Source organism: Plectropomus leopardus, chromosome 13, assembly GCF_008729295.1.
Source record: "Plectropomus leopardus isolate mb chromosome 13, YSFRI_Pleo_2.0, whole genome shotgun sequence".
In the NCBI taxonomy this organism is placed as follows: Eukaryota; Metazoa; Chordata; class Actinopteri; order Perciformes; family Serranidae; genus Plectropomus; species Plectropomus leopardus.
Genome location: NC_056475.1, coordinates 220,563 through 285,562, shown reverse-complemented (window position 1 = coordinate 285,562; position 65,000 = coordinate 220,563). Strand labels below are relative to the sequence as shown.

The 65,000-nt window shown below is 40.1% G+C and overlaps 8 protein-coding genes and 1 long non-coding RNA gene across 12 annotated transcripts in view; 3 read left to right on the top strand and 6 right to left on the bottom strand.

Moving 5' to 3' along the window:
* The window catches only part of LOC121952667 (homeobox protein CDX-1-like), a 4,454-nt gene extending 1,570 nt beyond the window's left edge, over window positions 1-2,884 (top strand). Inside the window, exons 2-3 of the mRNA XM_042499468.1 lie at window positions 997-1,145; window positions 2,642-2,884. Coding sequence (XP_042355402.1) covers window positions 997-1,145; window positions 2,642-2,884 — 392 coding nt within the window. The remainder of the gene's footprint in view (window positions 1-996; window positions 1,146-2,641) is intronic.
* Window positions 2,885-24,798: 21,914 nt separating this feature from the next.
* LOC121952515 (histone H2A-like) lies at window positions 24,799-25,511 on the top strand. Its single transcript, XM_042499260.1, has one exon. It carries the CDS (start codon window positions 25,131-25,133, stop codon window positions 25,509-25,511), a length of 381 nt encoding a protein of 126 aa, XP_042355194.1. The 5' UTR covers window positions 24,799-25,130.
* A 27-nt stretch (window positions 25,512-25,538) lies between these two features.
* On the top strand, window positions 25,539-27,483 carry LOC121952516 (histone H2B 7-like). The gene has a single exon (XM_042499261.1). The coding sequence runs from the start codon at window positions 26,580-26,582 to the stop codon at window positions 26,949-26,951; it is 372 nt and encodes a 123-aa protein (XP_042355195.1). The 5' UTR covers window positions 25,539-26,579; the 3' UTR covers window positions 26,952-27,483.
* Window positions 27,484-27,538: 55 nt separating this feature from the next.
* LOC121952666 (nucleolar protein dao-5-like) lies at window positions 27,539-33,203 on the bottom strand. The gene is made up of 4 exons (XM_042499467.1): window positions 32,552-33,203; window positions 30,886-31,308; window positions 28,465-28,642; window positions 27,539-28,331 (listed from the first exon to the last, which is right to left on the bottom strand). Exons 1-4 carry the CDS (start codon window positions 33,122-33,124, stop codon window positions 27,646-27,648), a joined length of 1,860 nt encoding a protein of 619 aa, XP_042355401.1. The 5' UTR covers window positions 33,125-33,203; the 3' UTR covers window positions 27,539-27,645.
* LOC121952513 (histone H3) lies at window positions 30,840-31,290 on the bottom strand. Its single transcript, XM_042499257.1, has one exon. The coding sequence runs from the start codon at window positions 31,288-31,290 to the stop codon at window positions 30,880-30,882; it is 411 nt and encodes a 136-aa protein (XP_042355191.1). The 3' UTR covers window positions 30,840-30,879.
* A 1,630-nt stretch (window positions 33,204-34,833) lies between the features above and the next one.
* Window positions 34,834-35,376, bottom strand: LOC121952517 (histone H4). Its single transcript, XM_042499262.1, has one exon. The coding sequence runs from the start codon at window positions 35,143-35,145 to the stop codon at window positions 34,834-34,836; it is 312 nt and encodes a 103-aa protein (XP_042355196.1). The 5' UTR covers window positions 35,146-35,376.
* Window positions 35,377-39,672: 4,296 nt separating this feature from the next.
* Window positions 39,673-40,825, bottom strand: LOC121952514 (histone H2A-like). Its single transcript, XM_042499258.1, has one exon. It carries the CDS (start codon window positions 40,809-40,811, stop codon window positions 40,431-40,433), a length of 381 nt encoding a protein of 126 aa, XP_042355192.1. The 5' UTR covers window positions 40,812-40,825; the 3' UTR covers window positions 39,673-40,430.
* Window positions 40,826-43,731: 2,906 nt separating this feature from the next.
* Window positions 43,732-44,834, bottom strand: LOC121952519. The gene is made up of 3 exons (XR_006106449.1): window positions 44,702-44,834; window positions 44,014-44,057; window positions 43,732-43,824 (listed from the first exon to the last, which is right to left on the bottom strand). It is a non-coding gene; the product is annotated as an uncharacterized LOC121952519 (long non-coding RNA).
* A 7,216-nt stretch (window positions 44,835-52,050) lies between these two features.
* apbb3 (amyloid beta (A4) precursor protein-binding, family B, member 3) overlaps window positions 52,051-65,000 on the bottom strand; it is a 15,005-nt gene continuing 2,055 nt past the window's right edge. Inside the window, exons 2-13 of one of the 4 annotated variants that reach the window (XM_042499252.1) lie at window positions 59,557-59,753; window positions 59,279-59,334; window positions 59,140-59,188; window positions 57,240-57,389; window positions 56,230-56,357; window positions 55,917-55,922; window positions 55,670-55,784; window positions 55,441-55,522; window positions 54,018-54,101; window positions 53,810-53,925; window positions 53,544-53,723; window positions 52,051-53,068 (exon numbers count right to left, since the gene is read on the bottom strand). In XM_042499252.1, coding sequence (XP_042355186.1) covers window positions 52,820-53,068; window positions 53,544-53,723; window positions 53,810-53,925; window positions 54,018-54,101; window positions 55,441-55,522; window positions 55,670-55,784; window positions 55,917-55,922; window positions 56,230-56,357; window positions 57,240-57,389; window positions 59,140-59,188; window positions 59,279-59,334; window positions 59,557-59,753 — 1,412 coding nt within the window. In that variant the 3' untranslated portion in view covers window positions 52,051-52,819. Of the gene's footprint in view, window positions 53,109-53,543; window positions 53,724-53,809; window positions 53,926-54,017; window positions 54,102-55,440; window positions 55,523-55,669; window positions 55,785-55,916; window positions 55,923-56,229; window positions 56,358-57,239; window positions 57,390-59,139; window positions 59,189-59,278; window positions 59,335-59,556; window positions 59,754-65,000 lie in introns of all 4 variants that reach the window. The other 3 variants (XM_042499254.1, XM_042499255.1, XM_042499253.1) reach the window with 3 other exon arrangements.

The window sequence follows — 65,000 nt, the reverse complement described above, 5'->3', positions numbered from 1 at the left end:
GAAGAGGACGGATTATCAGTCAACAAAAGAGACGAACGGGAGAGATTAGCAGATTATTTTAAAACAAAGAAAAAATGTCCAGCGAACTATATTCATAATTATATATTTGAAATTATTTTACAGAGTTACTGTAACTTAAAGCTTCAGCTTCAGGTCTTTTTTTGCTTTGTAACTTTTATTTTTTTTTTGGGTACATTTTCAGGTAATTCTCACAGATTTCTCGCTATCCTCAGGCTCATTTCTTCATTTGTTGCTCGTTATCTTCTTCCCATAGTTTTGAAAAATAAATGAACCCAGTTTGCCTAGGTCTCAAAGGGTTAAATAAATCATTTGATTTTATTTACAGTCTTTGTTATGCAACGGTTTTGTGTGAAAGGAAAAAAAAGCGCGTCCCAAACATGAGCCTGTTGAGTTCAGTCATCTAAAGTTTTAAGTTTTAAGCCCTGCTCTTAATTTCATTTGACAGAGTTTACCGAAGATCACTTTACCAAACTCAACGTGCGCCCTAAAAATCACAGGCCTGGTCGTATCGGTTATTCTATGGATTATATGGATTTTTTAAACTGTTAAAGTTAAATAATGTTATTTTTTAGATTCTGGGAACTTTGTTTATCTAAGCGAAACACCGTCTGAGTTTTCAGCGAGTCCTTCGGTCACCTGCAGGGGGCAGCAGCCTGCGAAACACACAGATTGAAGCTTCATAGATTCGACTTTCTTTAATTCTTCAATTCTACAATTTCATTTAGCAGACGCTTTTATCCAAAGCGACGTACAACACAAGCAAGAATTTAGCCTTAAGGAAAAAACCCTTAGTAAGTGCAAAAAGTGCTTCAGGTGTGATTGGTCACAGGTATTGCCGTCTAGTGGCAGAAGAAGTGCCGCACAGATTCAACAATCTCAGTATCACTACTTACGATGACAGCCAACATACAACATCACACAACTTTGTCAGTGCTAGATAATCAATAGCTGCTTTCATGTTTCTGTGTTTAACAGACGGAAAGACACGGACTAAAGACAAGTACCGGGTGGTTTACACCGACCACCAGCGCCTGGAGCTGGAGAAAGAATTTCACTACAGCAAATACATCACCATCAGGAGGAAGGCGGAGCTCGCCACGACGCTCGGCCTGTCAGAGAGACAGGTACATCCACACACAGACGCTGCTGGGATGATTTACTGAGTTTTTATTAACAATTAGCATTGTTCCACGTTTCTCAACCAAAACAAATCCCCAAACAATGTGTCTGTCCTTCTCTCAACACTTCCTGTCAACACGTCAATAAGATCCTAAAACAGCTGCTCAGCACAAAAAACGGCCAAACATCGAAAAACAACTTCTGGATTCTTCACCTGATCCCATGGGGAAATGTCCTAATATCTGAGAAATGCCCAAAAACCCTACAAATGTCCTAAAATGCGACAAATGTCCTACAGTCCTAAAAAAGTCCTAAAATCCCCAAACATTCCAAAATCTGACAAACCTATTGAAATGTTCTAATATCCCAGAAACATCCTAAAATCATTCTGCCAAAGTTACCCTTGAGCAAAGCAAGTTCAGTATCCCTGCCATGGGGGCTCACTCTTTTGAAAAAAAAAAAAAAAAATCTTGTGCACTTGTGCCTTCATGTCTTTTTGTGTCCCCTTATTAAATTCAGAGGTTTTGGCAGGTCCATGAACGCAACATTTTCTTCCTGTCTAAATGTGATGTTTTTCTACACTTTACCATCCTAATAATCCAAAATCCTGACCATCCGTGCCAGCACAGAAGGACACCGAGAGCGTAATATGCAGACACAGAAGGATACCGAGAGCGTAATATGCAGACACAGAAGGATACCGAGAGCGTAATATGCAGACGCAGAAGGATACCGAGAGCGTAATATGTAGACACAGAAGGATACCAAGAGCGTAATATGTAGACGCAGAAGTCCACTGCAAAGCGGCAACATGTGATGACTTGAGATGAAAACGTGTTAGAATATCACGCCGTTCTCCCACCTCACTGTATAAAAGGTCCGATCACAGAATTGGGGGCCAGAGTCGTGTCAGTGTCGTCTTTGAGCCAGTAAAGACAGTAGTAACACTGCAGAATCAAGGTCTGTTTAAAAGGGACAGCTGGCAGAACGGGACCATGTGGGCGGGATGTTTCGACATGTGTTGTGTGTGTGACCCACCACAAGAGATTTAAAAAGCGATCGTTAGCAGCTGACTCAAAAAGAAGAACAGCGGCCGTAAATGTCCACGCAAAATGAAAACAGTGAGCTCCAGCAGCTCCTGACCCTCCAATCAGAGGACGAGATCAGCCGCCAGAGAACAGGGACGATCAATGACTGTTATTGACATGTGATGTCATTGTTATTGTTTACAAACAGCTGCTGACACGTATGTTACATGTCACACTAGAGAAACACGCTATTGTGTTAAACCTCTTTAGTTTCCATGGTGCCGGCATGTTGGCTAAACTCACACTCTGTAGACATGTGATGCTGCCGTCTGATTGGTTCAGTAAAGACGGGACACCAGAGACAGTCTGCAGAGACGCTCTGTGGGAAAACGGTTATTGTTCTTATGTCAGTATTCATATATTATGTCATGGATCAAACAGAAATAAAAACACGTCCTCTTCTTCTGCTGCAGGTGAAGATCTGGTTCCAGAACCGCCGGGCGAAGGAGCGCAAGATCAACAAGAAGAAGCTCCAGCAGCCGGCCTCCTCCACGACCACGCCCACGCCTCCCACCGGGAGCAACGGCAGCACAGGAGGCGGCGGCGGCCTGCACGGAAACGGCGGGAACAGCGTCGCCATGGTGACAAGCAGCAGTGGCAGCAACGGGTTGGTGTCTCCCTCCTCGCTGTCTCTGAACATCAAAGAGGAGTACTGAGGGAAAAATAAGAGGTTTCATGGACGCTGAAGGCGGGGAGTCTGGACGAAACGTACTCCCCCACAAACTGAAAAAACTTTTCGCTTCACATCCTCCTGCCCAGTTTCAGCCGTTCTCTCGGAGAGACGCCACCAGCAGCAGCTGCTCTGCCATCAGACTGTTGCTGATTGTTGTGATCAGATGTTTGGCGGCCGGCTGTCGGTCCGGCTGCACGTTAACTGTCAGACTCTGTAGTGCAACGAGGCGCTGCACACTTTCTGCAGAACTTTATCTGAAATTCTAGCTGAGATCCCAAAGTTCCCCAATGATATTGAGAATTTCCATCTGATGGAAAGACACAATGTCGTTTAGCTTCAGTGAAGAGCTGCAGCCAGCAGGAGATACTGTCAGACAGTTGGTTTTTACGCTAAAGCTACTTAAAATAACGGAGATTTTCAGGCTGAATCCAGTTTCCAGATGTTTGTTTTTCACTTGATGATGATGCATTTTTGAAAGATTTGTCCTGTTTCTTTAAGAAGTGTTTCCTCAGGTCATAGAGGAAAATAAAGTCACGTGACAGTAGCAGGTTTATGTTTCTGTGTATGAACATCTGTAACTGCAGAACATGTGACCAGGAAACACAAAAAATGATCCCAAAGGAACACAAAACTATGAAGATGCAAAACAACCCCACAAAACACAAAATGACCCTAAAGAGACATAAAACAACCCCAAAGAGATGCAAAATTACCACAAAGAAAGGCAAGCCGACCCCAAAGCGACATAAAACCACCCCAAGATGCAAAGTGACTTCAAAGAGACCCAAAACGCCCGCAGAGATGTAAAATGATCCTAAAGCGACATAAAACAACCCAAAAGAGAAACAATATGACTGCAAAGGGACAAAAAAACAACATCATAGAGACACAAAACATCCCCAACAAAATGTGAAGAGACCCAAAGAGACATAAAATGACTCCAAAGAGACACACACCGACCTAAGAGAGACATGAAATGACCCCAAAGAGATGGGCAATGACCCCAAACAGACCCAAAACGACGGCAGAGACATGTGAGATGTTTCATATAAAACAAAATCTGTTTCTATGCAAATGATACCGTGTTGTACAGCTGGATGGATCCAACAAACCCCAGACTTTCATACAGGAGTCCGGTGTTCTCGTAATGCGCAGACACAGAGGGCGACATGTGATGACTTGGGAATGACACTTTTGCTTCAGCCAGGCTTGAAAGCAGGATTTTTGGAATATTTTGTGTGGTATTTTTACTTCAGTGAAGGGTGTGAATACTTCTGTCAGGCTCAGCGGGTTTTGTTTCCTGTTCAAACACGCTGAATGTTTGTAAACAATGGTGATGTCATCAGTGGACATGGGTTATCATGGGTCTGTTTTCTGAAATGTAATTTTTTTAACAATGTAAAACATTTGTATCTGGTTTAACCATACGTTCCCCCGCTGCCTTAATTTAATGCATATTAAAGATAAACAGGAAGTTTCCATCGTGTGTTTTCTTTAAAGTGTCTCTCCAGCTTAACCCTTTGAAACCTGGACTGGTATCACTTTTTTTAGTTGGGCTCAAACACCTTTCGCAGGCAATTTGCAACCTGGAGCAAATTGCTTTTGGGGGGGGTAATGTAACTTGGTAGGAAATGTTATGTTTTTATCAAAGAAAATATTCTGCTTCAGTCCGTTTTTGATGGTATTTATATTTAAAAAGTAACTTTTTCACCGCCTGCACTCTCAAACAGCACCATACATTATGTTAATTAATAAAAAATTAGCAGGGCTGCCAAATGATTTATTTTTTAAAATTGCGATTAATAGCAGAATTTCAAGTGTTGATTGCACTTCATCAACTTTTTTAATCACATTTTCAGTTCCATGATTTTGCATTTCAAAACAGTGTTGAAGTCCATATTGATGAGGTGAAGCAATTCTTTGCGGATTCTCGATTAGGAATCAGATGACAGCAAAAAAAACTGCCTGTGACCGTCATAAAGTGGGCATGTCCGTTAAAAGGAGACTCACGAGGTGTGCTGAACCCATTTTCATTCAGGTATCTGGAGGCCAGAGCTCAAGGGACCCGGGGAAATGGCCATGCCTTTTTTCCTTTGCCAAAATTTAGCCTATATTTGGAGCATTATTTTCCTGAGAAAATAACATGACTGGTGCCGCTGGATTCCTCGGCTCATCACTGGAGTTACAATTCATTCTGGTACAGTCTTTTAAAAATAAAGCATTTTGGACGGACATTAATCGCATCACAGTTAACGCTGACAGCCCTAAAAATAAATCAGTAGTGCACCAGGCTTTGATGCTAATTTTTAAAGTGGCTAAAAAAGCGGTACTGCAGTTTCCGGGGTCCGTCACGTGATGCCAAGATAGTTTTCCATACAATTACATTGGGAAATATATTCGACTATAAAAAACCGATCCCTTCAGTCTGACAGCATTTAGAAATTCTAGAAGATCTGCAGAATTAAATCATTTTATTCCCTATTAAGCAACCGGAGCGCGAAACAGGAAGTCGGTGCTCGGCTGGAAGTTTGCCGCTCGGCGGCGCTCAGCTGAGCTCCGTGCTGCAGAGGAAACGCCGTGCATCTGAGCACTTTTTACACAGGGCGGTTTAGTTAAGTCATTTTTGCTTCGTGTGCGACTGAGCAGCCTTCATAGGAATAAACACGGCCCCCCCCATCTACACTGTATCCAGGTCTCCTAATACATCCAGGATTTAACCCTATAAATCTCTCAGCCTGCAGAAACATTTTCTCAAGTTGTTTTAGGCTAAACAAACAAAGAAAAGACAAAGAGGAAAAAAAAGAAACAGAAAAAACAAGCAACACACACACACACACACACATGCGCACACACACACTTGATGCAGCAGTTGAGGTGTGGTGTTCAAAGGGCGAAGAGGAGCGCTGGGCAAACAGAGCTCAGGATCCTGCTATCTGCTGCTCTGTGCAGGTGTGTGTGTGTGTGTGTGTGTGTGTGTGTGTTCATGTATTCTCACTCAGACCTTTGTCCTTCTGAGTCCATTTTGCCTCCAACAACAGTGATATCTGCACCCTGATAGAGACTATCAGCAGTGTGAGTGTCGGATGATCACTGCGTCGGCGGCCATCTTGAACTTGAGGGCTGAAAAAAACGTCATCCAGAAGCAAAATTAAACACGTTCAGAAAAGGCCGCTCGCCTCCGAGGCTCGGATGGCACTTCCTTCTCCTTATGCTTGAGACACACTGCATCTTTGTCAGCTAACGTCTGCGTCTGCATGTTACGCTCTAGGTATCCTTCTGCGTCTGCATGTTACGCTCTTGGTATCCTTCTGCGTCTGCGGTTGACGTTTCAGGATGCTGCTACTGTGACGTCAACACGAGCACACGGTTGTTTATCATCGTTCATGTTTCATCACTTCCTCCCTGGGTTTGCCTCCTATTTTTGTGCCAGCTATTTCAACAATTATATTTCAATAAATATTTGATAATTTTATAGCTGCAATTTTGCACAAATTTCCACAAAGAGATTTTTCATGATAAGGTGGGATATGTGGATAACATTAATTTATTTGTTCCTGGGGACTACGGGCAGAAAGTAGCAGCTTTGCTAAAACCTGGTACAGAGCATCTCTCCTTGTCTAATGTAAGGTTAATGTTTAATTGTGCATTGTCCCTGTCTAAAAAAATACATTTAAACAGAGTCTGAGTCTGAAATGTTTGAAAAACTCCAGGCAAAACGAGCAAGAAAAAAAAAATCTTAATGATTTAAGATCATTAAGGCTGCCTCTTAGGAAAGTTGGTGCGTGACAGTGTGTGGGAACCTTGACTATATTAACACGGCTGAACCTTCACAAGTGAAGATGATTTGAGGACAAACCTTTTGTGCAAAGAAGCCAAATCAGAGCTATTTTCTTTGGATTCTGTATATTTTTGTGCGATGTGGTCGGAGCGGTCCAGCTCGAGCTCAGAGTTCAGTCGAGGTAGAGAAGAGGGATAAAGTCAAGTTTACCAGAGGAAGGTCCATAACAGCATTATTTATGTAGTTCAGCAGAGACGCTCACAAACCCACTTCATTCACTTTTGATAAGCTGCAATAAGTTATATAAAGAGGAGCGGTGGCAGTGTGCCAAAACCATAAAAATAAAGGCAAACGTGTTCGAAAACCAGGACGCAAACTGAAACCATCAGAGGTTCACTCAACTGCTCAACTCAAGTCACTTTTATTTTTATAGCCCAATATCACGATTATTATATTTGCCTCAAAGGGCTTTAAAATCTGCGCGGCAGATCTTCAGACCCTGACCGATTAAAATTTGCAGGGAAGTAAATGTATCCTTGTCTTTTCTCTCGTTTGTTGTTAGGTGCGTAATTACTATTTTGATGAAGTCAACAAGCTCGCCCTGTCCTTTTTAACACTGTGGGACAAAGACGTCACTGCTCGTGTTGTCCCCCACATTTTGAATGTTGCAACGCTATCAAGCTCGCTAAACTCCGGTTAGAGCGTCGGCTCAGACGGCGTTTTTTTTCACTCTTTATGTAAATAATTATGCACGAGTCTGAAAATGAAATTTCAGTGGAAGTAAATGATTTTGAAATGACGATGAGATTATTTTCCCCATCAGCCGTTATTATAAATGCGTCTGTAAAACTGCCGACACGCCTTTAACTTCGACGCACACCGGTGAAGTCAATTTAGAAGCTAGAAAACTTTATCGGCATTATGCCAGACGAGCAGCTCCTCTGGACAGAATAGGTGCCATCTTTTACCGCCACGATTCACGTTGGCATTTTCCGAGCGCGTTAGCCTTTAGCTGCAGATCATCAGCTAGCCTGCGAGTCGTCACCGTCATCAAGTTTCTATAATATTTCTAAATTATCACAAAAATATTTTTGCATAGACACGGATGAACTTTGCCTGTTCGCATATTGTTTTGAGCGAGCTTTGAAATGAAATCAAGACTTGTGTTCGTTTTTTAATGCTGTGCATTTTAATACTACTTTGTTATGCTGACATTACTCTTTTTATGCTACTCTCATCATTACTGTTTTATGCAGATGTTACTGTTAAAAAACGCTCATGTTTTTTTATTTTAATGCCGTCATTACTCTCTTCCATGCTTATGTTTTTAAACGCTAACAGTACTCTGTAAATGCTAAAAGTACTCTTTTTATGTCAATGTAACGTTTTAATGGTGTAATTGCTTTCTTTTAAGTTGATGTTACTGTCTTTTATGTTAACGTTACTCCTTTTTTAATGCTTTTATTACTCTTTTTTACAGTATCATTACTTTCTAATATGCTATTGATACTCTTTTTTATTAGGTGTCATTACTGTAGTAAACATTACTCTTTCTCGATGCTATCATCTCTCTCTAGTTACTCTCTTATGCTTAAATTACTATTTTTTAACAGTATCATTGCTCTACTACATGACTCTCTTTTATGCTCATGTTGCTATTTTTAATGCTACTGTTTCACTTTTTTAATTACTTTTTTGTGCCGTTTTTACTCCTCTTTAATGGTATCATTACTCCCCTGTGCTGGCATTACGCTTTTATTTTTAATTCATCGGGTTACTGATTTCACATAAATGTAAGTTATTCACTTAAATTTAAACATTTTAATCATTTTGGGTGCATTTCAACTGAAATTTCACCTCGTAGAATCTGCATCCGTTTTTCATTAACTTTTTGTGCACTTCCACATCTATTAAGATTACATTTTCTGCAAAATTTCAAAACAGATTGTGTTCATTAAATCTGCATTAAATCTGGACCTTATGGTTCGTGCAGCTGCATGAGGTCTGCAATGTAAACTAAATGTAATTATTAAGATTCATCCAACTTGAAAGTTGTATGTTTGAACAGCCCCCTCTCACGGTGCCTGCTTATAGGTCTGTAGATCTACAAATCAAAATAAAAAGTGTCGTCTTAGAGAGGAAACACACATTTATACATCTTTATGAGGGCAGAGAGAGTAGATCCACGTTGTGAGGAGCAACGGCTGTGTTCGTGTCTCATTTTTGGGTAAACAGAGGATAATGAGAGCGGAGCTGCTCGGCCTCTTCAACGCCATAAAGTTTATTGGGGTGGACGCAGTAAAAAAGGTTTCACCACAGAGACGCAGATATGTTTGTTGAGGAGGCGTGATGAGCTCTGATAGCAGCGACGCTCGGAGGATTCAACCCCTGAGATCAGACGAACACGAGGCCCAAACGTTTCATAAGGTCTCTTCTTATTCAAGGAAAAAACTGATCCAGACATCGATATCTGACTTTCACCGCCTCCGGTTTAAAACGATGTAAATTCAGACGGGCGATCTTGTTTTTACATCTGCTCGATATCCCTTTAACCTGATGACAATATGACATAATAATCTCATGTCCAGATCAACGTCAGAGTCACTTTTAGATACACACAGCGGGTCGGATCTGTAACACTTTTAAAAATCGAACGAGCTCAAAAAGAGATTTAATGCAACTTGTTCCGTCTTATAAGATCATATATATTTCAGTCATCACGCATTATGGAAATAAGCAAAGTAAGGCACCAAAATTTGGATAACCCATTATAATAAGCCATTAATCTGAGCATAACCCACATATTTAGGAAAGCTCAGATCACGTGACCAACGCACTGATGGGAATAACGAAGGAGACGTTAAGTTATTAAAGGTACTTCCCCACATTTCTTTTCCTAAATCTAGCCTCCGTAACTTTACTTAAGTAAACCGAACTCATGTAACTTACTTAAACCTATCCTCTGTAACTTTTACTTACCTTACCTACCTACTTACCTGAATATTACTTAAGTAACTTTACTCACCTGAACCTGACTAAAGTAACTTTACTCACCTGAACCTGACCTCTGTACCTTTACATAAACTTAGACCTAATAAACTACATAAGTTAACTCACCTAAATCGAACCCGTGTAACTCCACATCAGGTTTGTCACTTTGCGTTTAGGACATTCTTCATCAGTGGGGTTTGTCAGACATCATACGAACGGTTGTATGAGGACACGTTAAGTTCTTATTGTTTCACTGACTTGTTGTTGTTTTGTCTCCTGAGTTAATTTTCCTGAGCTGTTATTAATGAAGCAGGATATTTGTAGTAGTACTTGATGCAGTGTGTGTCCGCAGTAAGTTTGTTTTTGACACTTGGAGATGAGCGTGAAGCAGCTCTGTGGGAAACAAAGTTTTTATGACTGTGGCCTGGCGGCTCCGCTGCGTGTTAATGAGGAACAACATCCTCGGCTGTTATCACTCGGGTCAAATGTTCAGCCGGCAGTAAACAGCAGGATGTCGAGGACGTTCGTCCAAACCTGCAAACTTCGACTTACGTAACTATAGAGGCAGTCTGGGGTTTATTTAAGTCTGTAGTACGAAGACTGGGTCAGTCCAATTACTGTGACAACCCATTTAAATCGTCTCTTTCTGATTTTGATTATGTCCATACTTTACATTATTATCATTTGATACTATACTTTATTAAACTATACTCCACTTTACTATATTATACTTTCCACACCAGGATTTTCTCTACGGCTCTTTTGTTGTTGTACGCCTTGTTTCACCAAGTATCATGACCTCATCGCAGTATTTATTTTTCTTTTACATTTAAACTATTTAAACTACAGTATTATAGTTTTACTTTTACACTTGTTTATACATCCTGTTTGATTTATTGAATTTTGTGCTTCTCTGTGTATCTGCTCTGACCTCGAACTTTGAGCTGCGGGATCGTTAACGCTTTATTTGATCCGATCTTTTAATTTCTCCTCTTTTTTGAATGGACTTCACTAAAGATCGTTCATTTTATCTTTGACGATGGTTATCAATACGAACGCTGTCAATATCTTCTTTATATCAGTCTGTCCTTCCTGGAAACTACACACACACACACACACACACACACACACACACACGAGTCCAACAGTCAGTGTGTGTTTGCGTAGAGACTCCAAACACTGACGACGGTGGCTCTCCTGACGGGGCGGCGGCCATTTCAGGGCACATTTCACATCTCCAAAACAAAATGGTCGCCAGCACTCGTGAACGATTTCGTGCGTCCTGGAGCTGAACGCAGCGTTCCACTTCAACACATTCACACTGACGCCGAGGCCGAACGCCACAGATTCAACACGTGAAACGCCTCCTCGGCTGCGTCAAAGTCTGTTTGTAGCCAGTTTAAAGTCGTTTCCTGCATCGTCTCCGACAACAGCGACAAAAATTACAGCAAAAAAAAGCAAAAGACAACAAAGCGAGCAAACAGCTCTCGCCGCCCGCCGGCGTCCATAAACGCTCGAGGAATCGCCCCTCGCAGCAGCTCATCCACACTTATACAGCCGCACGTTTATGGGCCATTTTACCATAAACTTTCATTTACAATATACTTACTGGCCCTAATACGCCGCTGCGTCGGCCACATTGATTGTGGATAAACAGAGGAGCTGTAAAGGAGCAGCGCTGGAACGGCAGTAACGCTGTAAAGGGCAGATAATACTGAAGACGCGGCGGGACTACTGGTATTCCCCGTCAAACGCGGCACGTTCGGCTCAGCAGAGGAGGTGAAGACGGCAGGAAAAACCCAAATTAAATAAAACTATTTTTGAGATTATTGATCTAGAAATTTAAAAAAATTACATGGAACTTTACGTGTCAAAAACAAATTGACGAATAAAACACGCAAAATACAACGGACGAAAATCAACCAAAGAAATTCTTTGAAAATATGACGCAACAAGAAAATGTACAATTTTATAAAGAAAATATTATATTATAAATTAATAATAAAATAAAAGAATTACATAAAATTTTATATTAAAAAAGGGGACAAATAAATAATGAGGTTTGGTCTGCGTCACACCGCTGTTAAAAATGACCGTTCATCATAAGCGGTTAATAAATGGACAAAGAGAATATTAGAAAATGACCAAAATATTTTGTAAAAAACTACAGCGGCAGAAAATCAAAGGCAGAATTGCATAAAAATACACAATAAAGATAAACTAAAAAAGTGCAGGACCTGACGCTGGAAAACTTTGTTTAACAAAAAAATTAATTACTTTTGAAATTATATATTGAGAAAAAAAGACAGAACTAGTTGAAAGTTTGTGTAAAAATATTTTCTTTTTAATTATAGCTTCAGAAAATGAACGACTTCATTAAATGTTATATGTAAAAAAAGGACAAATAATGATAATAAAAAAGAAGGTCGTAGATTCTGAATGAGATCATATCTGTACAGCTAAAAATATAATGGACAAAAACGCAATAAATACATTCTTTAAAGATATGACACCTAAGTTATTTCAACCATGAAAATATATGTGAAACAAAAAAAGTTTTAAATTTTAGATATTAAATATCAGATTTCCGGTTGTGAGTTATTTTACAGCAGACGTGGTGCGTTCAGGTTAAACGAGGAGTTTTATGAACGCTGTGATTACAGTCAATCAGTCAGACAGATTGTTGTCTCCAATTACACATAATCACACAGTAAACTGCTGCAGCCCCATTAACCTACATCACACACACACACACACACACACACACACACACACACACACACACACACACACACTCTGAGTTTATGCAGTGACTTTATGGTTTGTGTTATTTATAGTTATTTTACTGCCTTTAATGTGAAAGTACGAAGATTTAAAGATACACAATTTTTAAATTTTAGGACATTTCCAAGATTATCAGACATTTTTAGGATTTAAGGACTTTCCAGGATTTAAGGACATTTTTGAGATTTTAGAATGTTTCATGGATTTGAGGACATTTCTAAGATTTGAGGACATTTGTAGGATTTTAGATGACATTGTTTTGCATTTTAGTGGATCATAATGTGTGTAAAGCAGTGAGGTCCATTCACATGAAATAATGTCACACAATGTGTTTTTTCCGTTACGTGAAATAAAAATGACTAAAGACAGTTTCAGTTGTCGGGGGGAGATTACTGTTTATACTCAGAGACAAAACTGAAGTTTTGTTGTTTTGATGTTTGCACTACATAATAATGTGAAGATGTAACGTGTTTTGTGGTCTGAAGAAGCGTACGATTCCAACATTCATTTTGCCAACTGGGATGAAAAGCAAGACGTGTAAAAAAAGGAAGAATAAAACAAATTATTAGACACGTGTGAAATAAAAGAGAAAGGTCAAACAGAGCTCGAGGAAAAGTGTGTTTTCAGCCACCAGAAGTTTCTCAGAGACTCGCTGCTGCTTTTCAAAGGTTCATAACATCAAAGATACAAAACGAGCCGCCGCTGCGAACACTGATGAGATGATTCAACACTAAATATTTTATGCACACCTGAGGTCACAACTCACCTGTATGTGTGTGTGTGTGTGTGTGTGTGTGTGTGTGTGTTTGTGTGTTTGTTAGTAATGTTGTGAGGACATTCACCTTTTTCACACTGTTAATTTTGGGAACTCGACTTCTTTTTGTGACCAAACACAAGTTCCCATGTCAGAAACAATGAAGTATTCGAGTGAAGACTGGGGTTAACATTCGGAGAGGTTACAGTTACGATTATGGTAAGTCTCCAGGAAGTGATAGGAACACGACTTTGTGTGTGTGTGTGTGTGTCTGTGTGTGTGTGTGTGTGTGTGTGTGTTGCCTGCCTTACCTTTCCCCCTCATTAACCTTTGATCCGGTGATAATGTCAGAGGTTTCGACACGATTGCAGAACTCTGACTCCTCTCCAAGTTCATGTTAGGCAACTTCAGAGGAGACACAGATAGACTTCTTCTCATTATTATTTTCGTAGAGTTTGTTCTGGAGGACCTGACTGATTAAATAAAAAAAATGAAAGAATCACAACACAGCTGCACATTTACAGTCATTTATCAGAATCACAGCGTTTCTTTCTAAAATGTAATTTGCTTCCACAATTTAATTGCAAAAAGCAAAGCCCTAAAAAATATTGCAACATGCATTGCATTTCATTTTCTGTCTTTCTTTTTTGTCGTAAGCAAAACAGGCATTGCAAATGAGGACAATCACAAAAAAAGCCCATGAAATCCTTGAGGAAGTGTTAACTATGTTTTAAATACTTATGCAACATGAATCTTAAAATCCTGAAAAAATATTATGTGATTCTGTTACTTTGTAACAGAGCCGGGTTAGCGTGGGCTTAAAATACAGTTGGTAAATTTTAGCAGTTAGTTGATTTTGACATTTTGCGCAATTTGGCCAAATGAAAGAATATGCTATAAATGTTAAACATCAGTGGCCCGAGGACTGTGCCTTGGGGAACTCCACATCTCATTAGATGCATAGTGAGGTGAATGGGAGATTATTCTCCTCCGACTGACACAGGAGAAAAGTTTATAAAAATGGTTATAAGCTGCAAGATCTTCAGACACTTTTTCTATAAAAAGACACAAAAGACAAATCAAAGAAAAGGCATTAAAAAAACAGGGCTCTTTTAAAATCTATCATATATCTTTCTCTTTAAAGGAAAATATGGCTTCAAATGAGGTGAATGCTTTAAAAACAGAGCAGAGCTTTACATTCCTTGTATAACTGTTATTATGTGGAAAGCAGTTTTCACATGTTCTTATTTCATAGATTTACTTAAACAGTTGAGTTACATTAATGTCCTACTTTTTACTCTGAAAACATGCAGATGAAGAAGAAGTAGATTAAGTGAGACTGAAAGCAGGATTTATGTGTTTCTGTCCTTCTTTTTGTCCTGCTTTTCTATGCATTTCACCCCTGAGTGTGAGTTCCTCTCCGGCCCGCAGGCTGTTAAACAGTCAATAGTTAACCACTGAAAAAGTAAACGGAAGCCATGAACGCCATCACATCTATTGTAGTTTTATGTGACGCTTGTGTCCTTGTTATGACCCCAATCAAGTCATAGATTTACAGTATATCTAAGAGCCACAAATACAGAAGCACAAAACTCATCAGTTAGAAATGCAGAAATAAAGAGATTTGATAAATACAATCTGTTTGTTCTGTGAGAATTTATATTCTTAATTACTTTATATTATACAATCTTAAACCTCACTGTGTGTGTGTGTGTGTATGTGTTGAATTTGTGAAGAAAACATTTTTCTCCCATGCTTCCACTGTGCAAGAACTCAAAAAGGCAAAAATTCAGTAAAAATATATAACATTATTACTGTTACATTACAATTATAAATATTACTACTAATACATTAGTTATTTACATTATTCTAATACATTATAATATTTAATGCACTAATACATTTTAAGTATTAACATTATCACTCACACATTAGAATTAACAATATTGCTAACACATTGAAATTATTAACAATTTACAATGCATTAATATTGATATAGTTACTATCACATTAAAATTAACACTATAACTAATTCATAGCAATTACTGACATTAGGCCAACTACCAATACATAACAAATAGTATTTATAACACATTACAATGATTAACACAAGGCCTATTACTAATAATATACAATTATTAACAGTATCAATAACACATGATCATTACATAAGGCCTTTTACTAATCCATTAAAATTATTAACATAATTGTTAATAAACGGAGTTATTAACATCATTGCTAATACATTACAACTATTAACATTATTACTACTTTGTTACAATTAGCATTATGATTAAGAAAAAAGTCATTACTGACATTAATGACATGAATTTCATTACTATTGTTAACATAAGACCCATCACTGATACAATAATTGATATGATCACAAACATAATTATTATAATAGGCTTTTACTAACACATTACAATTATTAACATTATTACTAATACATTTGATTTAAAATAACTACAAATGCATAATAATTACTGATATGAGGCCTATTATTGAAGTATTATTAATATGTTGTATTTAAAGTATTATTAATAAATAATAATTACTAATGCGATTATTAACAGTATTACTTAATAATTGACATTGTTATTACTAATATATAATAATTTCTGACATTAGACTTATTATTAAAGTATTATGAATATATTACAATTATTAACATACAGCCTTTTATTAAAATAATATAATTATATACAGTATTCCTACATCAGGGCTTTTACTAAAACATTACAGCTATTATCATTACTGATACATTATCATGATTAACATAATAACTAATACATTGCAATTATCATTATTATTACTAAAACATTATAATAATTTCCATTTTTACCAAATACATTACAATTAACATTATTACTAAAACATAGCAATTATTATTTCTAAGGCATTACGTTTAACATTATAATTAATATGCATTAATTACTGACATTAGACCTAATTAAGGCATTATTCATGCTTTATTGTTGTCAATATAAGGGCCTTTTCTGATATAATACAATTATTAAATGTATGACTAACATGTAATTCCTACATCAAGCCTTTTACTAATATTATTATTTATATTATTACTAATACATTACAGTTATGGTCACTAATAATACTAATTACAATTATAACCCTAACCCTAACACATAGTTATCATATTAGGCTTACTACTAATATATTACATTAATAAACATTATTTCTAATACATTACAGTTATTAACATTATTAATGCATTATGATTATTAACATGAGGCCTGTTATTGAAAAAATACAATTATATGCAGTATGACCAACAAATAAATCCTACATCATGCCTTTTACTAAAACATTACAATGAATACCATAATAACTAAAACATTACAGACATGACTCGTTACTAATATATTATAATTACTGACATTATTAAAAGGAAACATTTTTAAGCTGGAGCCAGTGAACATTTGCCAGTTTTGCTTAATATAAAAAAAACTTTCAGTGATCAAGATAGATTGCCTTTGTTTTTTTTTTAATTTCAGCCAATGTGGATTTTGTTTTTTTTTAGCATTTTCTGATTGGACAAGTTAATGGAGGCAGAATGTGAAACTTTCCAGTAATTAGTCTGGACCCTAATCTAATGACAACCTGTCAACACACACACACACACACACACACACACACACACACACACACACCCTCCCTCCCTCCATTCACGCGGTCCCTCCCTGTGAGCTGATGTTGTAAATGTCTTTATTTCTGAGAGCTGCCTGTAATTAGCTCACACACTAACAGATGAAAGCAGCCGCAGCGTTTCGGTCATCCTGCTTTAATCTGACTCTTTCTGTGTCGTAATAATCTCATCGTTTTGCCCGTCACGCGCGCGTCTCGGTGACACTTTAACAGCGCCGTTAACCCGCGGATCACTCTGTTCACAGGTCACAACCCTGAAGCCGCCGCACGCTGAAGATGCTAATTCCCTAAAAGAATGCAAACGAAGGCGGGGACGACGCTTCCTGGATCCCCGATTCCCGCCATTGTTTACCCAGACTGCACCTGTGAAGTGTGAGCCGGCGATGCTTCAGAGATGCGGCGTGAGTTTTGACACCAGGACAGTTTGAAGGAGACAAAAGAAACTTCACTGATACTTCAGGTTATAATTAACACTCTATATTAGAAACGCCTCTGAGGACAGTTAAACTTTTCAAATCTGACAAAACTGCTCTGATTTCTTTCAGTAACAGGAGACGAAGGCACGGCGGCGATTCAGAAGAGATGACCCTCCCAAACTTTACCCCAAAGATACACTGCATCACTATGAGAAAAATATAAAAATAAAGGAGGTTATTATTTAAATGTTATAAAATGTAATAACGTACTTATGAGGAATATTCAAAAACATTTAAGTTTAAAATTCACTCTCCTCAGATCAAGACAGCGAGTTATAATTAAATGTTTGAGTGTCAACGTCATATTTAAATACCTGTTTTCAGCTTCCTGGTGTGTCTTTTCTGACATATTGTATAAAACTAACATTATTAAACTGATCTGTAGACATAAAAAGAAAATTATTTTGGCCGCTGTGCTTCTGATTAGTGTATAAACCTAAATACACAATAGCAAGAACTGCCATGTTCGGATTTCACAGAGATACGAAGCTGCTTCAAGGAAACGATCCCACAACATCCACTAATGTTCCCTACAAGTTGCAAATATGCTTTTAAGAAAACATTTTAATCTAACTTTCAGAGAACGCTTTAAGGATGTTTATCATTTCAAATAATTAATGTTCCTGTGAGGTTAAATGTGACTAATGTTTGAGTTAAGTCACTGAGGATGAGAACAAAGACAGAACGTTTCCAAAGCAACATTCAGAATCACGTTATTATTAACACGTACTGATGTTACAGGTGATTTCTTTTAATGAAAATGTGATGTCATGTGATATATTACCAACAGCAACAAAAAAAACAAACATTTTTTTTATGTTTATAGAGAATGTAACCGAAACTTAAAGAGAACATTTTGGAAACTAAAATAAAACTTCCCACTGAAAATGTTACTAAAACATTCAGTGGTTGCATTGTACCAAAGCTGGGTTGGTGTTTGAAAAAATCTATTACATAATGATGATAATAACAACAATAATAATAATAATAATGATAACAATAATAATAATAATAATAATAATAATAATAATAATAATAATAATAATAATTCCATTAAACTGTTAAACCGGCTCTGTTTTGATGGAAGTGAAGATGTATTTTAAGAGTGTAAATGGTCAAAAATGTCACCTGAGGCAGCAAAGTGCCACAAATGGCTAAAGTTCAAACTGAATAACTTCCATAAATAAAGGAATTCATTTACACTTATTCTGAATCTCGACAGCTGCACCATGTTTTTTTGTAATGTGGCAGTATTTAGTCCCTTTAAAGGTTAAGAAAATGTTTCAGTAATGTCGCTCTTAAACTGAAGTTCAGTTTGCAGTCAGACGGACTGAAATATTAATATCAAAGTGCAGATATGTGGGTCGCTGCTCGAGCAGTAAATCTTGTCTCTTTGCGTTTGACGAGTCCTGAAGGTTAATCATTTTTCAGCGCGGCGTACAGTTGGCGAGGTGTCGAGGTTCTCACGGCTTTACGGCGTCCGTGTGTGTGTGAACGTGTCCATAAACTCCGCAGGTAAACATCAGGACGCCGTCAGTAACCGGCTCGCCATTCAGAGTTTTTAATAAATGTTCGAGCGGTGGGAAAAGCAACACGCCGATGGACCGAGGTCAAAGGTCACACAGACTTTATCATCATAAATACACCTGCAATTGTCTTTTACTCCTAAAAATGCTGTCGGCCACTGAGAGAAATACTACGTTACTGACAATACGTGTCCGTCCCTGTCCCCCTCTGCTGTCCGTCCCTGTCCCCCTCTGTTGTCTGTCCCAGTCCCCCTCTTGTCCTCCTGAGGAGGAATAATCTGCGTCTTTATGGATTTATGGGACATTTATTGTTTTACACTGATGAGAGTATTTTGTTTTGTCCGCTGCAGTAAAATCACATAAAAGCCAATAATTCTCGTCTAAGACGAGTATTTGTGTTTTCAAGTGTTTGATAAACGTTATATTGACGTTATATCGAGAGCTTCTGTGCACCACAAATATCTGTACATTCGTGTGTTTTAACGCAATTTTCAACATTAAACTAGGGTTGATGACAAAACTATTTTTAGTTTCAGAAATCGTTTAATTAACATAAAATACATCGTCATTTTATTTCATTTTAAAAACCTTTTTTCAGATTGAAAAAAATAACTCAATTAATAAATTAAGACGTCCAGAAATCAGGTCTTTCACTGATTTTCCTTTTCATCCAGAACATTCAAACGAATAATATATACCATAACAATATTTTAAAGAAAAATCTTTGCCAAAAAACAAAAGCATGCCAAAATATTTAAAATTACCATATTTTCAAGGAAAAAAATTAAAAACATTTTTTTCAGTGTAACAAGCCTCCTCAGATCAGCAGATTGCTCTCATGCTGCTTCTGTTTTGTGTTGCAGAGTCAAATGTCAAAAAAGATGAAATTGCCCATTATCTTTTCAAGAAAATAAAATGGCCAAACATTAAGAAAAAATCCAGATTTTTTAAATTGCCAATTTGTTATAAAAAAAATCCCAATGTTTGAAAGAAAATTGCTAAAAGAAATGTTTAAAGACAACATGCAAAAAAAAAAAAAAAAAAAAAAATTAAAAAATAATTTAAAGAAAAGAAATGGGAAGGATAAAAAGGTTTTTTTTGTTTATTAACGACAGAGTCCTCACAGTTTGGAAGGCATGCTGTCTTTAAAAAATAGATTTAAAAAAGTCAGCAGCAAAATTAAAACAACATACAGCCATTTAAGGTTGTGTCCTTTAACCTACACAAAAAACAAAAAGAAATAATCCCATAGGTTTCTCCTCATCGCTAAAAATTCAATTAAATTAAAATTGAAATGATTTGCCACACCATTTTTGTTTATGTATTTTATATGTTTATTGTACGGAGTTACTTTTTTTGTAGATTTATGTTACATTACATTGACTTTTGCACCTGTTACAGTGCATTATACTGGAGAAATGTTCTTTTTTTCTTAATATATTGATGCATTCTCTTAACATACTCTATGGTCTATAATGTTGTATCATTTTTTTGCAAAGCATTTCTTCATGTGGCTGTTCGAGGGTTAACTTCGACAAAAACAGTAAACTTCAACCATTTTTTCCATCAGTTTTACAGAAGCTGCTCAAAACTATGAATATTAATTTAAAAGAGTTTAATGAATCTGTATCATAACTGCTGATAATGCTGATAATAATAAATAATAATAATAATAATAATAATAATAATAATAATAATAATAATAATAATAATAATAATAATAATAATAATAATAATAATAATAATGATAATAATAATAAAGTTATGGGTCGTTTTGCAGGATCAGTTTGAACAAAATCCGCTGCAGGCCGACACACAGAGCTGGACAAAAGACAAAATCTATAAGGTTTCCAACACAAATCAGATTTTACAAACTCTCCGAGGTCAATCAATTATTCACCAGCTGATAAAATCACCTGAATATGTGAGATATGAGGTGTGTTTGTTGAGGCTCTGGACCTGATCAGCTGCTGCCATCATGTGTTCAGCTCTGAGTGTTACCTGTGTGAGTGTTACCTGTGTGAATGTTACCTGTGTGAATGTTACCTGTGTGAGTGTTACCTGTGTGAGTGTTACCTGTGTGAATGTTACCTGTGTGAGTGTTACCTGTGTGAATGTTACCTGTGTGAGTGTTACCTGTGTGAGTGTTACCTGTGTGAATGTTACCTGTGTGAGTGTTACCTGTGTGAGTGTTACCTGTGTGAATGTTACCTGTGTGAGTGTTACCTGTGTGAATGTTACCTGTGTGAGTGTTACCTGTGTGAGTGTTACCTGTGTGAATGTTACCTGTGTGAGTGTTACCTGTGTGAGTGTTACCTGTGTGAATGTTACCTGTGTGAGTGTTACCTGTGTGAGTGTTACCTGTGTGAATGTTACCTGTGTGAGTGTTACCTGTGTGAATGTTACCTGTGTGAGTGTTACCTGGGAGCAGTTTGTCCAGGAAGTGAATTCCAAGGATCTGTCCTGATGACATCATGAGGCTGATGTCTTTCTTCTTCGTGTAGTTCAGCACGTCCTCGAGGACATCAGAGCAGATGAAGTTCATCTGAATCACAGGACAGTTGTCCACCTGTGGAGACAGACAGCTGGTGTTCACACCTGCAGGTGAGAGAACACCTGTACTGAGTACCTAGACTTTAGGTTCTTGTTTGTCTTAAAGAACAAAATCGGTTCTCTCCAAAATCTTTACAAAAATAAAGAAACTTTTAAAACGGTCACACAAAGCAGATTTTTTGTTTTATTTGGTTGTTCAGCTTTTCTTTGCCGGAGAGAACCCATGTTGTGTTGTTCTGTGTTGTTTTGGGTTATCTTTGGTGATAGACTTGTTTTGTTTTCTTTTGTTTTGTTTTCAGTTTTTGAAGTTGTTTCTTTGGAGAGGGAAATCCGGAAGTCGGTCGCACTCTGCTGGCGTTAATCCGGACCACGCTGCTCTGTGGGCCGCAGATTCGGTGTTTTACACAATTCTAAACCTGGAAAAGGAGCCTTTTCTGCTTCCTGCGCCGATGAGCAGCTCAGAGGGGAACGAACGCGGCCCCGCCCACAGTGCTGTATATAATACATCCTATAATACATCCGTGACGTCATGTCCTAAACTCTTCTCTCTCCGTGCGCGAAGCATGGCGCCGCGGCAGAATGGCACCATGGGAAACAAGAAAATAAATCAATAAAAATAAAAAACAGAAGTGTGACTTATTGCGTTTCCCTGTTTATTTGTTTTTGTTTCCTTTAAAACTGATAATGACAAAACAAACATATTTTGTCAATATTCGGTTTATATAGGAAACGTTTTTTATTTTTCGGATGGAACTGAATAATTGAATGAACGGAGGACCCGCGGGTCAGTTTTAGGGTCAGTTCAGGGATTTCTCAGTAAATATAAAGCAGAGGTTCTTTCTTTAAACTTTTTGGCAAAAATAGGCTTTTCTTCTTTTTTTTTTTAATTCTACGATTTTTAAAGAAAATATTTTGGCACTTTTTTTTCTTTACATTTTTGGGGTCGATTTATAAAGACAACTTTTTTATTTAGTTTGTTGAAATTTGAGAAAAAACATTTTGGCAATTGTATTTGTTTATTTAATTTTTTATTTTGTGTTTTCTAAGTTAAAGATTTTGGCAATCCAGACATTGAAAGTTGTGTGCTGCCCTAAAAAAAAAAAAAAAAAAAAAAAAAATCCAAAACATTGAAACTTCCCCTGAAATGACCCCACTCACCAGCCAGAAACTGTAAAAACTGACATTATTGTGGAGATTTAAAATATCCAACAGTCCTCGAACACGTCATGAGTTATTTCACAAGCTCGTGACACAAAAATTTAGACTTTTCAAAAACTTTCAGGGAATATTTACTTTCTCAGAAACTTTTCCAGGCCTGGGAATTGCTTTACCAGGTTTTTCAAGGACCGTACAAACCCCGAGTGAGCCTCCGCACCTCGTGTCTGTCTGTTTGTTAGTTTCAGTTTGGAAAAAACAACAACAAACAAAACTGACAACAACCGAACTGAGAGCGGGAAGACAATAAAGGTGTAAACAAACCAAAACGACGTGAGGAGGAGCGCGAGGAGAGGGAGCACGAGGAGGAGCAGCGCGACAGGAGCGCGAGGAGGAGCAGGACGCCATGGACACGGTCAAACAGGAGCGGAAAGAAACACACAGGTAGAAATGAGACACACCTTTAGGGGGAGGGGAGGTGAACGGAGGGAAGCACTGTGATTGGCTGATAGCAGAAGGGAAGCACTGTGATTGGCTGACAGCATGTGGGTGGGGCTAGATTCAAACGGAGCAGCTGTGATGAGGAGAGACGAGCAGCGGTTTGAAACGTTGCTTTGTAACGTTTTGAAACGTTTCAAAACCTGTTCGCGCCACACTGGCATCTGCTGATAGAGGCTTGCTTTGCAGCCATTAATCATGTTTTTGTTGTGTAAGCTCCCTTTTCCCGGCCCAAAAGCCTCCACAGCTATAATATATGTGTGTGTGTGTGTGTGTGTGTGTGTGTGTGTGTGTGTGTGTGTGTGTGTGTGTGTGTGTGTGTGTGTGTGTGTGTGTGTGTTTCATATCTAAGTCTATGTATGTATTTCTGTATGTATCAGTCACAAATCTCCCTCTACTTCTTCACCACAGAAGAAATGCAGCAGCTCAAACGCGCGCATTTCCCGCGGTCTTTTTAAACTTTGTGTCAGGATTTTGTACTGATCACGTGACGTTTCGAAACCCGTCTCGAGTTACGCGCCGAAGCCGGAAGTGACGAAACGTTTCTAAACAGCTCGATGTTTGGTGAGGAATTGGCCATCTTCATCAGTTTCCACAGAGCAACATTAATATGAAACACGTGTTTGATATTAGTCTCATAATAACATTGTTATTATAATAATAACGTAATGACAAAAATAACATGAAACTCAATTAAAACTTAATTTTATGATTTAATATTCGCCTAAAAAAGCACTCACTCAAAAACATTGCCCCATGAAAAATAAAGTCTGTCAGATATTATATATAATATCAAATACATTTGCTCAGACGTTCAAACATTTAACTTTTCAAAACCTGGGAATTAATTCATTTCAGAAACATGAGAAGAAGCAGGAAATGGAAATCTACAGAGGAAAATGACCCAAAAATGAGCAAGAAATTAGCAAACCTACAAAAAATAGGAAATGACCTGGAAAAATTGCTTGAAAAAATATAATAATTTGGTAATATAATTTCATAATTTCAAATATGACATTACGATAACTATAATGTAATTTTTTCTAAGCTACTGCCAAGACATTTCCCCCTAGTTTTTTCAAAATACTTATGTGAATTTAATTATTAATTTTATTTTATTGATTTACTTTGATTTCATTATTATTATTATTATTATTATTATTATTATTATTATTATTATTATTATTATTATTATTATTATTTGCACTTAGTGGAATATTTCTTACTAAAAAAAGAAACTAAAGCTGAAAATAAAGACAACAACAAAAAAAACTATATGACAGTTAATATATGCATGGAGAGTTTTTATTATTAATGAACAATTAAATAGTATGTATGTACTTTTCAATATGTCTTAAAAAGCAGTTAACCCTTTAAAAACTCTGAGCACTTTGGTTAGATTTATTCCGAAAACACAAAAAAGCCACTTGGTAAGAAGAAGTTTTCAAATGAAAAAAGAAGTCAAGTTGAAAAAACTAGTGAGGAATATATCTAAAATTAAAGATTTAATATTTAAATCATATCACTGAATTATTTGAGTTTTTCAGTAACTTCTCCCAGGTCATTTCCATGTCGTTTTTTTTTTGTTTTAATTTAATTAAATTATTATTAATTGTTTTGGGGTTGTTGTTTTTTTTTCCTAATTTCCAGAAATGTTCTTGTACTTTCTTGATTTTGAAAGAAATTATGTGGTTTCAAAGGGTTAAGAGAGGCGCCTTTTCCTCAAAAAAAATCTGTTACATAATTTACTCATAAAATAATGCAAAGCTTTTGTTAACAATGTTAGTAATACATTCTGAATATTATGTTATTATATATGCATATGCATATGTACACCTCCGTTTTAAGCCGTCGCGTTTTATTTTGAAGTAACAGCATAAAGCAGAAGTGTAATACTAAATAAGGGAACTTGACGTGAGCTCTTCTCTGATTGGACAATCATCTTGCCGCTCAGCCTGGCCAATCAGAGAGCAGCTGAGTGAAAACATACGCTCCGTGTACTCGGTGAAGTTTTATTATTTTCGGCTTCGACAGTAGCAGAAAAAAACATGTCCGGACGCGGAAAAGGCGGCAAAGTGAGAGCGAAGGCGAAGAGCCGGTCCTCCCGGGCCGGGCTGCAGTTCCCGGTGGGCCGCGTCCACAGGCTGCTGCGGAGGGGCAACTACGCTCAGCGGGTCGGCGCCGGGGCTCCGGTGTACCTGGCGGCGGTGCTGGAGTACCTGACCGCCGAGATCCTGGAGCTGGCCGGAAACGCGGCCCGCGACAACAAGAAGACCCGGATCATCCCCCGACACCTGCAGCTGGCGGTCCGCAACGACGAGGAGCTCAACAAGCTGCTGGGCGGAGTGACCATCGCTCAGGGCGGCGTGCTGCCCAACATCCAGGCCGTCCTGCTGCCCAAGAAGACCGACAAGGGCCCCAAGAAGTAGACTGCACCGGGACTCACCAGGAACCCGGTTACACCCCGAAAACCACAACAACGGCTCTTTTAAGAGCCACACACCCGAAACTACAGAGCAAAAACCCGGAACCAGCTGTGACAGAGTCCCGCGATACAACACGCACATCGACCAAAGCGAATTATGTTTTTAAAAGTTATCAAGCAAATTTCATTTATAGAAAAACTATATTTCGATATGAACGACAATAAACCTCATTTCTGACTGTTAGGATCCTTAATTCTGTAACACTCGGCAGAAACGTTCAAGCTTTTCGTTGTCAAATTAAGGATTTTCTTTCGTTTTCAGTGTGAAATGTGTCGAATTAAGGAGAGATTCTCTAAAACCATCTCTCAATAATACCTGACATGGAAATATTATCAAAACGAACCGTTTACAACTCACAGCCTCCATGATGTCAAAACTGTTCTGCAAACATACTGACTTTATCACGAAAACCGGAAACCGGTGAGCGCTCATACTTGACTGTTTTTATTTCATTTCTGTCTGGTTTTGAACAATATAGTCAATCCTGTAATGGTTTCCGTTTATTATTTTTATTCATAGATTCTGCTCGTTACTCGTTACTTTCTATAGGCTACAATCAACGTATTGACCTTTGACTTTCATACAAAGCGACAGTGATGTGTGTAATGAAATCAGCATTTAAAGGCTTAAAGTCACCTGTACATTTAAATATTTGGTAATTCTGATCAGTACTGAGGTTTATTGAGAGATTTAACCACCCACAATGGGGAAATAATACTTATATGTAATAACTATATGAACGTGGACATATTTGTTCTAAAGTGGTTGTAAATTAGAGTGTTAACAGGAAGGGTTAATATCGTTTCACAGCCCGTCAGGCCGTTTTCAGGGACAAACTGTTGCGGTGTTTACAGCCTCAGTCACTGTTTGGTGCATGCTCAGACGCGTCCGATAATTCCGCCAATCCTGTGCGAGCAACAGCGCAGAGCAATTTGCATGAAGCGCATTATAAAATAAACTTCTCCGCGTTAAGAAAAGTCACACTTTGAGACAAAAGCACTCCGAAAGAAAATGCCTGAGCAGCAGAAAGCCCCCAAGAAGGGCGCGAAGAAAGCCGTTTCTAAAACCACCAAACCGGGCAGCAAGAAGAGGAGGAGGGGCAGGAGGGAGAGCTACGCCATCTACGTCTACAAGGTACTGAAGCAGGTCCACCCCGACACCGGCATCTCCTCCAAAGCCATGAGCATCATGAACTCTTTCGTCGGGGACATCTTTGAGCGCATCGCCGGTGAGGCCTCGCGCCTGGCTCTTTACAACAAGCGCTCCACCATCACCTCCCGCGAGATCCAGACCGCCGTGCGCCTGCTGCTGCCCGGGGAGCTGGCCAAGCACGCCGTGTCCGAGGGCACCAAGGCCGTCACCAAGTACACCAGCTCCAAGTAAACAGGAAGCTCACCTGTAAACAACAACAACAACAACAACAACAACAACAACAACAAGGCTCTTTTCAGAGCCACACACTCAAATCTACAGACAGGATCCTGTTCATCGTCTTATTAAATCATTGCGGGACATCCTCACGCATGAATAAAGTCCTCCACATTTAAAATACTTTCAAAAACAATGTTGCATATGTTTGAAAAAAATAAATTATTTTAATTAACTTGATTAACCTGAACTGCTGGAAGAATTTTTTAAATCCATGAGTGTAAAAGAAAGCATCAATATTTCAACCAATATTTGCGTGTTTGTAAGTTAATACAATAGTTTGTTTTCAGGTAATGTCCTCTTAAACTGCAGTTGTGTGTAAGTGAAAAACAGAATTAAGACTTTAGTGAACAGCTGGAACTCGTTACAGATCTGAACACTTTAAGTTAAAGTTTCTTTACACTTTAACAGGTCTGTCTTTTGAATTGTTTTCTTAGTATCATTAAAATAATAATAATAATAATAACTCAGTCCCTAAATTACTGACCGAATGAACCGGTGATGATCCGTGATAAACGGCTGAACACAGGTGTGTATATGCAGGTGTGTATTGTATAGACAGGTGTATAAACACACAGGTGGACCTGCTCTCTACAGTCGGGGTGTGTGGCTCTTAAAAGAGCCTTTTTGTTGGTGTGTCAACCCAGACTCACTTCTTCTTCGGTGCTTTCTTCGGTTTGGGTTTGGCGGTCTTCTTAGCTGCAGGTTTTTTGGCTGTAGGTTTCTTGGCTGCAGGTTTCTTGGCTGCAGGTTTCTTGGCTGCAGGTTTCTTGGCTGTAGGTTTCTTGGCTGCTTTTTTGGCTGCTGGTGTTTTGGCTGCTGGTCCCTTAGCGGTGGGTTTTTTAGCTGCAGGTTTCTTGGCCTTCTTGGCGGTCTTCCTCGGGCTCGTGGTCTTCGCAGGTTTCCTCACCTTCGTCAGAGACTTCTTTGCGGCCGCATTTGGCCTCTTGGCCGCTGCGCTCTTCTTGGCGGGTTTCTTTGCGGTCTTCTGCTCCGCTTTCTTGCTCAGCTTGAATTTGCCTTTGACCTGAACCAGAATCCCCTTCTCCAGCAGCTTCCTGATGGCGGTGTTGAAGCGGACTTTGTTCTTATCCACGTCGTATTTGTCCATCAGACCCTTCTTAATGGAGACCCGGGACACGCCGCCCTTCTCAGCGGACGCAGTTATAAATGACACGATGAGCCCCTGGACGCCGGGTCTGGGCCTCCTGGTGGACTTCTTTTTGGGGCTCTTGGCGGATTTGGCTTTGGTGGTTTTGGCCGGTTTGGCCGCCGGGGCGGCGCCGGCTGCGGCGGCGGGTGCTTGCTCGGGGTCTGCCATGCTGCAGGCGGCTCCTCCTCACAGAGACTGAGGAGGTCTGAGCGGGACGCTGCTCTTAAACACGCCATGAGAACCGTGGAGACTCAACCCGCCGCTCCGTCCTCGTGCGGCCCTGAAGCCGCGCGGCAGCTCGTGTTTTCTCCGCACCGATCACCGGCCCCGAACGGGCCGTGAGAACCGCCGGGGCCCGGGCCGGCACCGGACCGCCGTCTCCTCGCGCTGAGGCCGCGGAGCTCCGCTTCTCTCCGCTTTCAGTCCGGGGAGCCTCCGAACCTCCGCCGGTCACCGCCGGGAGCGGCGCCGCGCCGCGCCGCGGCTCCCGCCGCTTTGTCTCAAAGTGCCGCTATCTGACGACTGCAGCTCACTTCCTGTTGGAGCTGCTCCGTGTCTCCGAGGACAAGCTGTCTCCTCAGCGGGGACACTGCGACACAAACACTTCACTGACAAATGATAAAGTCCCATCATAAGAATATATATATATATATATCAGCAGGTGTCACGGAGCGCGTGTCCTCAGGTGATCGGCTCCGTCACACGAGACATTTCGTGTCTATCAGAAGTTCCGTGTGTACTGCAGGTTTTTTTGTTTTTTAGGAGAAACAGATCAGAGGCTGTATAGAGGCAGAAATGAGGAAAACACACACACACACACACACACACGTTAGTACATGTACAATCATCCTTTAAAAACTAACATAATAATAAAATTGCTCGGTAGAGCACATTTGAAACTTTTGTGTTGTTTTTGTTTTGAAACCGTTTCGCGCCACACTGACAGTAGAGTCTGGTAGGTTTATCAGCAGGTTTCTGATCAGACTCTGAGTGACTCTGAACTCTGAGACCAGAAACTCTTGAGTTTTGGGGTCCAGATCAGCTGATCTGAATCCGTCCAATCAGCTGTGAGCGTGTTCACTCTGAGTTCGGCGCGTTAAACGGAGTAAATCTTCGTTCGGCGGCCGTTTGAACGTGTAGTCGTTTAAAGGCCAACAGGATGCTGTTTGGACACATAAATGTCCTCTGGACTCATGTCCTGCTGAGGACATTCATATTTAATATTGATATAAAGCTCACAGCAAAAACACCACAGGAGTTTTGTTTATGGGCCTGAGAGTTACTGTGATGATTGTGGGTTAGATTATGGTGACACACGTGTGGGGACGGGACTTTTATTAACTGATATTTATTATTGATTTGGTTCACTGTCTTTTATTGTATGTTGGTATGTTTGCTTTTTTAAATTTGATTTAAGGTTTTTTATTATTATTTTAAATATATTAATTTTATATTTCCTTCAAAATTGTATTTATGTTATACCTGTTGGAGTCATTGATTGGTACACTAAAATGTGGTGATGTGTGTATGAAAATTCAATGAAATACTAATAAGAAAAACGTAGCACGATGCACAAAATGCTCTGACGTGAGCGCACGTCTGCGCTGTGTGAGATTAGACATGTGCGGCAGCAGGACGTTATTAAGATAAACGACTGATTGTAATGAAAACCTGTGCCGTTATAACAAAATACCACACTGAAAGAATTCTGCTTCGATATCGATCAGGCTGCAGAAACACGGACCGTGTCTGACAGTGTGCTTCAGGTGGGAGGAGACAGGTAGAAACACGGTCAGTTACCATGGTGACCGACTCAGTTTGACAGATAACGGTTTCCCTCCTCTCAGGGTCAACGTGCTCAGAGGTTTCACATCACCTGCTCTCTGGAAAACCAACCAGGTGTCAATCAAAACAAATCAGAACCGCTCCTGGTTTGGTTCTGGTAGGATGTGGTGCACGGATCCACTTTGGTGACTGTTTGGTATCTTTATCGGCTGTGTGACCTGAGGACGATCGGCCTCCGCTCTGCTAAAGTTAGTTAGTGAACATTGAAATGTTTTGTTATAAAATCCTCCTCTCAGCATCACTCAGCGCTGCCGGCTCCGGTAACGGAAGTTACCCTAACCCACAGCTGACCTGTTTACCCGCTCAGCTTCTCTATTTATGCATTTACACGCTTTTTTTGTTGCCGTGTAACGATGTGGTTTCTTTTTTTAAGGACCTAATGAACGCAGAGCAAAACAAGAACGGGACCCTGCAGCTACTTCGTGGACAGAGCAGGACAGGGACAGGGACAGGGACAGGGACAGGACACTGACCGAGTGAGACTGACTGAGACGGAACCGTGTGAAACTAAAAAAAGAGCGAATACTTAAACAAAAGCGTGACGGAGGAGAAGGAGGAGGAGCTCTGTTGGTCTCGGCTCTCGAGGGCTCAGGTGTAACGTGGACCGCAGAGCGGGAAACGTTCAATACTTTTTGCTAAAGTTTGTCAACAATCATCCCCCAAATAAGCAGGAAAGAGTCGCTGTTTGCGTTTGACTCAATATTATTGTTATTATTAACACACAGTCTGCCCCCTCCGTGTGTGTGTGTGTGTGTGTGTGTGTGTGTGTGTGTGTGTGTGTGTGGCTAAGGACGTGTAGCTCTCTCGGTGTGTGTGTGTGGCTCTTAAAAGAGCCTTTGTGTCCGTTGTGGTCTGATCCGGTTCGGGTGTGTGGGCGGTCCCGGTTCAGGCCCTCTCTCCGCGGATCCTGCGGGCCAGCTGGATGTCCTTGGGCATGATGGTGACCCTCTTGGCGTGGATCGCGCACAGATTGGTGTCCTCGAAGAGTCCGACCAGGTACGCCTCGCTGGCCTCCTGCAGAGCCATGACGGCGGAGCTCTGAAAGCGCAGGTCGGTCTTGAAGTCCTGGGCGATCTCCCGGACCAGGCGCTGGAAGGGCAGCTTGCGGATAAGCAGCTCGGTGGATTTCTGGTAGCGGCGGATCTCTCGAAGAGCCACAGTACCGGGCCGGTAACGGTGCGGCTTCTTGACTCCGCCGGTGGCCGGGGCGCTCTTCCGGGCGGCTTTGGTCGCCAGCTGCTTCCGGGGAGCTTTTCCTCCGGTGGACTTACGGGCGGTTTGCTTTGTCCTAGCCATCTCTATCTCTGTCTGTCTCTGTCTGTCCGCGAAGGACGCGGCGGCCACTTTATAAAGCCGCCGCCAGAGACAGGCCGCCGCTCATTGGTCCAGGACGGGCCGCGCGCGCGCTGAGCCTCAACGGTGATTGGACAGAAAAAATTTAAACAAAGACGCCCGCGAGACACAGCGGAGGGACAAACGGAAGACACAGACAGACAGGGAGAGACAGACACAGAGAGACACAGAGACAGTGAGACAGAGAGCGACACAGTGAGACAGGAAGAGACACAGACACAGTGAGACAGGGAGAGACACACACACAGTGAGACAGGGAGAGACACACACACAGTGAGACAGGGAGAGACACAGAGACAGTGAGACAGGGAGCGACACAGTGAGACAGGAAGAGACACAGACACAGTGAGACAGGAAGAGACACACACAGTGAGACAGGGAGAGACACAGAGACAGTGAGACAGGGAGGGACACAGTGAGACAGGAAGAGACAGTGAGACAGGAAGAGACACACACACAGTGAGACAGGGAGAGACACAGACAGTGAGACAGGGAGAGACACAGACACAGTGAGACAAGGAGAGACACGGAGACAATGGCAGGATATCGGCTGAAGACGGGCACAAGCAGAAGACACAGAGACAAACAGAGAGCAGAGACAAACAGAACAGAGACAAACAGAAGACATTGACGGCACCAGTTTCATGAGGACAAACACTCATTTTTAATAATTTAATTCAAACTGTTTATCACATTTTTTAAAAACTCTAAATCAAGGAAATGTATTACATCTACAAAAACTAACACACTGAAAACACAGAAAAGAATTAATATTTGGTTTATATTGTTATTGGTTTTGTATTGTTTTATACAATACACAATATTGTATAATAATTGTATTGTATTACAATATTATACAATATATATTATGCAAGTGACGTTTCCACTCCAGAACCGGCAATAAGAGAATAATGTACCATAAACTGAAAATAAAGAAAATCAGATTTTGGGATTGTCGGAGCTGTTATTAAATATGAATATGATTTGGGATTGTCGGAGCTGTTATTAAATATGAATATGATTTGGGATTGTCGGAGCTGTTATTAAATATGAATATGATTTGGGATTGTCGGAGCTGTTATTAAATATGAATATGATTTGGGATTGTCAGAGCTGTTGTTCAGTAGAAAAGTTGGCGGCTCTTAAAAGAGCCTTTTGTTTCTTTCGTTTTTCAGATTTCAGAGTAGCTTCATTTCTTCTTCGCTGCAGGTTTCTTTGAAGGTTTTTTGGCCATGGGTTTCTTTGCGGGACGCTTTTTCACTGTTTGCTTTTTGGACGCGGTCTTTTTGGGGGTCTTCTTTTTCAGCTGGGCCTTCTTTGGTTTCTTCTTCAGCAGCTTCTTTTTGGCAGCTTTCTTGGCCGGCGACTTGGCTGCTGGTTTCTTGGGCTTCTTTGCTGGTTTGGTGACTTTTTTGGCCGGTGACTTTGGTTTGGTAGTTTTCTTCACCCCCGTCTTCTTCTTTGGTTTGGGCTCCACTTTGGGGAGCGTGAAGGAGCCGGACGCCCCCTGACCTTTGACCTGCTTCAGAAGACCTTTGGCCACCAACCTCCGGAGTGTCTGGATGATGCGTGTCCGGTTCTTGACCACGTCAAAGTTTTTCCCGATCAGGTACTTCTTGATCTTCACTAAGGACACCCCCCTGCGGCTATTGGACTCACCCACCGCGCTGAGGATCATCTTCGGGAGGGACAGTCCATCTTTCTTGGGGCGGGGGCGCACCTTCTTCCGCGGGGCTTTGTCTTTGGCCGGGGGGGCCGCTGGAGCCGGATCCGACATCTGTGAGTCTGTGCGTCTCCGCTGGCTGTCGCTTTGTGTCGCTTTGTGTCTCTGTGTCTCTGTGTCTCTTCAGCTGTCAGACGGCGCATTTATGAAGCAGGTGAGAACCGTGGAGAGTGAAGCCGCCGCCCCGCTGAGGACCGCCGTCACTTTGTGTTTTCTCCTCCACATTTTGGGTTTAAAATCCGCCCCGGAGAACCGTTTGAAAACCCCGGTGTCGCTGCAGCGGACAGAGACCGTCCCTGTCTTCACACCGAGCTCGTGTCTGTCCTCCAGGACTCCTTGAATTCATTCCAGGAGGCTCCAAACCGCTCCGACGCGCCGTCGCTCTGCACTGTGAGCGCTGAGTTTTCTCCACATTTCGCCTCTAAAATCGTCTCAAAGCGGCGCGTGTGAGACGGATATTCGGTGCAGCAGCTGGCAGAGACACCCGAGGACACATTAAAGCCGAGGACACCGCAGTCATGAGGTTTTTTGGACGTTAATCGGTGGGTTTTGGGGTGGTGGTAAACACAGGGAGGAAGAGGGGGGCGGTTACCTGTCGCAGGTAGAGCCTGAGGTGATGACGTCACAGTGATCAGGTGAAACCCAGCCAGCAAAGTTTGGACCAAAAACCCTCCGAGCAACGTTTCTGCAACGTTTTCTTTTAGTTCCCAAAACGTTCCTCTGAAATTCAGGGTCACATTCCCCATAGAGACAAAAAAACGTCAAAATGTTTTGTATTGTTTTTGTTATTGTTTGTTTGTTTGTGTAATCTCTCATCAATAACATGTTCTGAATGCTGCTTTGAAAACGTTCTAACTTTGCTCTCATGTAACATTATGGGAACGTTTTATATAGCACTCTTCATACAAGAAATGCAGCCCAACGCGCTTCACAACAGGCATCAAATGCACCAAATGCTTCACACGAAGACACACAAAAGACAAAAAGAGAGAACAAAACCTGCACGTAGAAATAAAATCACAATAGAATACACAGAATGTGTCTCTACCTGGATAAAATCCACCTGATAATAACGTCAGATAAAAACAAGGATGACATAAAATTTAGCACAGAATACATATTATAAAATGGAAACTGACATTCATACAATAAGAATAAAACAGAGTGAATAAAAAGAATAAAAAGAAGGAAAACAGCATCTGAAGCAAAATTACAGATACAACATCACCAAAACAACAAGCCAACGTTACAGCTCAAACGTTCAACAGCACTGAACCTCACAGGAACATTATCGGCTCTGAGAAACATCCTCAAAATGTTCTCTGAATGTTACATTTAAATGTTTCTGTAAAACCTTATTGCAGCTTGTTATTAACCCTTAGGGACTGTTTGTTATTAACCTTTTAGGGACTGTTAATAACCCTGAGGGACTGTTTGTTATTAACCTAGTGACTTATTAACTCTTAGGAACTGTTAATAAACAGTTCCTGAAAATGAATAACTGCTACAGACCTTTTGTTAATAACCCTTAGGGACTGTTCTTTATTGATCAGTGTCCTAATGCTGCTCTGATTGGATTGTAATTGGATGTTTCACATGATGAAGGCGGGATAAAGACTGCTGCTTTGTGATCGTGTGTGTGTGTGTGTGTGTGTGTGTGTGTGTGTGTGTGTGTGTGTCAACAGGAAGTGTCCCTTCAGAATAAAGTGCGCGGCTCTGAAAAGAGCCTTTGGTTTGTAGTTTTTCTCAGCCGTTTGTAGTTTTTAGCCTCCGAAGCCGTACAGGGTGCGGCCCTGCCTCTTCAGCGCGTACACCACGTCCATGGCGGTCACCGTCTTCCTCTTGGCGTGCTCGGTGTAGGTGACGGCGTCCCGGATCACGTTCTCCAGGAACACCTTCAGCACCCCGCGGGTCTCCTCGTAGATCAGACCGGAGATCCGCTTCACTCCGCCGCGGCGAGCCAGACGGCGGATGGCGGGTTTGGTGATCCCCTGGATGTTGTCACGGAGAACTTTACGGTGCCGCTTCGCGCCTCCTTTACCGAGACCCTTCCCGCCTTTTCCTCTGCCGGACATGGTTGATCGAGATCAGTGTGATCGTCATAAACAGTGAGATTCCCGCCGTTTGACCGGCTGATGTTAAAGCGGTTCGGCGGACGTGAAAGAGGACCGAGTCTCGGTGGGCGGAGTCAAACTCAGCCGCTTTGAGACACGTCAGGCAGCAGCAGGCTGGAGGACAACGTTTCAGTGTTTCGCGGTGGTATGAAGAGAGCTGAGGGGAGAAAGAAAGAAAGAAAATGTCTCCCAACAGGAGGTACGATATTACTACAGCTTCAGCGCCACCACTTTCAGCTGCTGCTGTGTGTGTGTGTGTGTGTGTGTGTGTGTGTGTGTGTGTGTGGGGGTGGGTGTGTGTAGCCTATACTACATGCTGAAAAGAGATCAGAGTCCGAAGTGGCCGTGTTTCTGCTAAACACCCGCCGGAACGAACCGACACCAGCCAAACACACACAGTGATCCACATGTTATAGCCTAAACACACACACACACACACACACACACACACACACACACACTCACTCAGAGAGCGACTTTCACTTCCTGTAACCGCGATCAACACTCACAACGAAACTTAAGGAAACAGGCAGACGAGTCAGGTCAGTTTCATTTCTAAAGCCCAAATCCCAGTTTGTCCCAGAGGACTTGACAGCGTCCTCAGACCCTCACAGAGACTGCTATATATATAAATGTGTGTTACATTATTATTTTTATTGTCATTTCTCCCATTAGATCAATTTCGTAACAAAAAAAAAAACACTTAATCCTCATATCAAAGACAATTTGGACAGTTGACTTCCACAGAATATTGCGCATATTTATAGTTTATATAAGTTTACTGCAACTTTACGTTATTTTTACCATGAAAATAAAATCAGGGTCTGTAATTTCTTTTTTTGTGTCCTAATGATTGTCATTATTACTACTTAGATTAATATGAATCACTGATTATAATAAAGATTCATTAAATGAGTGAAACGTAAACATTTGTGTTTTTTATGCAGTAAACAGTTTGTTGCGACCCGCCACAGGATACAGGAACCATGAAAGGGTTAATCTCCTCGACCTGATGTGAGCTTGTGAGTAAAGAAGAGAGCAATGTCTCCGCAGATTTCATCAGCCAAACTTTTTAATGAGTCATGGGGTGAGACGGCGATCATCGTCCAATCAGAGAGCAGGGGGACACATAAAAACCCGAGCGTCCTCTGGAGTTACGAAAAGATATGGAATCGACAATGGAATTTCATGGACTAATATATCAAATAACTAGAAGAATCGATAATTTTTTTACAGAATGGCCCAGAAACTCTGTCAATTCAATTCGAGAGAGATTGGAAAACATCTCCTGGTCTTTGGAGCTGGACCAACAGCAGCTGCGAATCACTGCAGGTGAAGTTACCATCAGCATTTCATTTAACAATATGTGGCCAATAATTGATCTTTTGACTCAAGAAAATTATAGTGTACTCCAAATTCTTGACATTTTTTACAAAGTGCTCCAATCTGTTCAAATAAACGGAGAAACCCTCGACAGCATGCTCATCAGAAAGGTGTTGTCTCTATTCGGTTTTTTTTGCAATCGCGTAAACGAACGACAAACTGCCAACACTAATTTGGAAGTCTAGATTTCTGGGTTTTTTAATAATATTAATAATGGACTTTTTTTTAAAAAAAGATTGAACATCTTTTCAAAGATAAAATGTGTTGTCTCTATTAACTAACGAGCAACAAACACTGTTTTTGAAGTTTAGATTTATGTTTTTTTTTAAATAATATTAATGATGAACTTTTTAAGATTTAACACCTTTTCAAAGAATTAAAATATTTTTAAAGATTTAAAATCTTTAAAAATATTTAAAATAAAAATTAAGTGAAGTCACTGAGTCCCTGTTTTGCCTCGGTGGCATACTCATCAGAAAGGTGTTGTCTCTATTCGGTTTTTTTTGCAATCGCGTAAACGAACGACAAACTGCCAACACTAATTTGGAAGTCTAGATTTCTGGGTTTTTTAATAATATTAATAATGGACTTTTTTTTAAAAAAAGATTGAACATCTTTTCAAAGATAAAATGTGTTGTCTCTATTAACTAACGAGCAACAAACACTGTTTTTGAAGTCTAGATTTATTATTATTTTTTAATAATATTAATGATGAACTTTTTAAGATTTAACATCTTTTCAAAGATAAAAAAAAAAACAGTTAAAGATATCAATAAAAAGCAAATGTAGTCACTGAGTCCGTGTTTTTCCATCTCGGTTCTATGTCTTTTCCCACTTGTCTCGTCTTTTTGGGTCTCCCCCTCTCTGTCTTCACTAACTGTCTTCGTCTCGTCTCACTAACCTCCCACTCGTGGCCTGGACCTTGCCGTGGTGAGTGGGCTTTCAACCAATCAGGCCGTTTAGTGTTTGTCTCATCTGAGACGTCTTCCCTTTGTCCCAGTCCGTCCTCACCACAACCCGTGGTCCACATGGATCCACATCCAGAGGTTCACACTCGTCCTCCCAGAGAAAATCTTTGTGTTCAACACAAAAAGGTCGCTGGTGAGTCTCAGCAGGTGAGTCTTGAGTCTCGGTGAGTCTCAGCAGGTGAGTCTTGAGTCTCGGTGAGTCTCAGCAGGTGAATCATGATTCTCGGTGAGTCTTGAGTCTCAGTGAGTCTCAGCAGGTGAGTCTTGAGTCTCGGTGAGTCTCAGCAGGTGAATCATGATTCTCGGTGAGTCTTGAGTCTCCGGTGAGTCTCAGCAGGTGAGTCTTGAGTCTCGGTGAGTCTCAGCAGGTGAGTTTTTGGAAACGTGAAGAGTGTGGAGTCTGTGTGATGATGGTGAGAGTCTCTCTGTTGAAGCTTTTGGCTGATGTGATTGATTTAAAGCTTTAATACTGAAAGCACTTCTCACTGTTGACTTATGTTTATCACCCAGGTGTGTTTTAGTACATGTTAATTATCTCAGCTCTTATTTTTTACTTGAAACATATTTCGATTTTAAATCAATGATATTATTTATATTAATTGCAGTCATCAACATCATTAAGTCGTTTAGGCCTTGGACTGAATGCAGAAGGCCTCGAGAGAATCTGCACAAGCGCCAAAAGCCGAGCGGCCAGTCAGACCAGAGGGGAGAAACCAACCGAAAGAGTAAGAGGGGGAGGAGAGCTGGCATTAGGGCGAGGCTGACTCAACTGACCGAGAGCTGCTCCTCGACCACGCCTTCCTCTGACTAATGTCCCAAAGATGCAGCAGGATCAAGGATACACGTTCTTTCATTTTTTGAACCCTGTTTAAAAAATGAATCTATCTTTTATATATATATATATATATATATATTTCATATTCTCTTCTTTATTTTTACACATTTTATATGGTATACTTAAAATTATTTAAACTAATTTTAACAATAAACCTTTGATCAATGCACTTAAACTGTATAATAAAAATAAATAAAAGATAGAGAAGGTAGATTCATTCGTCATTTTATTTATATATATATATATATATATATATATATATATATATATATATATATATATATATATAGTTAGTGCTGGGCCATTAACGGCGTTAATGTGCTGCGTTCACGCGGGATTCTTATCGCGCGATAAACTATTCACTAAGTTGGGTCTATACAGTGAGCAAGGCACCAATTTCACTTTGTTGTTTAAGCGCGGATGTATACCTGGTCGAATTACGCGGAGGGGGCGCGAACAAGGCGGAAGCTGGTCTGCCTGAGTGACCGGAGTGATTGGCTCAAGCCGTGTCACAAAGCTGCTGACCGTTAATGGTCTTCTTCATGACCTCTAATGTAGGCCCACAGTTCAGTTAGGGTCATGTTATCAGAGGCTGCGCCCTCTGCTGTTCATTCCAGTTAGCAGGAAAAAGCTTTTTCCACATGGAGACAGAACCTGTGCTCCTAAATGTCTGTGTTTAACAAAATAAAAAAAAGTTAAACACCAAAGTAAATCTTATGGGACATTATTTTTCTTTACCAAATATTATAGTAGAACAGCTTTCTCAAGCAGTTTGTGATGCATTTTCATCATTTAGATAGATAGATATTATTTTGAATGTCTTTGGCAAAATTCAAATCTATAATTTTAATCTAGATTAATCGAGATTAACTACAGGATTGCAGTGAGATTAATCTAGATTAAAAAAATTAATCTATGCCCAGCACTAATATGAGTTTTGTGTGTTGATTTTTTTACAATTCATGTTGTTCCTTTGCTCTGTTTATCTGCACATACCTGCTGTGATTAGCCTTTGCTGCTGTAATAATGCAAATGGGACTAATAAAAATTATCTCATTTTATTTAATCTTATTTGATCTTTTTTCCCCCTAAGTGTTCAACAAATTACAACTTTTGATCTCAACAACTTCTGACGAGTCAGTAAAACTTACAAATATTGAATCTGTAGTTTGAGACATGGTTTGTTCCATCAACAGATTTAACTCTTTGAGGTTTTTTACAGGGATATGCTCATTGATAATAAACTTTTTTTGTTCACATCAAGAATGTTTATGTAGATAATATTTACAAAGCACATGGTAGATTAATTTATTCACTATGATCATTAGTAATTTATTGATTGATTGATTTTTTTAAAATTTACTTTTGCATTTTTTTATGCATTTGTTTACTGAATACTTTAGCTTGTTTGGGCTCATTGTGAACGTTGTGTTAAAATGAGTCTCAGCAGGTAGCAGGTGTCTGGATAGTTTCAGGTGTCTGTTGATTTTTTTAACTTACTGATTTTCAGGTCTTTTTCTTGTAACTTTGCCAGTTTTAAAGAAATATTCAATTAGAAATGACCAAAATGTATATATGAAAATAACATGTAAATAGTCAAAAGTACAAATTACTTCAGTAACAGCAAAATCCAGACAGAACAAATAAAGACAGTCTAGTAGGAACAGACAGTATTTAACAATAATGTTTGACAGAAAACTTGAAAAAAAATTATATTAATTTTTGTTAATAGTATTTCCAAATTACATGGTTTTGAATTGTTATATTTGAAAGTGGTATAAAAGGGCAATTATGCAAGTATTTTACTTTGACTGCATGATACTTTGGTACTTTAGTTACTATCAAGTTTGTTTTTGTAGATAGTGGTATTAATTACTTCTGTTTTTTTAATTTTCATACTTTAAATTACGCCGTTTGGTCGATGTGCGTGTTGTATCGCGGGACTCTGTCACAGCTGGTTCCGGGTTTTTGCTCTGTAGTTTCGGGTGTGTGGCTCTTAAAAGAGCCGTTGTTGTGGTTTTCGGGGTGTAACCGGGTTCCCGGTGAGTCCCGGTGTCGGTCTACTTCTTGGGGCCCTTGTCGGTCTTCTTGGGCAGCAGGACGGCCTGGATGTTGGGCAGCACGCCGCCCTGAGCGATGGTCACTCCGCCCAGCAGTTTGTTGAGCTCCTCGTCGTTGCGGACCGCCAGCTGCAGGTGTCGGGGGATGATCCGGGTCTTCTTGTTGTCGCGGGCCGCGTTTCCGGCCAGCTCCAGAATCTCGGCGGTCAGGTACTCCAGCACCGCCGCCAGGTACACCGGAGCCCCGGCGCCGACCCGCTGAGCGTAGTTGCCTCTCCGCAGCAGCCTGTGGACGCGGCCCACCGGGAACTGCAGCCCGGCCCGGGAGGACCGGCTTTTCGCCTTCGCTCTCACTTTGCCGCCTTTTCCGCGTCCGGACATGTTTTCTCTGTAAATGTCTCACAATGAAAGTGGAAATATGCGCCGCCGCCCGGAGCGAGATGATATACCGCGTTGCTGCGCGCTCATTGGTCAGACGGAGTCAAACTGTGATCGCCCAATCACGAACGAGCTCCTCCTAGCTTCCTATTTACACTACGGCGTTTCCGTTTCATGCTTTACGAGATTTTCAGAATAAACTGTAGAAGTTCGAAGCGTAATTCCCGGAGTGTCTTGATATCAGAATAAAGTCCTAATATTTAGCAGGGAAAAATCATAAATAAATTGTTTTTTCATCATGTCAGATGAAGATGGTGTGTTGAAATGAATAATATTTAGATTTTTTTTTGTTTCAGCCTCAAGGTTGCAACCAAAAGTTCCTCAATTTCAGAATAAAGTCGAAATGATTACAAACGTCATTTTAAAAAAAAATTTTGAATACAGTATGGATGTAGTGTTACAAGTATAAAATACATAACTGGACTTAAATTTAAAATTGTTAAAACTTACAATAACTGGAAAAATTTGAAGGTCCATTTTTGTCAATGTACTTTTAGAATATTGCAAATATAACAATCTAAAATGTTTAAAAATAAATATTTTTTACCATGTAATTTGTATTTATTTATTTATTTTCTCTCTCAGCTGTGAGTCAAAAGTCCCCCCCCCCTTTAAGTATTTACTCTAGTGCACGAGGCACCGCCCTCCGGACTGTGACGTCAGTCCATCAGGTGATCTCACCGAGATGATGACGACCGGAAGTCGCTGAAGAAACGAAGACGGTTTCCTGTTGATATCTGAGCAGTCCTCTTCAGATCCAGGTGAGACAAACAGCTGTCCTCTCTGTGTCTGTCCTCTCTGTGTCTGTCCCGTCTGTGTCTGTCCCCTCTGTGTCTGTCCCTCTGTCTCTGTCTGTCCCTCTGTCTCTGTCTGTCCCTCTGTGTCTGTCCCTCTGTCTCTGTCTGTCCCTCTGTGTCTCTCCCTTTGTCTCTGTGTCTGTCCCTCTGTCTCTCTCCCTCTGTCTCTGTCTGTCCCTCTGTCTCTGTCTGTCCCTCTGTCTCTCTCCCTGTCTCTGTCTGTCCCTCTGTCTCTGTCTGTCCCTGTCCCTGTCTGTGTGGTGATTTCAGCTTGTTGTTAAAACTGCTTCATTAACAGAAACGCTTTGAGGTGAGATCATCAGGAAATCATTGTGTGACTCTAAATAAATATATTTCATAAACAAACGCTTCACAGAGACGAAGTCAAATTATTTCAGTATTAAAGTCGTGACAGAAAACCAAGAAACAAAGATTATTATTTGTGCTTCTGTTCATAATAACAAATATTTTGCTCCAGTGAAATAATTATTTATTTGATAATAATTTCTTATTTTAACGACGATATAATTCATGTGCCGGACGTTTCTGCGGACATTCGGGATCAGATTGAGATTCTGAAGAAGGTGAAGAAGAAGAAGATGAACCAGCTCTTCATCGCTTTCATGAAGCTTGTTATTGGCCAGAAAAACAAACAAACACGTTTACACATGAAAACAGTCACGGGGCGCCGAGCACTCGAAGGGTCAAAGTTAAGACTGTAAAAACAGCTTTTTAGTCAAAATTAAAACACACGTTTTTATGTTGTTGTTGTTTTTTGTTTGTTTTTTTTTTTCAAATTTGGCACAAACATCCACTTTCACTCAGCAGTAAATGAATTATAATTTGTTGGCCAAAGGTCACTGTGAGCTCATCTGTCTCATTTTTCTCAGTGCGATATATTAAGAAGGCCATGATGCAGTTTTGTAAAATTTGGCACAAACATCCATTCAGACTTTATTATGAACTTGATCAGAAGTTGGTGATTGAAGGTCACTTGGACTTCGACTTCTCATTCTTTTGAGTGCAGTAGCTCATGAACACCTGAAGGGAATTTCTTTAAACCTGGCACAAACATCCATTCGGACACAGCGATGAACTGATAAGATTTTAGTGGTCAAAGGTCAAAGGTTGCTGTGACCACATCTGTCCTATTCATGTGAAAAGAAATCTTAAAGCTTTCAGGCAGTTTCCTTAATTTTGACACAAATGTCCACTTGGACACAGCGATGTCCAGTTCAGACTTTGATGGTCAAAGGTGAGGGTGAGGTGCAGCCCTGGTGCATTATGGGAAAGAGGAGATTCAGTGGTGGTGAGGGCCATAGGTCAGAGGTCAGCAGAGGTCAGAGGTCATCGTAGGTTTTAGCTCAGCAGGTCGTAGAGGCAGCAGCAGCACAGAGCAGTTTGACATCCTGCCAGACACGCTCCCAAAACATCGCCGCCGCCGTCATCTTCCTCCGGGGTCCGCTCAACCAGAAACACTGAGAGACACGGAGAGGACGGACAGATGTGGACAGACAGGTGTGAGCGGACAGGTGTGCAAAGACAGACAGGTGTGGACAGACACAGGTGGACAGAGAGGTGTGGACAGACAGACAGGTGTGGACAGACAGACAGGTGTGGACAGAGAGGTGTGGACAGACAGACAGGTGTGGACAGACAGACAGGTGTGGACAGACAGGTGTGAACAGAGACAGGTGTGGACAGACAGACAGGTGTGAACAGACAGACAGGTGTGGACAGACAGACAGGTGTGGACAGACAGACAGGTGTGGACAGACAGACAGGTGTGGACAGACAGACAGACAGACAGATGTGGACAGACAGACAGGTGTGGACAGACAGACAGACAGTGTGGACAGACAGACAGACAGGTGTGGACAGACAGACAGGTGTGGACAGACAGACAGACAGGTGTGGACAGACAGACAGGTGTGATCGGTGTTTGTCTGGACTCTTTGACACACCTGTGTGTTTTGGCTGCTCTCCGTACATCTTGGGGCCGTCCCAGGGGCCAGAGGTCCCAGGGGGCCCGCTCTGGTAGCCCTGGTACCCGGGCTGAGTTACGTAGGGCCCCGGGGGCCCCGGGGCCCCCCCGGGGGCCCAGGTGGTCCGTGGTAGTAGGTCTGGTCTCCTCCTCCTGTGTAGGTCTGGGGGAAAGTCTGCAGAGGAGACGGACTCATTTCACACCAAACCTCAGAGCGGCCCGGGGTGTGTACTTTGAAACATTTTGGCATTTTTTCTCATTTATTTATGTATTTACTTAAAACTTTTTGGTGATTTTTAAAAAATGTTGACGTTTTTATTTTTTTCTGTGCAGACGGGAGGCTGCAGCAGTGCATGCTGGGTACCTGGTATGGCATGCCGGGGAAGGCTTGAGGCTGAGCGCTCAACGCTGCAGAGACAACAGCAGGTCACATGATCACATCGACTGCACGTTTCCACGGTAACAGACCGACACAACACCAAAACACTGTTTCACAACTCTGAACATTTGGACTCAAAGTCGGTGAGTCGGAGTGAAACTTTAAAAAAAACATTAAAAATGAAAAAGTAACATTTTCAGGTCAGAAAAAATATCATGATATCAGGAAAAAAGCAGTCAGATCTTTACATTTTCACAATCAAGTCATCATATTTTAGAAATAAAGTGCTGAAAATTTCAAAAGGTCGAACATTTTCGTAGTGAATTTGGATATTTATAATATAGTATAGTATATAATATAGTTACATATAGTATATATATATTTATTTTATTTTTATTGATATATATTTTTAGAATAACATATTTTAATAAATTCATTAAAGTCCTTACATGTTCACATTAAAGTCATCAAACATAAATATATATATGTATATATATATATATATATATATATATATATATATATATATATATATATATATATAGCTATATAAATCCAAAACTATGATCACAACGAAAGACAAAACCTGATTGTAAACATAAATGTTATAAATAAATAAATAAATAAATAAAAAATAAATAATAAAAATTCATTTTTTTTTAAAGTGACAAACCCGCTGGATAGCCGGGGGCCGAGGGCCCGCCGGGGGCCTGAGGGACGTACGGAGGAGGCTTATCGTTCTCCATGTGGATGGATGGATGGATGGATGGATGGATGGATGGATGGATGGATGGATGGATGGATGGATGGATGGATGGATGGATGGATGGATGGATGGATGATGATGATGGATGGATGGATGGATGGATGGATGGATGGATGGATGGATGGATGATGGATGGATGGATGATGGATGGATGGATGGATGGATGGATGGATGGATGGATGGATGGATGGATGGATGGATGGATGGATGGATGGATGGATGGATGATGGATGGATGGATGGATGGATGGATGGATGGATGGATGGATGGATGGATGGATGGATGGATGGATGATGATGGATGATGGATGGATGGATGGATGGATGGATGATGATGGATGGATGATGATGGATGATGGATGGATGGTCTGAGAAGGTAAAGAACAGAAAGTTAGACTGTGTCATGAATGTAAAGTAACATGAAAGAGAAAAACGATTCAAATGAAATTCATTTTTCCGTTTGTTGATTCATTAAAATGCAGATTTATGTCTTCAGAAGGAGCCGGTTCACACTTTATCCTTAAAATATACTTTTCTAGTAAAATAAAAATACAATTTTTTTGTGATGTGACGATGTTTTAATACTCAGTTGTGAGCAGTCGAGTGAAGGATGAGGACAGGATTGTTGTTATCATTATTATTATTAGTATTATTATTAGTATTATTATTAGTATTATTATAAGTATATGAGATTTTGCTGAATTTAGAACCAAACATGGAGAATCAGCATTCAGTTTCTATGCTCCGTATATCTGGAACAAACTACCAGGAAATATCAGGTCTGCTGAGAGTCTGAGCTCTTTTAAGTCAAGGTTAAAGACTCACCTGTTCACTGCTGCCTTTGACTAAAAGGCTTTTTACTTTTTTAAATTTTATATTTTACTTCGAAACTCTGCGCTGCAACTCTTATTTCAATATATGTGTTTTTATATTTTTGGGTTTTATCTGTTGTTTTCCTACTTGCTGTTTTTAATCACCTTTTACATGCTTCTTTTCTAATGTTTTAAATGTGTTTCTTTCCCCCTGTTGTTGTTTTTCAATGATCTGTGTGAAGCACCTTGAATTGCCTTGTTGCTGAAACGTGCTATACAAATAAACTTGCCTTGCCTTGAATTTAGAAATATGATTTATTATCTGTTTATTGAGCGGACAGCATGTAGACCTGTTTATAAATATATTAATAAAAAGTTACAGTGACGTTATGGTCTGTTTATTAACATAATTTTACATCTTTATTTTACTGAATCAAAACAGCCTTTCATTTTTCTGTTTTTCCTGCACTGCGGTTCTCTGTTAGATTGATATTTTACATGCATATACATATATTTTGATTTATTTGTAAAAAATGAAGAATTATCTAAGTTTGATAATAAATTTAATGGTTTATTTTTCAAGCAAGACTAAACAGTTTCTCTTCAGTGTTTTTTAGTCGCAGAGACGTGAATATGAGTTTGATTTTTTAGAGTTTTATTCTCATTAAAAGAACAATGTGAATCCGTCAGCGGATTATTTTACGGCAGAAAATCATTTTAGTCATAAAAAGACTAAATGTGTAAATCACGTGACACGTTTACGTCCTGCTGAGCTCATCTCATGTCTCATCAGCTGCTTCCATACCAGCACTAATCTAATCCATCCGTCTCCATGGCAACCAACACACACTCATTGTTGACTCGACCAGTTTGCAGCAAACAGACGTTTTGTTTGTATTTGACAGCATTCCCAGTAAACATGTTTCCAGTTAAACCAGTCGGTCACGTGCTGCACACAATAACAATAAAAGAAATTCAGAAATGTTGTTTTTTTGGAGCGTGACAGCTGAACATGAACTCCTTAAAAACCTGTTAATGTTCATCATCTTCTGAACACAAACTTTATTACAAACTCAGATTTAAATCTGGTGATCTGAGGATTAAAGGACATTTCACTGATGTTTAACCCTTTGAACCCTGAGAGACAACATGAGAAAAAAAGATCAGTTTGACATGAAATGTGTTTTTAAATTGTGTGTTTCAGGGGGAAAACAACACATTTAAAAAAAATGTAAGCACTTTTGTGTGATCGTTTTCTTGTTTATTTTCGTTGTCTTTTTTTTGGGGGGGGGGGGGGGGGGGGGGGGGGGGGGGGGGGGGGGGGGTCTTTTAAGTCGCTCATTACTTTTTTTCTCATGTTTATGAAAGAAATCAAACCAAATGGCCCAGGCTTAGAAGGGTTAAATAAGTCAGCATAATTCCACCTGAATCTGAGTATAGCCTTTATCTATGATTGCTCAGTACTACAGAACATAGTAATTATGATTATTACGGATGATGTTAGTTTTGCTAAATTGAACCTTTATTCGCACAGCAGAAGTGCAGGATGTTCAGCTGGCAGCGACACCAGACTCCGTTCATAAATGTTTAATTTTAATATTTTTCGGTGCAGCAGTTGGAAATATCACCTGAGGAAACAAGATTTATGATATTTTATGAAGTGAGAGTTTCTACTCTTAAATTCGTCCTACATTAAACACGCCTCGCTGCGCGGATTTGACCGATTTTGACAGTTTGACGCTTTTTTTATGAGAATTGCTCTTTAAAAGTGAAGCGAAGTTAATGAGAAGAAACAGTGAATTTCTGTGAAGCAGCTGCTTCTTTTTCAACCATCCGGAGGCCGAAAGCCAAAAACAAATCCAAGTAAGAAATGTAAGGAAGCCCAGCGAAGGTCATCCTCGCTGCTCTTAAAACAGTACAGTTTCTGAAACAGCGCGTTTTGTCGGCGGAGTCTGGACTCAGAATATCCGCTTACCTTCAGATCATCAGCTCGCTCTGCTGCCGGCGCTCCGGTTCGTTCGCTTCTCGACCGATCGATTAATGAATCGATTGTGCGCGAGGAAAGAGGCGGCAGCGGCACGAGGACAGGTGACGTCACAGTCCCTCTGTCTCCTGTGTTTGTCTCCTGTGTTTGTCTCCTGTGTTTGTCTCCTGTGTGGATGGATTTCTGGATTCCCGGGTCAGCTTGTGTTATCGATCATTTGAAGACAGACAGATAGATGAATACATTTATTGATTAAATAAAGTTTTGTGTTTTTTGTCAACCCCCCCCCCCCCCCCCCCCCCCCCCCCCCCCCCCCCTCAGGTGGAGCCGCAGGTGGTTTCTTTGTGTGTTTTTTTTTCTGTCACCTGTTGGATAAATCAAACATCCCGAAGCGTTTGGACTAAAACCAGTTTTTGTTATTGATTAACTGATCAGTTTTGAGATGTCTTCAAATAACTTTATTAACAAACTCTGAACTCAGATTTCAGTCGTCATTATTGGTGATATTTTGTATCAGTAATATGAATCCGTAAAGTAACTAAAGTAACTAAAGTAACTAAAAGTAAAATCTTTCCCTCTGAGGAGCACCTCAAAAACCAGACTCGGAGCTGGTTTTGGGTTTTTCTGTTGTCGTTTTGACCCTTTAAATGCATCTTCTTGCTTCTTTTGCTTCTTTATTGTTATTTTGTGTCTCTGCATGTCTTTAGCATCTCCTCACTTTCCGTGTCTTTTTGTATTTGCTTTTTGTCTCTTTGTTTCCCCTTTTCTGTATTATTTTTTTTGTCTCTTTGTAGTTTTTTGTGTCTCTGTATTTATTTTGTGTCTCTTTGTAGTTTTTTTGTGTCTCTGTAGTTTTTTTGTGTCTCTGTAGTTTTTTGTATCTCTGTAGTTTATTTTGTGTCTCTTTGTATTTTTTTGTCTCTGTAGTTTATTTTGTGTCTCTTTGTATTTTTTGTCTCTGTAGTTTATTTTGTGTCTCTGTATTTTTTTGTATCTCTGTAGTTTATTTTGTGTCTCTTTGTATTTTTTTGTCTCTGTAGTTTATTTTGTGTCTCTTTGTATTTTTTTGTCTTTAGTAGTTTCTTTTGTGTCTTTGTAGTTTTTTGTGTCTCTGTAGTTTCTTTTGTGTCTTTGTAGTTTATTTTGTGTCTTTGTAGTTTTTTGTGTCTCTGTAGTTTATTTTGTGTCTTTGTAGTTTTTTGTATCTCTGTAGTTTATTTTGTGTCTTTGTATTTTTTGTATCTCTGTAGTTTATTTTGTGTCTGTAGTTTTTGTATCTCTGTAGTTTATTTTGTGTCTTTGTAGTTTTTTTGTGTCTCTGTAGTTTATTTTGTGTCTTTGTAGTTTATTTTGTTTCTTTGTAGTTTTTTGTGTCTCTGTAGTTTATTTTGTGTCTTTGTAATTTTTTGTATCTCTGTAGTTTATTTTGTGTCTTTGTAGTTTTTTGTATCTCTGTAGTTTATTTTGTGTCTTTGTATTTTTTGTATCTCTGTAGTTTATTTTGTGTCTTTGTAGTTTTTTGTATCTCTGTAGTTTATTTTGTGTCTTTGTAGTTTTTCGTGTCTCTGTAGTTTTTATTTTGTGTCTTTGTAGTTTTTTGTATCTCTGTAGTTTATTTTGTGTCGTAGTTTTTTGTGTCTCTGTAGTTTATTTTGTGTCTTTGTAGTTTTTTGTATCTCTGTAGTTTATTTTGTGTCTTTGTAGTTTTTTATGTCTCTGTAGTTTATTTTTTGTCTTTGTAGTTTATTTTGTGTCTTTGTAGTTTTTTGTATCTGTAGTTTATTTAGTGTCTTTGTAGTTTTTTGTATCTCTGTAGTTTATTTTGTGTCTCTTTGTATTTTTTGTCTCTGTAGTTTAGTTTGTGTCTTTGTAGTTTATTTTGTGTCTTTGTAGTTTTTCGTATCTCTGTAGTTTATTTTGTGTCATTGTAGTTTATTTTGTGTCTTTGTAGTTTTTTGTATCTCTGTAGTTTATTTTGTGTCTTTGTAGTTTTTTGTATCTCTGTAGTTTATTTTGTGTCTTTGTATTTTTTGTATCTCTGTAGTTTATTTTGTGTCTTTGTAGTTTTTTGTATCTCTGTAGTTTATTTTGTGTCTCTGTAGTTTATTTTGTGTCTAGTTTTTTGTGTCTCTGTAGTTTATTTTGTGTCTTTGTAGTTTTTTGTATCTCTGTAGTTTATTTTGTGTCTTTGTATTTTTTGTAGCTCTGTAGTTTATTTTGTGTCTCTGTAGTTTATTTTGTGTCTTTGTAGTTTTTTGTATCTCTGTAGTTTATTTTGTGTCTTTGTATTTTTTGTATCTCTGTAGTTTATTTTGTGTCTTTGTAGTTTTTTTATGTCTCTGTAGTTTATTTTTTGTCTTTGTAGTTTATTTTGTGTCTTTGTAGTTTTTTTGTATCTGTAGTTTATTTTGTGTCTGTAGTTTTTTGTATCTCTGTAGTTTATTTTTGTGTCGTAGTTTTTTGTGTCTCTGTAGTTTATTTTTTGTCTTTGTATTTTTTGTATCTCTGTAGTTTATTTTGTGTCTTTGTAGTTTTTTGTATCTCTGTAGTTTATTTTGTGTCTTTGTATTTTTTGTATCTCTGTAGTTTATTTTGTGTCTTTGTAGTTTTTTGTATCTCTGTAGTTTATTTTGTGTCTCTGTAGTTTATTTTGTGTCTAGTTTTTTGTGTCTCTGTAGTTTATTTTGTGTCTTTGTAGTTTTTTGTATCTCTGTAGTTTATTTTGTGTCTTTGTATTTTTTGTAGCTCTGTAGTTTATTTTGTGTCTCTGTAGTTTATTTTGTGTCTCTGTAGTTTTTTGTGTCTCTTTGTAGTCGTGTTGTTGTTGTGTCTTCATGCTTGTTTTGTTGTTTCATTTATTCATTTGCTTCTAATATTACTTCAGTTTCAAACTATACTTTTTTCTCGTTTTTTTCTCGAAACACCATCACTCTTTCCTCCTAATATTATTACTTTATTGTTAAATTATTGCAACTTTATTGTCAAAACATTAAGATTTTTTGCTCCTAATATTTATCGTTTTATTGTCAAAATATTGAGACTTTGTTCTCAGATTATTGGGATTTTCCTCTCGGCGCATCATGAGGTTTCTCTCCTGATATTCTTCGTGTTCGTGGTTTTTCTCTCCTGAGTGCGTTATTTTCGGTCCTCCTGGCTTCGTGTCGTTGGTGTTGAATGTCGCACTGAGCCGATAAAAAGCAGCAGAAGAAGAAAATGAGACGCGTCACGCTGAGGACAGAATCTGTTCATCCGTTTATTTCTGGTTCATTTATACATGACATCATCGATTTAATTTGTGCCAAAGTATTTCAGACATGAAGACAGAAACCTCAGAGCTGTCGCTGAGATTTCCTACTGACATTAAACACACCACAGCTTCTATCTACAGGAGCTTCAGCCAATCAGGAGGCAGCAGGGCCGCCTCCGCGCGTTAAATATGTTGAGTTAAATATTTGGGATCCGTCTGTACATTCACATAAGTTTAATGACCCTCCATGCTGTCATTTGTGCCTGACATGCAAACTGCAGGTCAAAAGGTCAAAGTGCCGCCGGCGTTCGCCGACGGTTTGTTGGTGGTGCGTTCGCTGACGTCAGGCTCATGCCGCACACGCATCGTTTTCACCTTTAAAATGCAGCGTTATGTTTGTGTTTCAGTCGTTTTTAAAGTCTTTTCTGAGGTATCGAACAAGAATCCGGACGCTGTTCAGAAAAACATCTCAACAGAAAAAAATCAGTTTTAAAAGTGCTGAATAAATAACTGTTTTAGTTATCATTTTTATAATTTTGTTTTAAAAAAAGACAAAGTATAACAGACTATCTGGCCGATGTTTTTTTGCATTTTAAGAAAAAGTCATAAAAAAAAATATTTATTCAATTTTTACTTTTTGATATTTTGGGTAACATTTAAATTTTGTTCTGGTAACATTGCAACTTTTTTCCTCCTAAACTGATTACTTCATCACTGTAACTTTATTTTGGCGCTAATATTTTTATTTATTTATTTATTATCAAAAACTTAAAGCTGTTTTCACAAAATGTACCTTCATTCTCGTTAGCATATTACATTTTGGTGCAATTTTCAACTTTTTCTTTTCAAAATATTGTGACTTTTTTCCCAAATTATTATTATTTTTCTCAAACTGTTACTACATTTTATTCAAATGTTTTTACTTTTTAAAATCAAGATATTGTTACTTCAAATCAAATCAAATTATAATGACTTTTTTCTCAAATTGTTACATTTTTATTCAACTTTTTCTTTAATTAAGATGCTTTCATCAAATTATTCCAACTTTTTTTTATTATTACTTTTTCCAAATAACTTTATTCTGAAATTGTTACCAACTTTTACTAATTTATTTTTACTTCTTAAAGCAAAATTATTGTTACTTTTTTTCTAAAATTGATAAGTTTTTCTAAAATGATTGAGAGTTTTTCTGCGACGTGTTTCTCTGACGGCGACTCGGACTCTCGGCTGAAATGTTGAGCAGAAATAAACGTGTTGATTTCTCTCCTTCACGGAGACCGTGGTGACCTTTGACCCGCCGTCCTGTGTGACACTAACGAAGAAGAATAAAGGGGTAGGTCGATGAACGCAGCGTCGGTGTTCGGCCCTCCGGTGGTCAGAGACACAAACTGCAGCTCTTTAATATTTCACTACATACGAAGCTTGAAGCGAGGACAGACAGGAGTCACGCACGGTGTTTCTGCGCTCAGGTTCAGTTATTCGGGGAGTTTGAGGGTGAACGAGGCTCAGAGGGTGAACGAGGCTCAGAGGGTGAACGAGGCTCAGAGGGTCAGTCAGCGATCGGCGACTCGTTGGAAAGCATCACACTCCGGTTTCTTTTTTTTTTCTTTTTTTTCGACGTGAGCGCCCGATCGTCCTGAGGAGGTTTCCAGCTGACTCAGCAGAGACGCTGGTGGACGGCGTCTCTGATCCGGGTCCTCGCAGGTTTGCAGGTCCAGTCGAGCCGTGTCTTCGTGTCCTCCAGCCCGCTGTTGCTGCGCCGAGCTCGCCGTCAACAGGTGAGAGTTCAAACAGGTGTATTTCTGGCCCGACAGACGGAAGGCGACGGCGGTCTGCGGGGCGTCGCTGGTGGTGGAGAAGGCGGCACAGTCAGCCGGTCGGACCACCAGAGACACGAGTTCACGAGTCGGCCTGGAGACGTTTCAGTTCTGGAGCGTCGGCGACCTCCGCTGACACGTGTCCCTGGTGGCCCCGCCCCCGTCATTAGGAGGTGGCGGTCTGTTTGCGGAAAGTCTCGAAGAACGCCAGCATCCCCTTCCTCACGCTGCTGCTGCCGTTGCTCTTGGTAATCCTCGATGTCATCACGCCGCCGCTGCTGCTGCCATGGAGACGGGAGGCAAGCGCAGGGAAGGCATCCATGGAGTTCGCCCGTTTGACCTTCGACTGGGCCGCACGCCACGACTTGGTCCTGGGAGGAGGAGTCTGAGCCACCAGACACTTCTGATACTGGACCTGATGGACAGGAGGGGACGGAGGTCAGAGGTCAAAGGTCCTGAAAGATATCATGACCTCGATCAAATTCATACAACCCGTGTTTTTCTCAAATTAATGACAAATGTTATTTCTCATTATTGGAACATTTTTCATAATTAAAATTTTTCTCTCAAATTTGTACAACTTTCCTAAAATAGCTCTAATTTTTAATCAGATTATTTTTTTAAGTTTCTAAAATTATTACTCTTGTTTTTTGTAGGAGTTTTTTTTTTTTTACATTTTTACAATTTTTTCCCTCAAATGACAGGACGTTTTTTTCAAATTTTTTTGACTTTTTTCATCTTTTCTTAAAAAAATATGACTTTTTCTTAAATTATTACAGCTTTTTTACCTGAAATTCTTATGATTTTTTTTCACAAATTATTCTGATTTTTCTCTCAGAGGCGCTTCAGCATTCAGGTGTTTGGGCGTACCTGCGCAGGTGTGCACTCACCATACATGCGGCCTGGACGGCCTCGGACAGGATCCCTGCATCCGGCTCGCACCAGAACACATGACACTCAAACTGCTGCGTGCCGCCATCAACGATCACAGCGAAGGTGTGGCTGTCGTGGCCGACGCCCAGAAAGGTGAGGAAACGCACCTGACATTCCCAGAGAGGCTCCTCCCCTTCCTGTCAGGAACCAATGAGATAGAGGACACGAAGTCAGCTGATGAACCATCACCTGGCGGACTAACGGAGGACGGCGGCGGCGGTACCTCTCCCCTCCACAGAGACAGGATGTTGTCGGTGACGTGGACCACCGCCGGCTCCCACTCGTCTCTGTCGGTGGAGTTCATGATGCTCTCGATCGCTCGGTTCAGCACCTCCATACCTGCGACACATGAGCACGTTAGAGTCCACCTGGACAGGTAACCAGCAGCGTCTTTACAACCAATCACAGAGCTGGATGCTCAGGTGTGTTACCCATCGCTCGGGACACCGGCAGGTTACCGATGTACTGCACCTCGAACTTCTGCACCTGCTGCCGCACCGCCTCCAGAAACTCCACTGAAACAGCAGAAAACCAGAGTGACCTTTGACCTCCAAATTCTCATCCGCTCATCTGTAAGTCTGAGTGAACGTTTGTGCCAAATCTGAAAAAAATTCCTCGAGGCATTTTTGAGATATCATGTTCAAGAGAGATGATGGTTCACAGTGACCTCTGACCAAATTCTAATCAGTTCATCATCAAGTAACTCAACGTGTTTTGGAAAAATCACGTTCATTAGAAAGAGATACACGTAAGACCACAATGACCTATGACCACCAATTTCTAATCAAGTAATTGATTAATTGAATTCAACTAAGTGAACGCTTGTGCCAAATCTGAAGACATTCCATTAAGGTGTTTTGAGATAATCAGGTTCACAAAACAAGATGAATCCAAAGGTCAAGGTCACAGTGACCTTTGCATTCAAATTCTTATCAGTTCATTGTTAGGTGTAAATGCACGTTTGTGTCAACATTTTTTAAATTCCCTCAAGGTGTTTTGAGATAATCACTGCCACAAGAGTGAGACAGAACAGGTCACTCTGACCTTGACCTTTGACCTTTGGCCAATATTGAATCAGTTCACTGTCCAAGTGAATGTTTGTGCCAAATTTTAATTCATGTCAATGCAAGTTAGTTTGAATTACAAAGACCATCATCACAAATCACAATTTGTCTCAGAGGGCTTTACAGCAGGCACCATTCCTCTTTGCCCGGACCCTTACATCCACTAAGGAAAAATTCCCCAAAAAACCCTATAATGGGAAAAAGAAGGTCTAGAAACCACCTTTAAGGTATTTTGGGGTAATAATTTTTTTAATTAGATGCATGGCATGACACTATGACCACCGAATTCTAATCAGGTCATTGCTAATTCTTAGTGAACGTTTGAGCCAAATCTGAAGAGATTCCCGGAAGACATTCTTAAGTTATCAATTTCACAATGTCACATTCAAAAGAATGAAACACATAAGGTCACAGTGACCTTAATCTTTGATCTATGACCACCCAAATCTAAGTTCATCGCTGAGTCAAACAGAATGTTTGTGCCAAATTTTAAAAACCTCTCCAAAGGTGTTCTTGAGATATTGTGTTCACAATTTCATATTCAAAAGAATGAAACGCGTAAGGTCACAGTGACCTTGATGTTTGACCTATAAACACCAAAATTTAATCAGTCCATCTTTGAGTCAAAATGAACGTTTGTGCCAAATTTCAAAAACATCTCTAAAGGTGTCCTTAAGATATCACGTTCAATAGAATGGGATGTTTCAGATGGACAACATGAACACGTAACGCCCCATAACAAACAGCCAATCAGAGAGCAGCAGGTGATGTCAGAGGACAGGTGAGTCACCTTGTCGGGGCAGGTCTTCAGGTGAGATGCTCTCCATGGTCAGTGAGCGAGATGGCCGCATCAGCGCCTTCTCTGACATCATCTGCGGAGAAATCACATGACAGCGACATCGTCGTCACCTGAGCAGCTGGCGTGAGCATGCTAACGTGCTAACATGCTAACATGCTAAGCTAACAAGGATAGCGTCTCGCCTGAGCGAGTCTTCAGGTGAGTTCGGGGACTGACTGACCTTGGAGCACATCTCGTGCAGCGCCGTGGCGATGGCTTTGGCCGGAGCGTTGCAGCGAAACACGTGACACTTGAGCACGCAGCTGTCCTTATCGCCCGCCACGAACGCAAAGTCCCTGAACACACACACACACACACACATACACACACACATTCACAGAGTCATGTGACCAGCTGGCGCTCCGTCAGTCATGTGAGCAGCAGGTTAGTGACCCTGACGTATGGCGGAGGCTGTGAGGTGTGTTTACCTGTCCCTGCCCAGGTGGAGGACGAGTGTTTGAGAAACAGAGAGAGTGACAGGGTTAGTGCAAACAAGTAAACAAACAAACACACACACAGGTAAACAAACAGACAGGTAAACAAACAAACAAAGACAGGTAAACAAACAAACAAAGACAGGTAAACAAACAAACAGGTGCGTTTGTTTTGAGGGTGCAGAAACAGACTGGGAGCGTGTGCCGTTAGCTTAGCTTAGCACAAAGACTGAAAGCGGAGGGAAACTGTTAGCTTGCTCTTGATTGGCCGGGTGTAGAAACGTGACGCTGCCTGTGATTGGCTCACCTGCCGTTGTTGCAGCCCACCCCCCACACACGGATGTTGATGATTGGCTGACAGTGCAGGGGGGTGTGGTCTAACGGGTCCAACAGGGTCAGAGTGTCTTTCTTCAGGACCAGCATCATCTCTCGTCCCTGTGGACAGACAGAGAGGACAGAGACAGAGAGGACAGAGACAGAGTGGACAGAGACAGAGTGGACGGACAGAGATGTAAAGGAAGATGTAGGCCGAATTGTTAATGTTCAAACTGATAAACTTTATTTTTTTGTGTGAGTTTGATGCTGCAACACCTTCTGATAAAGGAAAATAAAATCACCAAAACATTTTCTTCAATCAACACCCCAAAGGGCCCAAATATTTCTTTAATAAAAAAAATTTGAGAAAAAAAATTGCCGAAATATTTTCCTTAAAAGTTGCTATACATTTTTAAAGGAAAAACACAACAAAAATACAGAAAAAAACACTTTTTTTCTTGAGAAAAAAATATTAGCAAAACATTTAAAGTGCTTCAGATTTATTAAGATTAAAAAAAATCACCAAAATCTTTGAAAAAAAAACCCTGCAAAATGTTTTCTTGAAAAATCGCCAAACATTTTTTCCAAAGAAAATAAAATCACCAAGAATTTGCAAAGAAAAATCACTGAAATGTTTTCTTGAAAAATCACCAAAAATTTTGAAGAAAAAGAATCAGCAAAATATTTTTCTTAAAATTTATTTTGCTGATAAGTATCTGGCTTTTCTTCTTTATATTTCTTTTTTACAATTAAAAAAATAGATTTTGTCATTTTTTTCTTCAAATCTTTTGATGATTTAATGACAGGAATATTTCTGATGATTTTCCTCCTTTTTTAGAGCACAAGTTCATCAGTGTGAACATTAAATATCAGAGGATTTACTGACGGCTGACTCCTGCTTTTATTCGGTGTGAGCAGGTTTCTGGGTCAGTGTGTAATGAAGACAGACGGACAGACGGACAGATGGACGGATGGACGGATGGACAGGTAAAGGTGTCTCACCTCCCCCCAGGCGCCCTGCCTGTCTCTCTGCTCGGGGCTGCTGCAGTGAGACAGCTGCTGGATGACGTTACTGACAGCGAGACTGCTGCGACCCGGAGACAAGTCCTCCTCCTCCACCTCCAGCCAGCCCAGAGAGCGCACGGCGAAGCACTGAGGGACAGACAGAGACGAGAGGAGGACAGACAGACAGAGAGACAGAACAAAAGGGAGAGACAGATGACGAGATTTAGCGGTCAGTGAGTCGTTGGGTGACAAACAGAGAAACCAGGACACAGACGGACAGACGGACAGACGGAGGGACGGAGAGACGGACAGATTAAATCAGATTAGTGAGGCGGTGGTGGAGGGAGGTCGAGCAGAGAGAGATTAGAGCAGATTACAGCTCCGGCCGACCGACAGCAGCTCTCACTTTATTCACGTCAACACCGTCTGACATGATGTCATCCTCAACTTCCTGTGACATCACAGTTCACCATGGCAACCATCAGAAAACAACCTTTAGATCAATAAAACGCTGCTGATCAATAATCGCTCTCTTTGTTTATATTTTTTGAATGATTGAAATAAACGTCCCGTCCTCTCAGCTCAGAGCTCCGCGGAGCGTTTCAGCGTGTTTCCGACTGTTTGTCCGACTGTAGACAGACAGAAACACACGAGGGAGCTTTACGAAGTGTCCTGTCTGATCTCCGAGGTCATTTATTATTTATTAAAACATTTATTAAAGGTTTAATTAACCATCTGATGACACCTCTCACTGAAACAGAGAGAGATTATCAGTGTCACGTTTAGTGATAAGGTTCACCTTCACAAATCTGTCTAAATTTATCTCAGAGGGTTTTACAGCAGGCACCATCCCTGGTGCACGGACCCTCACACAGAATACTAGTACTACTACCACTACTACTGCACCATGTTGGGTTGTAGTAGTTTAGTTGTTATTGCGTTGTTCTTGATGTAGTAGTAAAAGTAGGAGTAAAAGTTGCTGTAGTGGTAGTTGTTGATTATGTTGATGGTGTGGTTGTAGTAATAGTAGTAGTAGTTGTAGTTGTTGTTGATGTTGTAGTTGTAGTAGTAGTTGTTGTTGTTGCAGTAGTTGTTGACATTATTGATGGCGTAATTGCTGTAATAGTAGTAGTAGTAGTTGTTGTGGTAGTTGCTGATGATGTTGATAGTGTAGTTGTTGTAATAGTAGTATTAGCAGTTACTGTGTAGTAGTTGATGTTGTCGTTGTAGTTGTAGTTGTAGTAGTAGATGTAGTTGTTAACATTTTTGTTTTGTTGTTAGTGTGTAGTTATTGGTGATGTTTTTGTATTGTTGTTGTGGTATTATTGTAGTATTGTTATTGTTGTATTGTTGTAGTTGTTAATGTTTTTGTTATTGTTGTTAGTGTGTAGTTATTGGTGTTGTTGTATTGTTGGTGGTGTTGTTGTAATATTGTAGTATTGTTATTGTTGTATTGTTGTAGTTGTTAATGTTTTTGTTATTGTTGTTAGTGTGTAGTTATTGGTGTTGTTGTATTGTTGGTGGTGTTGTTGTAATATTGTAGTATTGTTATTGTTGTATTGTTGTAGTTGTTAATGTTTTTGTTATTGTTGTTAGTGTGTAGTTATTGGTGTTGTTGTATTGTTGGTGTTGTTGTTGTAATATTGTAGTATTGTTATTGTAGTATTGTTATTGTTGTATTGTTGTAGTTGTTAATGTTTTTGTTATTGTTGTTAGTGTGTAGTTATTGGTGATGTTGTATTGTTGTTGTATTACTGATGTTGTTGTTGTAGTAATTGCCATAGTAGTTGTTGGAGTAATAGTAGTAGTAGTAGTCATAGTAGTAGTTGTTGTTATTGTTGTTAGTGTGTAGTTATTGGTGATGTTTTGATTGTGTTGTTGTGGTTGTTGTTGGCACCTTGGCGTTGGGGTCGTGGTTGGTGAGATAATCCTCATGCCACGAAGACCTGCAAGAAAAAAACAGAATTCATATAAACTCTGTGTGCATGTGTGTGCGTGCGTGCGTGCGTGCGTGCGTGCGTGTGTGTGTGTGTTACCTGGCCTCAGGTGGTCCATTTGAGTCTCTGTTGGATCTATGTTGTCCCGCCTCCTCCTGTTGAAATATGACACCACAGAAGAAGACAGTGCATCTGACCCGGGTTAAACTGAGACTAACCAGGTAAACTGTGACTAACCGGGTTAAACTGAGACTAACCGGGTTAAACTGAGATTAAACGGGTTAAACTGAGACTAACCGGGTTAAACTGAGACTAACCTGGTTAAACTGAGACTAACCGGGTTAAACTGAGATTAAACGGGTTAAATTAAGACTAACCAGGTTAACCAGGTACGGTGAGGAGTTGGTCACCTGAGTGTCGAGCAGCTGTGGCGTCCCGCTGAGGCAGGGGTGTTGCCACTGGGTGGCGCCGGTGGGAACGTGCCAGTAGTAAGTTCCCGTAGAGTCTTTGATGGTTCTCCAGCCGGAGGGCAGGTCCGGGTCCAGCAGCAGGTTCTGGTCCGTCCAGATGTTGTCTGAACAGGGAGAACATTAAAAAAATCACATTTTAAACTGAAGGTTGTTTTTAGTTGTTTGTTTTTTTGTTTGATTGTTTTTAAACTGTGAATTTAGACGAACCAGGTTAACCCTTTGAAACCTGGAGTCACCTCACTTTTCTTTATATCATTTTAAGCACTTATGCTTTTATTTGTTTTACCTTTTTTTAAAATTTCATTTGTGTTTAACAAATTTTCAGGCAAGTCTTGTGTACTCTTGTACTGGGTCATGTCTTGTTTCATTGCTCATTGTCTTCTTGCTCAGTTTTTAAAGGGCTTATTTGGACAAACCTGAAACGTGAGAAAATTGGCTTGATTTCCTCTAAAAACAGGAAGAAGGCAGTGAGCAACAAGAGAAGATGTGATCCAAAAATTAACAAGAAATGAACCAAAAGTGCTATTAGTATTAATAAAAAAGTAAGTGTAGAAGAAAAAAAACTTAACAAAAGAACACAAGTGAGGTAAAATGTCCAGAAAACTATGTTTATAATTAAAAATAATTATATCTTGTTCGTTTTTGGTACTTTTCTTACTCTTTACTTATATTCCTGGTAATTTTTTTGTATTGTTTGATCATTTCTTCCTGATTTTTTTGGCTTTGTCAACTCAGAAATGACTTGCAAAAGGTATTTAAAAAATTATAATAACTTCTCAAAATAATTATAAATATGTAATTATGATCATTTAAATATAGTTTTCCCACCATTTTTCTCTTATCATGAGACATTTCCCTTGCTTTTTAAAGATGATTTTCTTTATCTACTAATTGCCTTATTCCATGTTTCTGAAAGAAATTGCACCACTTTGTTTGGGGTTTCAGGGGTTAATTTGAAGAAAGTATTCTGATTTGGACAACTTTAAAATTTAAAAACATTCAACAAAAAAACAGCTTTTTTCTGTGATTTGCAGGTGGATTTCTGGACAAACTCCAGAGATGCTGACCTCATCTAAAAACGTGTTTCATGGAGGAGAAGAAGAAGAAGATCACGTGAGTAACCACAGAATTATTGTGCAAATATGACCAGCTGACGTCCATCATGTCTCTGGGACACGTATCTCTTGTCTCTTAGTGTGTGTCGTCCGTCCAGAACAAAATGTCCAGAGTGACCGGAGGTCAGACAGCAGCGGGACAGGAAACAGGAGACGATCTGAATAATTAATAAACCCTGAGAGACAGAAACTGCTGAATCAGCTGATCAAAAGAAAACCATATGTATGATGGGGGGATTAACCCTTTAAAACCTGGATTCAGTTCTGTTGCCTTTCAGATGCCTTTCAGAAGCATTTAAACCCTTAAAACCCCAAGCATAATACTTTGAGTTATTTAAATATATATATATATATATATATATATGTGTGAAAATAGCCATAAGCTCCTTTAGCAGATAAGCCTGCAAATTGCAAGAAATAATGAAAAGTTGACAAGAAAATGACTGGATAAGAGAGAGAAAATTATTAGTAAATTTAAAAATTCTAGGGAAAAATAATCAAGAAAATGGTATATGAAAGCATTATAACGATTTAGGTTATTTTCTGTATTATGTTATTTTTTTTTAAAAAGAGAATGTCACTTTTTTATTTTACAAAATGTAGATAATTGTTTTTAATTTAAAAATGCTCTGATTTTCCCCTTTTTAAAGAACTTTATTTTACCTCCCAATTTTCATGTTTCTTTTTAAAAAAATAATTCTTTCTAAAAAAAGTCTTTCTCAAAAGAATTTGGGCTACAATTGAGGCTACAGCCACGTATAGGCTCTACATGAGGCGTATTTAATTCTACAATTCTACAATTTCATTTAGCAGACGCTTTTATCCAAAGCGATGTACAACACAAGCAAGAATTTAGACTTAAGGAAAAAACCCCTTAGTAATTGCAAAAAGTGCTTCAGGTGTGATTGGTCACAGGTATTGCCGTCTAGTGGCAGAAGAAGTGCCGCACAGCATCTTTCGCATGCAGAGCGTAGTGGGCGAGAAGGAGAGTAGACCTGGATCGGGGATTCCAGGTAGGCTGGAGCAGTTCTTGTGATTGTTTTGTAAGCCAAGAGAAGTGCTTTGAATTTGATTCTGGCTGCCACTGGAAGCCAGTGAAGAGAAATTAGCAGCGGGGTGACATGTGCTGTTTTGGGCTGGTTGAAGACCAGACGTGCTGCTGCGTTCTGGATCATCTGAAGAGGTTTGAATGAGCATGCAGGGAGGCCTGCCAGAAGAGAGTTGCGGTAGTCAATGCGTGAGATCACAAGAGCCTGAACCAGAAGCTGTGTGGCCTGTTGGGTCAGGAAGGGTCTGATCTTCCTGATGTTGTAGAGGGCATAACGACAAGACCGAGAAACTGAGGCCACATGAACCTTAAAGGTCAGCTGGTCATCGATCATGACACCCAGGTTTCTGGCTGAGTTTGTGGGCACAAGTAGGCTCGAGTCTAGTTGGACACTGATCCGAGGCTGAACAGATGGACAAGCTGGAAAGACCATGAGCTCGGTCTTAGACAGATTTAGCTGAAGGTGGCGTTCCTTCATCCATGTGGAGATATCAGCCAGGCACGCTGATATCCGAGCTGAGACCGTTCTGTCATCAGGTGGAAAGGAGAGGAAGAGCTGAGTGTCATCAGCATAGCAGCGGTAGGAGAAACCGTGGGAGCGGATCACTGCACCGAGTGAGGTGGTGTACAGAGAGAAGAGTAGGGGACCAAGCACCGACCCCTGAGGAACCCCTGTCGATAGGCCATGTGGCCTAGACACCTCTCCTCGCCATGACACTCTGAAGGATCTGCCTGTGAGGTAGGACTTGAACCACCATAGGACAGAACCTGAGATGCCGAGCTCAGAGAGTGCGGAGAGGAGGATTTGATGGTTCACCGTGTCAAAGGCAGCAGACAGGTCCAGCAGCAGTAGGACAGAGGATTGACCAGCAGCTCGAGCCAGTCTCAGTGACTCAGTGACTGACAGGAGTGCAGTCTCAGTGGAGTGGTCACACCTGAAGCCAGACTGAAAGGAGTCGAGTAGGCTGTTGTTCCGCAAGTGTTCAGAGACCTGGTTAAATACTGCGCGCTCCAGTATTTTCGACAGAAATGGTAGAAGTGAGACTGGCCTGTAGTTTTCAACCTGGGCGGGGTTGAGATTAGGCTTTTTGAGCAGTGGGGTGACACGGGCTTGCTTAAAAGTAGCAGGAAAAGTGCCAGTTTTTAGGGAGGAATTGACAATGTGTGTGACTGCAGGTTTGATAGTGGGCAGGATGGTCTGCAGGATGCGGGTGGGTATTGGATCGAGAGGACATGTTGTAGGTTTTGAGCTCAGAAGAAGTCTGGAGACCTCATCCTCGGTCAGAGGAGCGAAAGAGCAGAGTGAAGCGGCAGTAGTGGGTTTGAGCTGACTGGGCCGGTCAGGCTCAGAGAACTGGTTGCTGATTGCAGCCACCTTTTCAGTGAAAAGGAGGCAAACATGTCTGGAGTCAGTGTAGGGGAAGGCTGAGCAGCTGGAGGAGAAAGCAAGGAGTTAAACACCATAAACAGTTTTCTGGAGTCAGTAGCAGCACAGATCTTGTTCTGATAGAAGGCTTTCTTAGCGGACTGCAAGGAAGAGGTAAAGGAAGCAAGTTTTCTGTTTGTATGAGGACAAATCAGTGGGTTCTTGGGATTTACGCCACTTTCTTTCTGCTGCCCTGAGTCCAGTTCTTTGTTCTCTCAGAGCTTCAGAGAGCCATGGACTTGGTTGTTTTTTCTTGGCTGGTTTGGACACCAGGGGGCAGAGTTTGTCCAGAGAGGATGCCAGAGAGGAACAGAGTGTTTCTGTAGCCTCATTAACAGAAAGTGAGGAGAAGTGTGAGTGGTCAGGCATGGCAGAGCTCACCTCATCAGACAGCTGTGCTGCTGTGAGGGACTTATGGTTTCTGCGGAGGGAAATTTTCTGAGTGGGTGTCTGCAATTGCGGAAAGGCAGCTGCAAATTTTACCAAGAAATGGTCTGACAGGTGTAGAGGGGTAACTGTCACATCTGCTATGGAGCAGTTACGAGTCAGCACCAAGTCAAGGACTTTACCAGCTTTGTGGGTGGGAGGAGAAGGAGCTAGTTCAAGTGCAGAGGAGGAGAGTAGTGCCAGAAAGTTGTTTGCGAGAGTACTGTCAATGTGAATGTTCATGTCTCCCATGACAGTCAGTGGTGTGCCATCATCAGGGATGTCAGAGAGTAACATGTCCATTTCAGAGACAAAGCTATCCAGATTACCCCCTGGTGGGCGGTACACAACCAGAATATATGCTTTGATGGGAGCAGCATTTAACCCTTTGAAACCTGAGCAAACTTGATGTCTTTGATTTCAGTGAAAGAAGACATGACCCAAAAATTAACAAGAAACTAGTAAAAATTAGCTGAAATTTATAAAAACAAGAAAGTAAAAAGAACGATAGAAAAATGAAAACGAAAGCATTAAACGACCTAAGAAATGAATTGGGTGACAAAAAATGACCAGGACGTTAGTTTAGAAAACAGAAAAATAAACATAAAACTAAAAAAACCAAACAACAACAACAAAATACAACTGTTATAATTATACTTAAAAAATAAAATAAAACGTAGCATTTTTTTCTCCACTTTCAGCCCTTTTCTCTAATTTGTAATTTGTGTTGTTCCCTTTTTTTAAATCATTATTTATTTTATTTTTCTTTGCTTATTTTCAGGTACAGATGGTTGATTTTTTTTTCTTCCTAAGTTTTTGCATTTAATCAAACCAATTTGTTCAGATTTCAAAGGGTTAACTGTCTCACAGGAATCAGGCGATCTGATTGGTACTAACTGGCCTCACCTCCTCTGACAGACTGCAGGAAGTGATGTCATTATGACCTCACAGACAGAGTGTCCTGGTATCCCGCAGTCCGTGTGTGTGTGTGTGTGTGTGTTTCTGTTCTTCTGTCGTTGTGAGGTCCTGTCTGACCTATTCTCTCAGTGGGGTCATGTGACTGATGGCCAATCAGAGGGCTATAAATCCTGTAAAAAAAAGGTCACCTGATGTGTTTGTACATGATGTCATTGTCACAGAGACTGAGAGGATGCGTGTTTGGACATTTTTGGACGAATGGACACAGTCGCTGACGTCTCTGAGCTTCCTGAAATAAGAAGTTCGTTTGTGGGCTGAAAAAGTTATCGACTTCGTTCTTTATTTTGCATCAAACTTCAGTTCAAAGCTGAGCTTTTATTTTCTTAAATTACTGAACTCAACAGGCTGATATTTGGGA

What these genes read in the sequence shown, in the direction of transcription:
- LOC121952666 (XM_042499467.1), bottom strand. Translation starts at nt 33,124, where the DNA reads ATGTCGGATCCGGCTCCAGCGGCCCCCCCGGCCAAAGACAAAGCCCCG. An exon ending in AACCTTCAAAGAAACCTGCA is followed by an intron (nt 31,309 to 32,551) that starts GCGAAGAAGAAA and finishes GCGGACAGACAG; the next exon opens with AGACAGACAGAGATAGAGAT. An exon ending in CCGTTCGGGGCCGGTGATCG is followed by an intron (nt 28,332 to 28,464) that starts GTGCGGAGAAAA and finishes CTCTGTGAGGAG; the next exon opens with GAGCCGCCTGCAGCATGGCA.
- LOC121952513 (XM_042499257.1), bottom strand. Translation starts at nt 31,290, where the DNA reads ATGGCTAGGACAAAGCAAACCGCCCGTAAGTCCACCGGAGGAAAAGCT.
- LOC121952517 (XM_042499262.1), bottom strand. Translation starts at nt 35,145, where the DNA reads ATGTCCGGCAGAGGAAAAGGCGGGAAGGGTCTCGGTAAAGGAGGCGCG.
- LOC121952516 (XM_042499261.1), top strand. Translation starts at nt 26,580, where the DNA reads ATGCCTGAGCAGCAGAAAGCCCCCAAGAAGGGCGCGAAGAAAGCCGTT.
- LOC121952515 (XM_042499260.1), top strand. Translation starts at nt 25,131, where the DNA reads ATGTCCGGACGCGGAAAAGGCGGCAAAGTGAGAGCGAAGGCGAAGAGC.
- LOC121952514 (XM_042499258.1), bottom strand. Translation starts at nt 40,811, where the DNA reads ATGTCCGGACGCGGAAAAGGCGGCAAAGTGAGAGCGAAGGCGAAAAGC.